The sequence below is a fragment of the Borostomias antarcticus genome (assembly GCF_949987555.1).
Source record: "Borostomias antarcticus genome assembly, chromosome: 9".
NCBI lineage: Eukaryota > Metazoa > Chordata > Actinopteri > Stomiiformes > Stomiidae > Borostomias > Borostomias antarcticus.
In genome coordinates, this window is record NC_140242.1 from 29,466,673 (window position 1) to 29,538,761 (window position 72,089).

Below are 72,089 nucleotides of genomic sequence, written 5' to 3' on the forward strand. Positions count from 1 at the left end.
TGGCAGCCAATCGAAATCGGCAGCGAAGCTGGCAAACAGGAAATGAGGTCATATCTCAGCAACGTTTTGATTTATCAAAACCACATTGAGCACACTCATCAGGAACGGTCTCATGACCTGCGTGTCAACAAGTCTATGTTGACACTTCAAAAACTCTAGTGCCACCAACATTCATACAAGGTAGTGCAAGAGCAATGTCTCCCACCAATCAGACATGTTGTTGTAGCAGATCCTAGGGCTACAACTGTCTACACTGACTCTGACTAAGAGGAGCCCTGTGCCACTGATTGTGTGATTGGTTTTCATCCGTGTCTTGTCAGTCTATGGGTATATATATATATATACACACATGTAGCTCTCCCACTCAAGTTCTTTGTCTGTTCATTATTTGCTGTAGCTGTGCGTTGTCCCTGGTGTTTCCTGTGCCATCTTGTAAGTTTGTAAGCCACGTCTTTTGTTCTCCACTTTATTGCTTAAGTCATACTGTAGTGTGAAACCATCTATGGCTTCTCACTTGGCAGGTAGCTCAAGAAAGATCGTGACTTGCCCTTGGTGTAACGTGAGTTCATGCCCAGGGTGATGCAGAATACAAATGTGAATGCATACCCAGTGTGCTACGTGCGACATGATTTTAAATATATTTCAAAGTGTAAAAATATGGTCCGGACAGTTCTGCTGACAAGACTCATGCATTTGGCTCCTCTTCCTCCTTCTACCTCAGGCACACTTCCTCATAGTTTCCTTTAGCTTAGCTATTATCCTTTTGTCCTTAGGGGAGTATCCCAGTATAGTTTTAGTTTGTTGTTGTATTTTTTAAATGCTAGTTTATCAACCTCTAGAAGTTGGAAAATGCTTAGCGTAGCTTCAAACTAGATCAGGCCAGCCTGTTCCTAATGTGTTTCTTCATCTTGTTTGCATCTCTTCATCTGACCAGTCTTGTCTGCTTACATCAGTCCCACCTGTATTCAATTCAATCAGTCAATCAGTGAATCCATGCTCAGTCCGGAGTCCAACAACTCATTCCCATTACAGTATGTAGGCTTCCTTGTTTATCCAGGATTCCAATGGTGTAAATAAGCTGTGACATTTATCCTTTTTTAGTTAGAGATATCTGAAGTCAGCCATGCTCTCCTCTTGTTCACTGCAAAATCTCCAATATTCATGAAAACAATGACATTTCACTGACATGCTAGATGTAGTGGCATTTTTCAGAATTATACAATATCTCATATTTTTTGACAATATTTTTAATTCTGTCCTCATCCCATCCCCCTCAAACTATTGCTCTCATGGAAGAAAACTACACTACCCACAATCCTATACAGTAGTGCAACAGCGTGAGCTGCCTAGGATACATCCGTCAGACTGATTGAGCACAGCCACAGTTACTCTGCAATTAGGAAGACAGGCCAAAAAAATGTTTCAAACCCCAGCCAGTTTGTTATCACGCATGAAATAGAAGATGATATATACATACATACATACATACATATACACGAAGGCTGCCAAATGCCTTGTGTGATATATACTGAATTATGAATATATGGAATTATACTGTTTGGATTTCAGATACATAATTGTAGAGATTCCTGATATTCTTAATTTAAAAAGTTTTAAATGATTATGGTCCGGGCAGAGACCTTCATGTATTTGTCATTTGACTCCTCCTCCTTCCTGCAAAATGCCCAGAACTAGTGCTGCACAGCAGCTAGACTTTTGTGTGTTTTTAGTCCAGTAAATGCTCACAGTATTTATTTATTTTTGGCCATATTTACACACACTTTCCAGTCACTACTGAAATGTATTACCCCAGCAGCTGGAGTCAATATGACAATTTAGTCTCAATGAGCATTTGGTCTGAAGGCCACAGCACATTGTTCAAAGTTGTGTTGTTACTAAGAGCAGACTCACTATCACCCTGACTAAACCAAATTAGTATGTTAGAACCTGTCAGAGAATAGGGCTCCTGTTTGTGTATGAACACATCTACAGTACTGAAGAACCCAGGTCTTTAACAGGGTATTCAGCATTCAGTTCTGGAAGATCCTATATGGATTTGTTCCACACTGTAAACCCATTGGAATCCCCATAATCACAAGCATTCCCGGTATATTGCAGCTATTCGAAGCCCGGCTTGCGAAGATCCTCTTTATTTTGAGGTTGGCATTTTGGTCAGGCATGAGCTTGATTTGAAATCGGCACTCTTATCTATGCTCGCCATCCGACGTTAACTGATGAAACCGATATTGTCATTTTTGTCACACTGATAGTGCATATGGAATTATACAGTCCCCAATCAATGCTATCACACTATGATGTTGACTCCCAGATCAATGCTACTGCTGATGCAAGCTGAACGATGGCAGTCCTGACAGTGCTTCAATTGTCTGGCAACTGACACATTCATTTCCTACAATGAGACACAATTTAGAGAAACCTTGAGCCCCCCACCCCTCCCAACTCATCTTCTCTTCTTGGACTGTGTGACCGCTTTTATGAGAATCCAGTACTTTTCAATGTGTCATAATAAGCATGTCTACTGTATTGTGGCTTAGAACAGCCTGCATAGGCAGTGAGGCAAGCATATATCTGACTGTGTACTGTATCATTCCTTACACAAACAGGAAGTAGATGGCAGATCTTAGACCGTGGCCAACCTCTGCTACATGTTCCTGTAAGAACAGTCTGATTCTGCTCCCTGGGGGGCTCCGTAAACAATGCCCCCTCCATGATGGAGACTCTGGTTTGATATTCTGCACTCATCTGCTCCCATGGTGTTGTGTCCCAGCCCACAGCTCCTGAGTAATGAACCTCTCTGCCAGAGATGACCTGTTTCTCCAGCCCTGATACTGGAGTAGCTGCAGGGCTTAAACACATCTTTATAGGACACCCAAGGAGTTATGGCATACACCACCTCACTCCATGAACAGGGGGGAAAATCAAGTGCTTGTAAATAGATAAAACCACCCAGCTAATGTGTGCCCATAAAGATCTGTGGACTGTGAGATCCAAATTGATCAATATGCTTCAGGAGTTTATGACTGAGGAGCTTCATATTGTGCAACAGTCGCAAACCCCAGGAAAATCCTGGTGATAAATGTACCCACACATGCGATTCACAATTGTCGGAATATGCAACAAGCATTGCAATTGTAACACAAGCCCTCTAACACAGACTTCACTGAACTAATGTTACATTTTCAGTTCATTCCATATTGTAACAAAATATGGAATATTATGTACAGTAGATTAATCTTATTGTGATCTCCTAAGACCACAGAAGAGACCAGGGCCGATATTTACTATGCATCTCAGTATAATAGTGCTGCTCTGGTATCCGATCTCTCCCTGTTCATCATCTTGTTCAAAAGACATAACTGACCCTAGATCAGCAATCCTACTCTGAGAAACGTTGTTGATATGTGGCCAGGTATGATATGTTGTCTGTGTGATTGTGGATGATTACAGTTGTCTGAATAATTCAGTGATCTAGCTCTGCGGAGTTTGTTTTTCATGCTCTTGCCGAGTGTAATTCTAAGGAGGCTATGCATTGGGGAGATGTGTTCTTATACTGCAAGTGTTAAAGTCGCACTGAAATGAAAAAAGCATTCTGTCCCATTTTGGTTCACATAATTGGTCATAGTGTTCACCTATTCAACGATGTATGCCAAAAAAAAAATCAAAATTCTACTTTTGTTGTAATCTTATATCAAAGTATATAATTTCTTACTTCCTGGAAAACGGTAGGTCACGTGCAATGACGACACCAGGTACCTTAGATTTTAGGCCAATAATCTCATGACATCCACCCGTCAATCAACGCTATTCTTCTATCGAATCTGTCTAAAGTTATTAAAACCCGTCCACTTGTCAATGTTCCAATCAAATTCCTCTAAACATATGTCCCACCCTCATAGCTTGTTTGCGTCGGAAAGTTAGATGATCTCAAACGTCCGTTTCAGTGCGACTTTTAACCTCTTTGTGTTGGACATGCTGCACATACAGGAGATAGATTAAATTAGCAGCCTGATCGCACAATTCGACATTTGTCCATCGCCTCCAAACGTCATTTCTAGACGGAATCGTCTAGAAATGACGTTTGGAGTTGTATGATGCCCTCTAGAAATGACGTTTGGTTGGAGGCAATGGACAAATGTCGAATTGTGCGATCAGGCTGCTAATTTAATCTATCTCCTGTATGTGCAGCATAATATGTGCAGGACAAACGTTGAATTCTGAAGTCTGCCGAGTGAGACAAGGTTGACGTGAGATAGTCGAACTTCATTTACCTTCAGGTTTCTCTGAGGAAGACAGACTGACTTTCATAACAAGAGGGATCCTACAGACATATTTGCCGCTGCTAAATCTACTGAGGAGAGGTTATTAAGAGCTCAGACCTATCAATTTATTTCATTGACAAAAGGCGTTTGCTCTGATTAATCCAACTACGCAACACACGAGCCACGGTGATTCATCTGGCAGCCAAGGTTCTGTTTGTCCTCACACTACCCTCTTCCCTTGGCCTGTCCTCGGAGGTCATGTTCAAACAGTCCTACAGGCTATAACTGCTACTTCATGCATAATGCATTAGTGTTTCCAGCATGATGACTATGGCTTGACAGAGGGCCAGTTATACAGTAAAGCCTTGTGCATAGGAGTCTCCCATAGAGCTATGTCAAATTGCACTCAAAGCTTGTTAACATATGTGCATAATTGATTTCATGGGGTGAAAATAACCCTGTTTGTTCTACCGGCTCTTGGTATGTAGGCATGAATACTTCATAACCCATTTGGGTGTCCCAGTTAAGTCATGTGCTAAAAAGAAAAGAAGAAAGCAACTCCAAATGTCGCCTGGAGAGAAAAAAAAAGTTGATTGTAGCGTCCTGTTTGGTGAGTCAGGCCATGGCTGGAATATGAGGACATACTGCAGGCATGGATCTCATTTAGGGATAGGAGTCCTCATCACTGCCACTGTATTCTGCATTGTCTTTTTGCTTGTTAACGTCTTAAGATAATAAACGGCTAAAACATATTTATGAATTATGTTTAAGTAGCTGTCTTAGCCCCTCCAAATGTATACTAGCCATAGTAGTTTTCTTAGGGATATGTTACAAATTGTTGCAATGATTTCATCATTAAAATGTTGCATTACAGTAAGTAGTGAAGAGCTCATTACAATTAGCGGAGTGGTCTAACCACACAACAGAGGTGAAATGCTGTCACCGTATTTGTTCCAGGCCACAGACTGTAATTTTAATCTGATGTAGGGTGTATTGCTTTATAAATGTTCTTAGCCGTTAGACAAACATTCTCCAGGAGCTTGCTCGTTCGCCTCGTTAAGAGGGGTCAGGGAAGAATTTTTACAGCTCACTTTTCTGGCCCCTGGGTGATACTGTTTTTTTGCTTCCCTCTGGTTCTCTGTAAAGCGCATTGTGTTGCCTCTGTGTATGAAATGTGCTATACAAATAAAGATTTGATTGATTGATTGATATTGTTTCTATTCCTGTATGCAGTGAGCTAGCTGTCCTTTCCCATTATCATGAGATATTGTATCCACGTTTGAGACTTCCAAGTGCAATGCTGCATGCACAAGGTAGCTACTGTAAGGTCCGACTGAGAAAAAACAAAGCATGCACTAGCGGTTATGGGAAAAAAAACTAAGGCAGCTCTTCTGGTACAAAATTAAAAAGCCTTTATTCTTGGGCTAGTTACTGACTAACTAGTAAGTAACTAGCGGTTACTTCAGATAAGCTTGAGTATAGTCATACCTAAAACAAACTGAGTTGATTTGATTTTGCCAAAGGCGGTTGTCAGTGTCTTTGCATACCTGTTCTAAAAAGAAAATAGCTGGTGTGTGTTGGAGATTCCCGTATTCCGCCTGACAGTAATCCCTTTGTACTCGAGGCCAAGCAGAACCTAAAATGGTAATTTTGTAAGCCTCAGAGGCGCAGCCTTGCAGAGCTGTGCTCACTTGACAAGACCAACTCATCTTCAGCTTGGTTCCTTCAGGTCACTCACACTTTGCATTTAGTGATTACAGGCCTGTTACCTTATCAACTGTCAAGGTCATACACAGCCCTAGTAATATAGTTCCTCTTAGACATGCATTCAATATCCCAAGCTTTACAAATGTGGATTCTCTATTATATTTAAAGGCTACTTTGGGGTTCAAGTTTTAAAAGATGCAAACTATCCATGTGTTAAATATAGTGTAAAATAATGTTAAATGTTCATGACACCAACCCTGTAAACATTACTTAATACTGTTCTTTAATAACATGACACCAAGCATTTCTGTTCGTCTTCATTCCTGATAACACTTCATTCTGAAATTGGATTGACATGGTCTCATTCCAGGCCAGAGACAATTTGCCAAACAGGAGAATGGAAGTGGAAGCGATGCCTCATTGCCGGTTATATTCCACAAATATCTGACCAAGATATACCTAAGTATCCAGTGCTCTTCTAGCAAAAGGCATGGCCCTTATTGTTCATATGCAGATTGCTCTCCCACTTCTATATATTTGAGCAAATCACATCTTAGATAGCATTGGCACTTCAGATCGAAAAAAAAACGATGAATGAAATTGAAAACAGATGAATAGTTCCCATCATGCTCCAATCAATTGATGTTCTAAGAAGTTGCTTTATAGATTTGGCGATCCCTAGAGAAGATAGCAGTCTAATTTAACTGGAATATTGCTGATTGCAAAGACATTTCTGTGCATTTTCAAGCCAAATCACAAGTAAATGCATTATTTTCTGTCCCCTTTTGTGAAACATAACCCCGTATCCAATTGCTGCCAAATCATTTTCGGAGCCATCTTGGTGCATCTCAATTGTTCTCTGTGTAATTTTTTAGTTAGAGAGCTGAGAGCTTCATTTCCAGGCTGTCATGTTTCATATTATTCATATATCTCTCACTCCCCAGATAAGCTTTAGGCCTGTTGTTTTATCTGGCAGCTTTTGGAGTGGTAGTAGATAGTACGGTATTTTTGGCTGATGGGCAGTCTGTGTGTCTGTCCAGGGCTTTGTGAAGAGTTTTTGCAGTGTGCCGGGCCTGCACTCATCTAGAGCATGGGTTCCCAAACTCCATCATGGGTTCCCAAACTCCATCAATGTGGGCCTCCCCTCTGAAAACAGTGACACACCCGCGCCCCCCCAACCCCCCAAATTTGTCCATTAAAAAAAAGACCTTTAAAATCATGTTTCATTCATAAAAACCATAAATTCTAAAATAAAAAACATATTTTTCCTTCTTTTTTTTCTAACCATACCTCTGCGCCTCCCCTGAATTTCTTTGGGCCCCCCAGGGGAGGCGCGCCTCACAGTTTGGGAACCCATGATCTAGAGCCTCTGGAGAGGCTTCGCCAGGTGCACTTCTCCGACTGCCTGTCACCGCCGTGGGACGAAGACCCTGCACCCGCCGAGGGACGAAGACCCTGCACCCGCCGAGGGACGAAGACCCTGCACCCACCGAGGGATGAAGACCCTGCACCCGCCGAGGGACGAAGATCCGTACCCGCCGGGGGACGAAGACCCTGCACCCGCCGAGGGACGAAGACCCTGCACCCGCCGAGGGACGAAGACCCTGCACCCGCCGAGGGATGAAGACCCTACACCCGCCGAGTGATGAAGACCCTGCACCCGCCGAGGGACGAAGACCCTGCACCCGCCGAGGGACGAAGATCCTGCACCCGCCGAGGGACGAAGACCCTGCACCCGCAGAGGGACGTGAACACAAAAGTTCTATCCATAGAAATGAAACCGAAAAGAAAACAATAATTGCATTTAATGTAGGAAAAGCCAATGTACTACTACTTGCCAGAACACAGAAGTGCATCTCCTTTCTAAAACAAGTGACTAAGAGCATAATCTAGTGCTGAAGGCAAAGTGCGAGAATAGCAATCTTAAATATAATAGGTGCTTAAGAGGGAGGATTGTTGTAGTACTTCTTGAAGAGGTGAGTTTCGAGCCTTGCGACAAAAGATGTGCAGCGACTCTGCTGTCCTGACGTCAGTGGGCAGTTCGTTCCACCACTGCGGGGCCATGACAGAGAAGAGCCGTGATCGTGTCGATCGACCGCAGGGGCCTCGGAGTGACGGGGCAACCAGTCGCCCTGAGGTAGCAGAGCGTAGCGGTCGGGAGGGGGTGTAGGGTTTGACCATGGCCTGGTCTAATTACTAATTGAAGGTTGACCCTCCCACATGTGTATTTAAAGAGCAGAGTGCTCTTGGATTGTCATACCTGACGAAGGTCACACGACCGAAACGTTTTTTCTCTAATAAAGTTTTGAGCAAGTGAGACAGTGTGCGGGTGCTCCTACTTTGTCTAGATTAATAAAATGTAAAAAAAAAAAGGTATTATTTCAAGTTGCTCAAATTGCAAGTAAACATGTATATTGTATAGCACCTTCAAATCAGCATAAAGCGAGTTTACAGAAGGTATACACAATTTATCCTTAATGAATGGAAATATACTTGTTGTGTATTAATAATATACTTGTTGTGTATTAATAATATACAGTATATGTAATTACTATCTAATATATGAGACCAATTCTCAGTCCTCACCTGCCATTTTTTACTGGTGTCAAGTATGGAGTTAAATGTCAAATGTCTGTTAAATGTTGAGCTCTGACAAGTCTGGGAGTGGAGGGCGAGGAGACATGGCCTCTTGTTCTGGCGCCTCAGTTGAGCAGATCTTTGGGGAGCTGGGGATATACAGCCCTCCATTACCGCTGATGTCAGGATGAATTAAACCAGGTGGCAGTTCCAGAAACCTGCAGACATTCCTGTGTTCCTCTGAAATCCATGTCCATTGCCTTCAACTTATCCATTAACCCTTTGAAAACATTTATAGCTGCACAAAGTAGGGATCCTCAAATTAAAGTTAGTGGTTTACTATCTATTACATAAAATCACATGTTAACTAGGGCAAGCATCACTGTCTAATGATATTACTAAAATGTCGGTAATATATGTAAATAAATGCACGTGTACTGTATAGTTCGACTGAAAGTTGTTTGTACTGTATATGTTTGTATAATGGCCAGTTTCATAATAATGAGTAAAATGAAGTTAACTTGTTTAATAGGACTGAGACATTGCTACACTGCAGGGTAATCCAGAGTGGGGTATAGGGATAGGGCCGCTGATGGGGGAATAGATTCCTCCATTTTGAGTGAAATGAAGTAACATTGCACTGGGTTACCTTGCCGTTCAAGGGGTGTTATTTTTGTTATCAGCTACAGTGCAGATGTTGAAAGGCTGAACATTTGAAAGTATGGTATTTCTTACTTTTCTTGTTTTCCATATCCCACATTCATATTGTATGTGATTTTGATGAAATTCAAGGTCTTCAAACTCATTGATGCAAAATCCACTATATATATTTTCTTCTTCTTCTTTGGTATATCATCAGATGGCCAACTCAATGTCGTGCAGCCACGCCCTCGTCTCCAGTCCTTTTCAAAAAGATGCCTCTTTCATTTCTGAAATGGCACTACACTAAATGATTCATATCTTATTTTTTATTCTTGGTAAATTTATTATTCAACTGGTGGAATGCACACCAAAGCTTTTGCTGTTTACTTAATGACTTCTTTGACATTTTTCATCCTTTCCTCTTAAAGTATCAAAACTATTTCAGAACATTAAAATGGACCAGAAGACTTTCCTGTAAAGTGCTTTGGGGAGGATTACACCATCTCTGTCCAGTTGGTGAGTGCCTAATGGATAGGACTGCCTCACTACCCAGATAGCAAACGGATGTGTAATAATTCTGGGCCATATATGGGTCGGAACTAAGCCACAAGGGCCAGATCTGGCCTGTATATGGCCCAGATCCTATCTGGGTATAATGACTTCTGCCTTTAGCTCCCATCACTGAAGGCAGCTCACAACAAAGACAGTCTAGTGTACTGCCCAGTCCATGACCAGTACCAGGGGAACATGACCAGTACCAGAGGAACATGACTGCCCAGCCCATGACCAGTACCAGGTAAACATGACTGCCCAGCCCATGACCAGTACCAGAGGAACATGACTGCCCAGCCCATGACCAGTACCAGAGGAACATGACTGCCCAGCCCATGACCAGTACCAGTAGAACATGTACTAGCACGTCCAGCCCATGACCAGTACCAGGGGAACATGACTGCCCAGTCCATGACCAGTACCAGGGGAACATGACTGCCCAGTCCATGACCAGTACCAGAGGAACATGACTGCCCAGCCCATGACCAGTACCAGGGGAACATGACTGCCCAGTCCATGACCAGTACCAGGGGAACATGACTGCCCAGTTCATGACCAGTACCAGGGGAACATGACTGCCCAGTCCATGACCAGTACCAGGGGAACATGACTGCCCAGTCCATGACCAGTACCAGAGGAACATGTACTAGCACGTCCAGTCCATGACCAGTACCAGAGGAACATGACTGACCAGTCCATGACCAGTACCAGAGGAACATGTACTAGCACGTCCAGCCCATGACCAGTACCAGAGGAACATGACTGCCCAGTCCATGACCAGTACCAGGGGAACATGACTGCCCAGCCCATGACCAGTACCAGAGGAACATGACTGCCCAGTCCATGACCAGTACCAGAGGAACATGACTGCCCAGCCCATGACCAGTACAAGGGGAACATGACTGACCAGTCCATGACCAGTACCAGGTAAACATGACTGCCCAGTCCATGACCAGTACCAGAGGAACATGACTGCCCAGCCCATGACCAGTACCAGGTAAACATGACTGCCCAGTCCATGACCAGTACAAGGGGAACATGACTGCCCAGTCCATGACCAGTACCAGAGGAACATGACTGCCCAGTCCATGACCAGTACCAGGTAAACATGACTGCCCAGTCCATGACCAGTACCAGGGGAACATGACTGCCCAGTCCATGACCAGTACCAGAGGAACATGACCAGTACCAGAGGAACATGACTGCCCAGTCCATGACCAGTACCAGTAGAACATGTACTAGCACGTCCAGCCCATGACCAGTACCAGGGGAACATGACTGCCCAGCCCATGACCAGTACCAGGGGAACATGACTGACCAGTCCATGACCAGTACCAGGGGAACATGACTGCCCAGTCCATGACCAGTACCAGAGGAACATGACTGCCCAGTCCATGACCAGTACCAGGGGAACATGACTGCCCAGTCCATGACCAGTACCAGAGGAACATGACTGCCCAGTCCATGACCAGTACCAGAGGAACATGACTGCCCAGTCCATGACCAGTACCAGGGGAACATGACTGCCCAGTCCATGACCAGTACCAGAGGAACATGACTGACCAGTCTATGACCAGTACCAGAGGAACATGACTGCCCAGTCCATGACCAGTACCAGGGGAACATGACTGCCCAGTCCATGACCAGTACCAGAGGAACATGACTGCCCAGTCCATGACCAGTACCAGGTAAACATGACTGCCCAGTCCATGACCAGTACCAGGGGTAACATGTACTAGCACACCCATGTTGTCACTGTCACTGACAGTCAACAGTGACCTCATTGTCACTTGGGTTCGATATCGGGTACTCTGACATGCATGACCACCTCTCATAACCACCACTAATAAAATCATTAAATAAAATCATTAAAGCTAGCAAAGCTAGCATTAAAGCTAGTACGTTTATGGTCCGGGTGGGCAGTATTTATACTGAGCAATGAGTAACCAATTCAACAGATGTATAGATGCCTCAGGTAACTTTTTTTTGTTCTAATAATGATGACAAAATACATGACAATGTCGACTATAGGGAATCAAATGTATGAATGAAGGCATCAACATACCTGGTAAAATGCTAATGTGGAGATGCATCAGAATAGTACACACATGTATGTCAATCAATCAATCTGCTTTATTTGTATGTCATTATTATACAGTATGTTGCGAATGCCAGCAGGAGTGTCCTGTAAGTTGTAAATGTTCGGAGATAATATCAATAGAATGGAGAAGTGTTGTGGTAGTGTCACACTGTTCAAGAAGAAGAGCTGCCTACTATAATCCCTTCACACTACTGTAACATCCCGTGTCTCTGTATTTCTGGCTCAGCGTGTTGGCATTACGAGCACTGCAGCTATTCCCTCAGCCTCAAGGGGAACCCAGCTGCCAACACACATGGGCATCCCTTGCCAGTAAATAACACTACTTACTCTAGACAGGTGGAGGACAGGAACCTCTTGTAAAAAAGAAAAAAAAAAAAAAAAAAAAGGCAGCAGGTGATATCAGCCACTGTTCTATTCCCGACAAGAATAATTCACCCCATGTTCTCAAATCACATTTAATTGCTGGGTTTGGGATATGCCCATTTCTCACAAGGCAATTTTCTAACAATTGGTTCAGCCAGTTTTATACCTGGGGAAAGGAAAACTTCATTTGCGCATAGCTCAGCTTGTGTTGATTAATTGTTATGGGAAGGGGTAACGATACGGCAATCTCATATTCACAGTCCGGGAACAAGCCAGGTTTATTTTTAGACCAGGCAGCTGCCAGGAGTCACATTTAACTAAGATCCCACAACTTGGTGACAGGATTCAGGTCTCTTCTTCCTCAGGTAAGAACGAAGCTGTCGATTGCATGACGGAAATATTGTGTGGGTTGAAGGTATTCCAGGATTGCATGTATATTTTAAGAGACATTGCAATATCTTACACTACTTTCAGCGCAAAGTGCTCATGGGGATACGAGAGCAGGGATGGTAATAAACCCTCTTTATAAAGATTTAACTAATAATAAGTTGGTATTTAAGGGATAAGGCAACCAATCAGGAATACACTATTCACATTTGAGATGCCCCGCAGGGATGAAGATGGGGTTTGAACTTGCTCAACAAAACCTGAGCTTACAAAGAGAGGTGCTTATTAAATTATATCCAAGTAATGATGTAATGCATCAATTCTAATTTAATGCATAATTATGAACGTTTTTCCCCTCCCTATTGAAAATTAATAAATAAATAAAAAGATATAGCCTTTGTCACTTGATCATTATGATTAATATTATCTCCCCTTTAGAAAGAGGTAATTGAGAGAGGAACACTGATGCTAATTAACCTTGGTTGAGGTGAAGGATGTGTTGTTTTAACTGGTGAACCAGTGTCTCCCCCAACAATGATTAATTGTTCCAGGGCTCTGGTCTTCCAATAAACAGGAAAAAGGACACCTTGGGGTTCTATTGTTACTGGCACTGTAAGGATCACTGTGTGAGGGCTAGACAATGGTGTGTGTGTGTGTGTGTGTGTGCGCGCGTGTGTGTATCTACATACTGTTTGTGTGTGTGTATGTGTGTGTGTGTGTGCGTGCGTGCGCGTGCATGTGTGTGCGTGTATCTACATACTGTTTGTGTGTGTGTGTGTGTGTGTGTATCTACATACTGTGTGTGTGTGTGTGTGTGTGTGTGTGTGTGTGGAATAGCATCCCCATGGGTCTTCACCTTGCAGGCTGTGTGGAGTTCCTCACATGCAGTAAAACGTCATGCAGGGAATCTCAGCTATTAACTGCGATAGAAAGAGGGGATTATTCCCAGAGCGCCTCGGTGATGTAATTCCATGTTTTGCCATTATTCATATCAGTATACAAAATGACTGAAAAAGGTGGTGCCCTACTGTTTATGCAGGGGTACTCAAATACAAATCCTAGAGGTCCACATTTTTTCCCCACAATAATCTAAATGTCCATCATTTAAGAAAACAATTATAATACAAATCATCATTTTCCCTCCCCCCAACTGGTTCACCCGTCCACCCAACCAAGGTGAATCAAACCATTTCAAGTCCTGTCTCCTCTCCTCGTCTCCTTCCTCTTCTCCTGTCTTATCTCCTCACCTCCTATCTCCTCTCCTCCTGTCTTATCTCCTCACCTCCTGTATCCTCTCCTCCTGTCTCCTCTCATCCTGTCTTATCTCCTCACCTCCTGTATTCTCTCGTCCTATCTCCTCACCTCCTGTATCCTCTCCTCCTGTCTTATCTCCTCACCTCCTATCTCCTCTCCTCCTGTCTTATCTCCTCACCTCCTGTATCCTCTCCTCCCGTCTCCTCTCATCCTGTCTTATCTCCTCACCTCCTGTATTCTCTCGTCCTATCTCCTCACCTATCTCCTCACCTCCTGTTTCCTCACCTATCTCCTCACCTCCTGTATTCTCTCGTCCTATCTCCTCACCTCCTGTATCCTCTCCTCCTGTCTTATCTCCTCACCTCCTGTTTCCTCACCTATCTCCTCACCTCCTGTTTCCTCACCTATCTCCTCACCTCCTGTATCCTCTCCTCCTGTTGATTTTTCTGGTTCTTATCTCTGAATTCTGAGGAAAGGTCGCTTCAAAATGACTGGTTTGTTTCATCGTATTTCATTTGTTTCAAATTGCCACTTCACAAGCTAACAGGTTTCTTGACATATTAAGCACATTGGTTTGGTGCTCGTTAGAGGGAGGATGAAGGCATATTTTTCGATCCTTTCATCTGAATTGCCTAGCACTGTTGACTTTTCTTTTTCTTTCGTCCTTTGAACATGACATTTAGCTACTCTAGAATTAACTGAGGCTAAAACTAATGTCAGAATAGCTGCTAGCCAGCTAACTGCAGATAAAATTAATGTTAGCTCCGCCGTCAACTGTCTGTCATCTTATGTGTGTAACCCCAGTGTTGCCAGATTGGATTGACAATTTCACAACCACCCAATGTGATCAAAGGTCGCCCACATGGAAAAACTCTAAATCTGGCAACACTGCCAACGCCAACTCCTCGAAGCAGAGGACAGTCGAAGTGCTGCTGCCAGCGGAGAAAGCAGAGAATTTTGACTCCTTGTATCGCAGTGATGTCTCCGAAATAATACAATGAAAAGTATAAGAGACCAGTCCAGAGACGGTTGTGGTTCGGTCCGGATCTGGACTTTGAGGATGGATGGTAAAGTGAGAACAGTATAGCTCTGGACAAACTCGACACGACGTTAAGCTTCACGGTTCATGTTCTTTCCTCAGCCTGGGCTGCTCCTCCAGGGTACTGAGTGTGTACAAAACAGAGCACTTGATGTCTCAATAAGTGATCGCTTGACTTCTGCTGTAACCCTGAATACAACACTTGCTTTGGCAAGTAATATCCTCCGCCTGGCTTGTTATTTTCATGGAAACAAGCTCATTATTTCTAGACTTTTTGTACAAAAACAAAATATAGCTTGGTGGCACCACAGCTGTGTGTAACAAACAACATATTGCAGCACTTTGTTTTTGTGTCTTAATAAAGTATTTTTTGCTCACTATATATATATATAAATGTTTTTTCTCCTGCGAAACTAATGTTATATTGCTTTTAGAAAGTTGTTAGACTTGGCAGCTAGATAGACGGAATCTTGATTCACACATAAATCAAATAATTTGGGAACCAAGCAGAATAGCTGTGTAGGCCTCCAATCATCATTATCGTTTTAATCTTCTGCCATTGGAGTCTGCCTGTGTCACCAAGTCTCATGTCAACACCTAAAACTCTCTAGTGCCACCAAAGTTGGAGGTGCGTTTTTGCGTTTATGATTTTCCGCTATATCACATTTTATGAAAACGTTTCACAGGCCACAATTTTTTCCCAATCGTCACCAAAATTGGCACAGATGATCGTCAGACCAAGCCTAGAAAAAGTTATTGTATGGATTTTGGATTTTCAAAAGAGTTCACCCGTCACAGCCAATCAAAGTGAGATCATCTCAATTAAACCCACTCTTTGCTCAATTCACATAAAGCTTGCTATCATTGTTTACAGTCGAGCTTTTATCATGATCACATCAAGTTGCCATGGAGTATATTTTAGATTTGATTATGATATCATCACCTTCTCACAGGGAACATCTATTAACAGTATAATCCATGAATTGACTTTAAAGATGCCAACATTTTGTTAAGAGCAAGACAACAAATGCTGCCACTAGCCAGTGGCCACAAGTGAATGGAGGAAAATAGTTTAATATTGATGAAGAATTCTGCCTCAAATTAAGAACCTTGTGCAAAGCATTTTTTCTATCAAGCTGGAATGGTGATACAGTGCATCTCCCCTATGATCTAATCCCTGCAGGTTAATTTGCTTTTACTAGACATGACAGTTGCTGCCTCAGATCCCCTCAGGGCACATTCCAGCTAGAGCAACTACTCCCAACCTTTACAACTGAGCGCTAGTCACTGTAGGCATAAATCCCAGCATTGTTTGTTAATAAAAATGTTAAAATGTTAACAACTGACATATGTATCTCCTCTCCAGGGTGCCATTAAAATAGGGAAATAACCTTAGGACATCATTCTGATCATATAACACCGGGGGTAGACGGGGCTTCGTTCCCCAAGAGAAACGCAAACACTTCTGCAGACATTTTGAAAAATAACATTTTGAATTACACACAAATGTATATGAAATGGTACTACGATGACAAAAACATTTAATGGTAAACCTATATGAGAAGCAACAAAAACCAGACAGCTCTGTGATGTCCTACTGTAACTCATGCTGATGATCAACCACCTGGACTCATGCAGTCACACTGTACTGCAATGCATATCCTCCAGAAACTGAGGCCAAGCAGTTGATGCTTCCCTCTCTGAAGGGCGCCTCCTTTGACCGTTGTAAAAGGCTTTTGACCCTGAATGACAAGTAGGCATGCGATTCATCCAGCTTAGCACTAATCTTAGAGATAAAAGAATGGAAGAATGCCATATCGGCAAACTGTGTCTAACTTCGTGAAGAAAGTTCTCAAGACGGAGGACCTTTGTAACCTTGGCGCTCAGCTTGAGCTTCTCTAAACACTAAAGTCCAGAGGATTTGGTTGGTACTGTAACATCAGGGACTCGGAGACCCAGAGAGAACATCAAAGCCTGTGACTGAGGAGAAACAGTGTGGAGAGGTTTCTGATGAACAAGACAAACAGTCCTTAGCTGAGGAGCTGTTTCCATTAGGACTCTTTGTTGGGGTGGGGGGGGGGGGAATGTAAAAATACATTCAAGGTTGTTATATTTTCTGAAGGTATATTACAATGTTCTCCCTTTGAGTCTTGAGGACTATGAAACTTCCTTTCAGTCTTTTTATGGGAGCAGGTTTAGAGAGATTTAAAATGCAAGTAGTGCTCAGTTTCCCAGCTTCTCATTGGAGACTGTTGAACAGTTCAAAAGGTAATATAAACCACACAGGAAACGAAACAATGCATCCAGACACCTGGAACGCGTGAACTACCGGGCTTTCCCGGGGTGTCTCACCCTGGGGCGGAAACTCATTACAAATATCAGTCTGTTTTGTCCCCGAGGTGAGTAGTCATTATCAAGCGTGTGGCATATTGTCATCCTCATCTGAGCCAGCCTCCAGTTCGTGTCCCGTCCTCTGAGGATGCCCCCCAGTCATACGCTGGGAGCCTGAGTGACAGTCCATCACTCTTTTAATCTCTCCTGAACCAGAGCCAGACGGCAGTTTGAAATGGGTGTCGCCGTTACCAACTTTATCAACCATGACACCCTCTACAGTACCCTAATACAGCACAGATGGCCTGTCGGGAGATTTACCCATTTGTCACTAAAAATACAACAGCGACGGAGTCTTTGCCAGCGGAATTGGAAGTGGGAGACCAAGTGTTAGTTTATTACAAAACATAAAAGATGTCCACCTGTTTGAGGTTGATAAGTAGCTAAGGCCGAGCACATATACGAGTGGCATTGTTGAGAATCTGGGCCAGCACCACTAAGAACACCTTGACCTGCTAAGATGTAAATTAGGCCAAGCATGAGACAATGTGGCAGCCCCTAGCCCATGTGTCCCTTACCTGACAGAAGCAATAGAACTGACATTGGGCCATACTTTTTTTTGCTGTAGCTTTTACATATTAAAGGGATAATACAGTAAAAACCTTACTTTCTGGTGTTTTGTATGATATTGGTAGATAGGGGCATTGTGTGAACACCATCAAACTATCAAATGTGTATGTTCTTTAGTTTTGGAGACATAGACGATTAAATTTTTTTGTCCTGTTTTCAGCTCGTTTGTCATGTGACGTCACACGACGAAAGGCAGACTTGTTACTGCTAGTTTCACCAGCTAGTTTTGCACTCGGTGTTGTCTCACCAAAGTTGTTTGACCCACTCAACCCACCCTCAAAAGCGCTCGCAAATGTATACCCATCTTCTATCACGTGTTCCAATGTGAACAACCAACCACAAAACTCTGAGAACAACCAATCAAAAACGTAGGCCTACCCCACGTCGTCTGCCGACGTTTATAACTGTATGATGCCGTCTAGAAATGACGTTTGGAGGCGATGGTGGAGGTCGAATTCTGAAGTCTGCCAAGTGCGACCAGGCTGATTATCCACATGGTTTCTCATTTCCTGAGTGCATATTCAATTCTAAATGTGACTTTACTTTTGATCTGCCTAATCCAAATGTTTTATTAATGCTCTGAACAAGTTATTTCACAGATTACTGAAGATAAACGAAGACCATTCTGTTCCCCCATTAATCAAAGGAAAAGTTGCCCGTAAGGGAATATATTCCCTTTCATCTCAGGGGGAACCCAGGAATCTGTGCCACTGTAATAGGCAGCGCTCCAGCTTGTTTGTTTTATCGTTGCATATGTGCTGCCTAGTCGTTCTGTGAGGCTAGACCGCTGGGCAAATGCCTGACGTAAAACATACCTCCATTGATTTTATTATTCATAACGAGGTGTGTGGTTATCACTATTAATGAACACAAATACCCCCCAGTATGATCCCTCTTAACCCCCGGGCTGTAGGAATGTTCAAGCACCTGGATTTATGAAGGTTTGATAGGGGAGGTTATTTTGTTTCGGTGCGGGGAGATACTTTGTCCACTGGTGTTTTCAGAGTGATTATTTAGGCATGACAAGATTACGTCCGTTTAACAGCCAGGACACAGTACTAAGAAAATGTAACCGCATAAAATATAGTTGGAGAGCAGTCTGGTCACCTTGCACACAAGCGCACACTCACACTCTCTCTCTCTCTCTCTCTCTCTCACACACACACACACACACACACCTGAGACGACTTCCGTATACCCAAGCCTATTACAGTTGTTGCCAATACTCTGCTCTTCTCAATGACAGAGCTAGCCTGTGAAATATGACGCTCCGCCTGCGCCTCACCCAGAGATTTGTGAGCCAGTAATTGAGCGGCGAGGTCAGGGTGTCACCTGCAAGTTAAACAGCTCCCAGAGCCCCATGCCTCACTAATGAAAGGTTTCACTCTCTCCCCGACCATCCCTGTCCTCTGCCAGCCCAGGCTCCCTCCCTCTCCCTCTCTTCAATGAGAGCAGCATGATATTAATGGCTGCTGAGATCATTCTACTGTGTAAAACAATCTCAGCCTGGGTACAGATTGTGCTTGAAAATGCCCCCCCTCCATCCCCTCAAAAAAAGAAAAGAAAAAAAAAAACATTTATTTGTTCCGAATGGATAATTACGTCGGATATATCTGAAGATTGTGCTGAGGCAATTTTTGTCCTTCACATTACAGTAGTTAGATTTTGAGTTCAAACTAGTCCCTGCTGACAGAGGAACATAAAAGAGTAATTTCCATTTAAATTATATCATTCCACATAGTTTAGCTGCGACCATACACCAAAAGGGTCTACCCTCTCTGCAAGGTCACATTTGGGCTCAGTGAGAAATGTAAACATAGTAATGGATTCCCCCTTGCATGGACCACCAGACTATTGGAGGCTTCATTGTAATGTGTTGTTTGTCAATGAAACTCACTTCAGTGTCTTTTGCCCATGAAATGCCATTTTTTTTCATCCACTTGGGATGTTAAAATGGCAGCTGGTCTAACATACTCTAAGCACCGGCACCCCGAGACACTGACTGATTCCCAGACACACACACACACAATAACACACATGCGCGCGAGCGCACGTACACACACACACACACACACACACACACACACACACACACACACACACACACACACACACACACACACACACACACACACACACACACACACACACACACACACACACACACACACACACACACACACACACACACACACACACACACACACACACACCAACACAGAAATAGATGACTTTGCCAAGGCAGGCAGGCTGGCTTCTCACCTAATACGTAAATCGTGGTGAGCCATAAACTGATGACGTCCGAAGAAATACTTGGTAGGCTTGTTAATCTAAGCAAAGCTGAACATTTTGACAAAGTCATTATAGAAGACTGGGTTTTTGAAGCGCTGTGTTCTTAGGTGTTGCCTGCTGGAAGAATGGAGGCACGTGGCTGATGGTCGCTCGGATCGATGCAGGGGGCAGCGCGCCTGCTCTCCCGTTGAAACAGTGATGGTAGTGTTGCGAGAACGTTGATGTTCACGGAGGTTAAAGTTCGGTTTCAGTGTTCAAAAGTTGCACGTCTATTTCAAAACCTCTGCTCTCGCCAGAGGTGGATCGTTTGAAGAGTTTGTGGAAATTCCTAAGACCCTGGTGTCGACTACAGAGATCTTAGATAGCAGTTCAGCATTCCACGGATACAGGCTGATTTCATCAACCAGGCACAAGCTTGGATCCTGGGTCATGTGTTACTTGGAAGACCAGGCCCGGGCAGTTGAGTTACTGGAGAGGTGAGAGCACATGAGAGAGTTGAGAGAGTGACTTCCTGTTTGATCTCTATTTAAGAAGAGAGGAGATGAGGCGTGTCCTGTTTGCATAGACAGGCTTGGATTGGTGACTTGATCACCCAGAGTGACCCGCTCCTGTCATAAAAGTGGAGGAGCTCAAATTCTCTTCGGGGTCTGGAATCATCAAATATCCATGTTATGGTTTCAACATGATATTACATTTCCTCAACATGCATAATCAATCAACTGATCATGATTTATTTCAAACATGGTTAGGTGGACTTAGCAGCATATAATCAGTTATTTACAACACACAGTAACACCTGGTTACAAATACAATGCATCAATGCAATAACTTTATTCCCAGGGCCTATTCTCGTGGTGTTTGCATCACATGGTTGGGATAAAGCAATTTCACTTTATTAAAGAAAGAAGGCAAAGCATATCATTCCTTTGTCTCATGGTTGTGAGTCTGCTGTTGAGTGGTCTGCATTTGAATGTGGCCTGGCCTGGATCTATTGTCATGGGGGATGGGGAGAACAGGGTGTGATAGATCTGAGGGTCCTTATCAGGATTAGGGCTGTGTTAAAAAAAATTGATTAATCGATTCAGAATCGATTCAGAATCAAATGATTCAGAATCGATTCATGAATCCCAAAATCGATCTTTTATTTAATGAATGAATGAATAAATGAAGGAATGAATAGTTCATTCATTCATTCATTCATTTTTGGAAATCAGTATTGATACCCAGCCATAGTAGGCCTGTTGATGTGTTGCATAACTTGGCAGTCATGTAATTAAGGTTACAGCAAAAAAAAAAAAAAGGTTTTAGTAACACTAACCTAATCGATATTGAATCGAATTGAATCGTGATAATCAATTCTGAACCTTGTGAATCGGAATTGATTCTTGAAATTCTAATCGATACCCAGCCCTAATCAGGATCCCCCACATTCCAGCATGAGATGGTCTCCCAATGTGGTCTGTAGAACTGCCTGTCATGTCCACACTCCACTTCACGGTCAAGCGCACACTCCATGAGTGGAAGCTCAGATTCTCCCTCCGGTATCCATGCACGTTGTGTGTGGTGGTTGACGGCAAGGAGCAGCTATTCACCCAATCACAAAGCTGCTGAGGCAACCCTTTTTCACCAAGAATATGTAGGGGTGGGATGTCTGCCCACCTCCCTTGTTCTCTGTAAAGCGCATTGTGTTGCCTCTGGGTATGAAATGCGCTATACAAATAAAGCTTTGATTGATTGATTGATTGAAGTCCCTGAGTCTATGGAGTCGAGGGACAATGGGCCCGTCTTGGAATGTTTTTTGTTTTATAGTGTTTGTTTGTATGTTCTGTTTGTTTGTCCTGTCCATGTATTCGTCTAGAAATTGTATATGGTATCTTTGTGCTATGTAATTCATTAATCGGTCTTTTTTATCTTGCGTTTGGTCAGTGATGGTACAGTTTTCCTCTGAACCCTGTGTGTCAAACTGAATAATCACAAAGGACTAAAAATAGTTCACATGAATATCAGAAGCCTAAAACAAAAAATAGTTTTCTTCCGGGGATGGGTGGAACAGCACAAACCTAGTGTCATAACTTTGTCAGAAACTTGGCTCACCGACAATATATCCAATCATGAAATAGACAGAAGCAATAACAACGGTTGTGGAGTATTTACATACGTCTCATCTAATTTGGTCTCTGAATTAATTATACCCTCCGCTGAACCTATACACTTAGAGTATCTTTGTAAAAATAACCCTCCATCAAAGCAAATATATAACTATTGGAAATATATACACACCTCCCCCTGTACCTGCTGATTCATTTAACTCCGTTATCACTACCATATACTATATGCCATAGAAAAATTATCTCATTTTGTTAGGGGATTTAAACAAAAACTGGTTAGATAAATATTCCAGTAAAGAAATAATCCTATTGAGAAGTCTGAATCTAACACAATTGATTGGTGAGCCCACAAGACTTACACCTAACCGTCAATCTTTGCTTGATTGGATCTTGGTTACACACCCACATTGATGTCTAAAAGCAGGAGTCATGTCTGACTGTCTCAGTGATCACTCCCCTGTATATTGCATGAAATCAATAGAGTATGAAATCCAAAGCCAAAACCACCCCGTGTGTAATCTGTCATGACGGCACCGTACTGCAACAAGTTCAGCACATCAAATACCTTGGACTACGGCTCGTCTCCGAGCTCTCATTCAAATGTCACATCATGCATACTGTTACAATGTATGAAAGTCTCAACTTTTTTCTGTTCCTGGATTTCAAAAAACAATGGCTAAGAAAGCATTCATGTTAAAAGCCCCCCCGGACTGGAATAATTTGCCTGCAGATAGTCAATCTATATCCTCTTCCCATCTGTTTTAAAATGCCCTAGTTTTAAGCGTATCTGTACATATCCATAATAGTACTTACTCTCTAATAACACCATATCACTAACATTCTATAACCCACGATCCATTCACTGACGTTATTGACATCAATCCTCACCTATAGAAAGGTACGTCTTTACATTCTGTCTTGTGTTTCTCTTTCTGTTTGTTGTGTTTTTTTGTGTTCTACTGTATGTGGTGTTTTTGTTATGTCTAGTGTTGTTTAATTACCTTGTTATTTTTGTTCTGTGTTAAATGTATTGTCCAATTGTGTTATTATTGTCCGATGCCAATTACCCCCTCGGTGAGTTGACTGTGGACAAAAAATTATTAAAAATAAATAAATAGCATTCTGCCTGTGGGCGGGCCATTTGGCAGGTCAGGCCACCTAGTAAACTCCCGGTCCTGCCCTGATTTCAACACACTACAGTAGAAAAACTAAATGTGTTTGTCATAGTTGATACATCTCACATAGATACAGGTAGATATGTTCATGTCAACATACTGTGCATCTATGAGCAGTATTGGTCGGTGGTAAGTATTATAACTCGTATGTACTCACAATGAAACATAGAAAAGTAAGAAATTACAAAAATCATTCACTTGAGTGGGGGAGCATTTGGAGGAACTCAGTATCACCGAGCAAATGTGCAAGATTTAGGGCAATACAACTGAAAATACTACACAGAACATACATCACCCCCTCTAGACTTAAAACAATGGATCCAACCCTCTCAGGCCGATGCTGGCATGATTGTGGGGAGGTGGGCACATGTGTGCCCTCCCTATGGCTCTGCCCAGATGTTAAGACATGATTGTGGGGAGGTGGGCACACGTGTGCCCTCCCTATGGCTCTGCCCAGATGTTAAGACATGATTGTGGGGAGGTGGGCACACGTGTGCCCTCCCTATGGCTCTGCCCAGATGTTAAGACATGATTGTGGGGAGGTGGGCACACGTGTGCGCTCCCTATGGCTCTGCCCAGACGTTAAGACCCTGTGCAAGGAAGTCAGAGAGACACTTGTTGTTGTAACTTTAGCTTAGCTGCAAACAAAACACACAGTTCTTATGAACTGGACAGTCAGAAAAAACAATTGTTTTAAGTTAAATAAATGGCTGGAAGACTTTATTTTTTTTATTTAGCCTTTATTTAACCAGGTTATTTATGAACCTGATAAGCATGGAAGAAGCTGCATCATCCCTATTACATGTGGACAGGGGTGGGAGTGGTTTATGGAACACAACAAGGTAATTCCTGGACTCACAACACCTCACCCTCTCCTCTTAGTAAGGTATTTTTTTACTACTAATTACTAATATTCATTTCATGTACGTTTGATAGTTTTAACCTCCATATCCGTCCTTGTAAAATAAATGTATATGTGTTGGAATAATGCTTATGTTGACAAGCATAATGATAATGAAACACTGTAACCACCACCCATCTTGCCTGTACTATGGTCATGTATTTGTATTGTCACACTGTTGTTCTTGTCTTGTCTGCTGTATTATACATAATTCTCTCTCTCGATATATATATATATATATATATATATATATATATATGACCCTAAAAGCCAACCTAAAACCGTCCAGACAGCTACCCTACTTCCATGGTAGGTAGTTAAGTCACCATATTAAACACATTCCTGTGGGATTCAGACACAATGGCTGCCGACACAGTTATAGAGATTTGTCAATTTTATAGGCTACTCTCTTCAAAGGCTCTGCTCCTTTAGTAAGGCATGCTCCTCAGTTAGGAACCACTCTAAAACTTAATTGTTTTTCACACCTGGGCCATTTTCCTCCCTTTGTTGGCGTTGAGAATCACGGCAAAGGTTGAGTCATAGAGAAATCATGAGGGTATTCATCAAGTTGAAGTTCAGACCCACTACGTTGTTTATCATCCACACTCGCTGATCTGATTAAGCATAATACGTTTGTCTTTTTTTCAAAGGTCGTAGCCAGACGCTTGTAGGAATTCAAGTTGAAGAGGAAGTAAAAGAGGATCATAGTTCTATATTATGTCTACCTTCCCAGCAAGAAAATTCATAGCCTATTTGTGTGTAGGGGTGTATTAGCTATTAAGACGTCTGTAGGGGTGTGTTAGCTTTTTGTCGTGGTTTTAACCCATAGTATTCTTAACGGACTTGATGCCCAAATATGACCTAAGGTGACAGTTTGGTGATAGGCTAAAGTGCGCTTTGACATTTCTTTAGTTTCTAGGATTATTATTTGCAGACATGGGTGAGATACTATTCAGCTATGCCCCTAGACTCCCATATATCCTCAAAAAGGCCTTTGATGTTCATCGCATAAACAGTCTTATATAAATCGACTGACAATGATGGGTCCCTCTCAAATGGAATGACATTTCACAGGCTGGGAGGAATACCTCTGAAAAGATGTGTCATTCAAGAGTAATGCAATCCTCAACCAGGTACTGCGATGGATTTATAATTCTGCCAGATATGCAGTTCACAACTAAATTGCTTCATAAAGTCATCTAGCCTCTCTCTGTGCGGACACTTTCAACGCTCAGTCAATTTGTCCGCTACTGTACGTGTCAAGGACTGGGGATATAGAGTGTGTGTGTGTTGAGACACAGTCTTTAACCTTAGCTAGAGTAGCACATTGGCTGCCTAACCTTAAATGTGTCTGTTCTGATCCTGTGCAGACCAATTCATCCCCGAGAGGACAGGGGTTTATTTGTGTCCAAAAGGACATACCAAAGGCAAGGACACCTAAGGTTAACCTTCTCTCCACTCTCACTACCCCGTGGCCAGCCAATGGAATGTCCCGACTCGGGCTTTCAAACAGACACCAACCCTTTATTCTATAGATACATGCTGCGTTATTAGTTTCATTTTTCCCATTGTGTTGGAAAGCTCAGTACAATACTCTAAAGCTTATTGTATGATATACATCAGTGATCTGAGTAGGGTGACTAATTGAAAAAACTAAGAAGCAAGGAAAAGCAATTTACTCTGTTCAGAAATGACTTCTCATGATAACAATGCCATGATCTGCTGGGTTCTGCCGTAGTAAGGCAGTCTTTTTTTATCTACAAGGAATAGGAACAAGTCAGCTGTTCTGTAATCCATTATCTATTACATTTTTAATAAGACCAGCATGGCTAAATGTTACAAAAAGTGCTAATAGTCTGTACCCTCACTCAGGATAACTATGTAACCATATGCGTTTCACAATACTTTCTCAATGTGTGCAGTACAAAACGGGTGACCATTCTAAATAATGAGTTGAATGAACACTGAATAATGGCCCCATAGTCAACTGAAGAAAGGATTGAAACAGTAACTCTGATTGAGACTGAAAGGTACATTATTAGTATTAGTTATATAGATAGTATAAATAGTATTATCTGTACCTGCTGCATTCCCCTTCGTTCAGTTCAGTTTTTATGCCCCACATATCTGGAACAAACTTCCAGACAACTGCAGGTCTGCTGCAACTCTTGGTTCTTTTTAAACAAGCCTGAATACTTTTCTTTTTGCCACTGCTTTCTAAGTGGAGTTATGTTTATGTGTATACTGCACTGTAACTTTTATTCCTGTATTCTATTTGTCCTGCTTTTTGTTTTAAATGTCTATAATGTCTTGCATTTTGTTTTAATGCTTTTAATTTGTCCTGCTTTTTGTTTTAAATGTCTATAATGTCTTGCATTTTGTTTTAATGCTTGTAATGTTTCATGTAAAGCACCTTGAATTGCCCTGTGGCTGAAATGTGCTGTATAAATACACTTGCCTTGCTCTTATCAAAATAACATTTTATTGAGATGTGAAACCTGTAACAAACAGAGGAAAGCATTCTATCTTCACAAAAATGGTTCTGGCTCCTGATGTGAACACAACAGCAAACACCTCATATAACTTCTAGCCTTTATACATCCCTGCATTCGTCGATTTGTCTGCCATGACCTGAAGGAAATGACGTTGCTGGTGTTTAGTAGTTCTGAGGGAGGAGCCAGCGGGTAGTCTCTATTGGCTACAGTATGCTTGGAATGGCTGGCCCATTGGTTGACCAGCTGCCTCAGCTTTCCCATTGGTTGATCAGGGCTGCCTCAGCTTTCCCATTGGTTGATCAGGGCTGCCTCAGCTTTCCCATTGGTTGATCAGGGCTGCCTCAGCTTTCCCATTGGTTGACCAGCTGCCTCAGTCTGTGTTAGTTCACTCAATCTAGGGTAGACAGAGAGCTGCTGGAAATTCTGCAGCCTCATGCATCTTTTGAGTAAACAAGATCCATCTCCCTGGTTCACTGACATCTGGACAGAAGAGTCACCGATGCAGAGCGGACAGCTTTGGTACACAGCTTCCTGACAGAACATGATGTTTGACTCACCTTGTTGAAACTTTTTGCAGCCAGTCTGCTGTAAGTAGGAGGGAGAAAATATGGAGGTAGATTTGTGTCTTTATTATGCAATCCAACATAATAGGTTTCATAGCAAAAATTTCCACACTGCAGTGAAAACATTTTAGTGCATGTACCTTTGTTTGGAAACACAAAAGTTGTGTTTGCAAATGAAAAGGTTTTGCTAGCGAATCCAAAAATGTTGCAAAACTTTGTGCGGGACCACGTCTCTAGCCTCTGGGAAACTCAGCCCAGGTTCGTTGCTGGCGAGTGGCGAGCTAGTGTGGCAAGTCAAGCCGTGGATGAGATACGCTATCAAAATCTCCCTGACACCTAGCCAGCTAGAATACTAACCTAGCCAGCTAGAATACTAACCTAGCCAGCTAGAATACTAACCTAGCCAGCTAGAATACTAACCTAGCCAGCTAGAATACTCACCTAGAGAGTCAATCAATAATTCCTTTCAAAATAACCCTGCAATGTCGGAGACCAATGTAATTCCAAAATAAGTAATTTATTCATTTCATTGCATTTTTTGCGTATCGAAATAATTATATAATACGTCCAAAGTCAAAAATCAGCCCTATCAGAAAAATATAGGCCCCATCTTTTCACAATGAAAGTCATTCAGCAACAGACACAAGTCAAAGTCCAGCCCAATACATGCAAACAAGTTTTGCCTAAAGGCTATTTTATCTTTAACTTCCATTTAACCAGCGCTTGACGCACAAATGCCTTTCACGTCACAGAAGTATGTGACAAATAAATACTGTGATTAGCTTCTGGAAGATGAGCAAATATTTCATCTCAGCAAAGTGCGCAGATCAAGCCACAACATGCATTCATGGGCGGAGGTCTTTGCTCTGAGCACAATTCTAGTTTTGCTATTAAATCTGTTTTTTTGCTTGCAGTGTGAAAGATTTTGCTCTGAAACATATTCAGTTTCATTGCATAATAAAAACACAAATCGACCTCCATAGAAACATAGAAGGTTGTCTCAACAGAGATGAGAGAGAGAGAGAAAGCGAGAGAGAGAACATATCCCACCCAGGTGTATAGACTTGTGGAGGATGGATAAAACATTGCATTGAATGATTTAAGGATGTCGAAACAGTGTGTGTTTTAATGTTGGTGTTTGAAAACAGCTTAAGAACCACTGGCATGCACTTTGCATTGTGGTGTGCAAGTATACAAACTAACATCTAAACAAAATCTAAATGCAAAACCAGTCACAAACATTTTCCAAGGCTTAACTTTGAAAATAATTACAGTATTAAACCCTTTTTGCATATGAAATCAGCTTTATATCGCCTCTCTTCTGAGTATCTGACCTAATTGAATAGTTTGTCACATAAAAATCTGCTGCATATTTTCCGTAAAGTTGCAAGATGAAAAAAAAAGGTGTGTAATGTGACACTGCACACGTGAAGAAGGAGTGTTTAGGGGCAGGAGATGTGAGAGGTGATAGAAAATGAGCAGAGGGGGTCGGTGCCGTCGTACCTACAGCTGGAGGGAAACAGCAGCGCTCCATCAACGGTGCCATGCTTGGAGGCTGCTCAAATATCCATCCTTATGGCCCTCCACGCAAGGAAAAGACTACATGCAAATGTCATCTCCCTAATAAAGAGCCTGTATCACACACAAGTAATTCTGCACGGCACCTTGCCTGTCAGTGTGCTGAGCAAATAGACTGCATCTCAACTGAGACTAGGAATAACCTTTTAGTTAAACCATATAAGTGTCTCAGTGCCTCTTCTAATCATTTCCTTCTTATTCCAAAAGCATCCTGGAGCTTCCCACTGGTCTATGTGTGCTACTTGGATTTGGCGTAAATTATGTATGATAGTAAATGGAAGATGTGTGGAAAGATAGATTAATTAGGATTTGGACCTGGATGACTTAATCACCGTTAAAGATGTGTCTGAAACCTGTGCCAGCAGATATGCAGGGATAGTCTGTTTGCATGACTATTCAATACAGGATAGTCACATTTATCCTACCTAGACAAGAAGAGAATGATTTAATTAAAGAGAGCCAATACTGCAAGTCAATGAGCTAATCTAGTCTTTCTACAGTCCATTAAGGAATTGTCCATCCATGCTAACAGCACCCCTCCCTCAAGACTTATACGGTTAGCATCAGTTTTGTGCGGTGATGTAACATGTTCAGTTTAGTGTGCATTATCGCTAAGATAAATACAAATCAATATTTCTGTCATTGTTGTTTTGGAACCAGGATGTATTGACTGTATTGGCGTGCGGAGCAAGCCGTTTATCCCCTGCATTTGTCCATATCGATGAATAACACTGGACTCAAATTATGTTAATTGCAGCTAATAAATTAATTGTATTTTCTAGTGTTATGGGGATGCCAGTGTGGTTTCATTATCAATCTCAGCTTCCTGTTGCTGAGATGCCCTCCGTTCCCACAGTGCCTGTGGATCTGCATTGTTCTGGTCTGAAGTCCTTCCACAAATAGATTACATATAATATATCTTACAAGCAACAGCAGAAAAATGTGTATTCTTTCTCTGATCCTATATCCACCCAAACATAATTTCAAAGGGTCTGAGATGATAAAGCAAACCACTGTTAATATTTCATAAGTATACAATTAAAAATGTCAACCTCATTTTGTCAAGATGTATTGCCCATAGCTCTGGAGAAATTACAAAATTGCCATCATAATATTTAATTATATAAATCCACTCCTGTGAGACCTCTTTTTAAGGTCAGTCGCTTGTGTGAAATCCTCTCCTCTCAGAAAAACAGCGTTGGCTGGTGAAGAAAGAGGGGGAGAGGGAGAGCGCTTGCTGACAGAGTTGAGAGAGTGTGAAAGCAGGGTTAGATACCAGCACTACTCCCTCTACCCCCCCCCCCACAGATGATGAGCTGGGCCAGCGAGAGCGTTGTGTCAGCCAGAGAGGTCAGTCTCGTCCCTCTGTATCCATCATATCTGCCAGCAGGGTCACTCTGTCACCTCCCTCTGGCTAGCAATGTCTCTGGATCAGTGGGGATGCTCCGGCACCCCCTCAACCCCAGGGAACCCCTGGGTCGGGCTGGGTGACTGAGTGGGCAAGGATGAGGAGAAGCCAACAGAATACAACCAATGGTAGATAATGAAAGTGATTAGAAGTCTATGCTGTGTTCGAAACCGTTCACCCATTCACTCACTCCCTATTCCCTATGTAGTGTTCCCCATATAGTTAACTACATAGGGAATGATTAAACGGTTTTCAGACACTATATGGAACATCATTGTGTCGGATATTCATGGACAGAAGCAAGCAGACGCGCCCAGTATCATGTAAACAAGCCAAGCACTGATGGCAGCAGGTTGAAATGTACTCACGTAGTATGTAGTTTCCATATTCAGTTTTGAATGTTAAATCCCAAATACATAGCTGAAATTCTAATGATGCGCAAGTGTGGTTATGTCAACTATGGTGCTGTCTGCTAATAGCAAGCTGTAAAGTTGCACAATAAGACCGTGATAGCCAGTTAGCTCACAAGCATAGCGGCAGCTTCCATAACATTAACGGTAGCTGTCGGTGGCTAAAGCAGTTAGCCAACATTACAACGATTATTCCTGTAGATATTTTGATTCTGTTGTTTCAACTTCTGTTTCTCAGGCATAAACGGAGGCGAACTCAAACTCGCATTAGTAGCAAAACAGCTACTGGAATCATAACGTTAGCTATCTGTTTTAGCCACCGATAGCTACCGTCTACTTCTTCACGTCTTCTTCTTCTTCGGTAAAACATGACAGCGTTGTATCGTGGTATACGGGAGAAATTGTAGGGTATATCTTATGTTCACTAGAAATCAACATGAATTGTGGGTATTTTGTAGTGGACTATATAGTGAATGAAATTAACCGTTATTAACCGAAAAAAATGGCGGACGCACTATATACTGAAGTGCACTATATAGGGAATAGGAAACGGTTTCGAGCACAGCTTATGTGAGTAGTGATGTCATAGTTGAAGGCAAATTAGGGGATGTCGATTTTTAAATGAAAAGGTCTGTCGCGGTATTATGATGCAGGCAATTCTGACGATGGGCTTTTCTTTTGTCATGTAATCTACATTATTGTTCACTTGCGAAGAGAAGAGAGATATCTGAACCACCTCACTTCTGTGCTTTTAAATGTATATGGACATAGCATTTCCAAGTATGGGGGTCAGATATCAATTCACATCTGAACTACCAGGTCGTGCGGAACCAACACTCCTATTTCGTCACTGGGAATGAAGCGTTACCTTAGTATTGTGGAGGGGCGTGTGATGCAGTCAGATGACTCAGTGTGTTGCTGGGGAGGATGTGAGCTGAGAATGTGCTTTGTCTACTTGCTTCCATTAGTTTAATGGTCCATTTGTTCCTGTGCTGAGCGGAGCACATACGAGGCTAGGTACACCTGAGTTTGGCTTGGAGGCTGTGACCGCAGCAAAGGGCAATCAAGCACTCGCTCTTCCTCAGCAAACTGGGAAATGTAAAAAAAGAAGAAAAAAAAAACAACAGAAGGAAGAATAAAGTTGACAGATCACTAGCGATGCTGTGCTGAGGCTTTGTGGTAATGACACGTTCACTTTAGAGGCTGCTTGTGAAGTGTCTGACCATTTCAAAGCTAGAACTGGGATAAAACATATTGAAGAAAGCTAGATGTAGCACACTTTGTCCCATTTTTTATAGGATTTTTTTATGGCAGCCATTCGCTTATTAAATGAGAAACATTAATCATTTCTCCATCTTGCGTGTCAAAGAGCAAGCTTAAGTTTATACAATTTAAAGTAAAGTAGCACATCCAAACTGTTCTCTTTCTCTAGCCATAATTATTAGCTACTCCATACTAGCTTACGGCAGCAATTGCATTAAACTATACATGCCACTACCGATGCGGGTCATGAGATAACAGGTGATGTTATACATTTGCAGGCTGTAAGATACTTAAATGAGACAGAAGGAAAAGGCAGTAGGCTACAATAATGTTGCTCTTTACAGCACATTCCCCTGCAATATGAATACTGTAAATAATGAAAAGTCTTCCACCCACACCATGAATACCAGCACCGTATTTCAAAGACCATTCTGAAACAGTGTTGGCCATTTCAAATAGATCAACATGAGCCCATAAAATGATGCGCAGAAGTAGGCTACAGCATAGTACAGTACAGTGACTTGTTGTTGTTTATTGTTTGTGTATGTTTTTGGTGTAGGCAAGATTGCTAAACCAGGCTTGACTGTCACTGCAGTCAGTAGGCCATGTGCTGCGGAAACATCTGGATTGCTCAAAACATCATGGGTATACTCCAGATGTTAGAACACCTGGGAAGGGGGGTTTGCCACACCAGGCAACCATCAATTTTTGACACACTTTTCCCTCCCATCTTTGGATGAGACTTTAAGACATGTAATACTAATAATACTAATCTGAATTATGGATCACTGGAGCAGTGTGCAAGTGTCTTTGGACACATGCCTTCAAGCCTGTTTGTTCTGGAGGTCTGGTGTGACTGGACATATTACAAAATGGTCCACTGTCACTGAGAAAGTGCCCATTACAAATTATTATTCAACGGGTAGTTCCAACCTCGCATTCTGATTGGTTAAGAGCTGTTGTATATTCTTCTTCTTCGTGTGGGTACGTTGGGTACGTGCGTCCTCTCCCCCCCAGGCTCGGGGCTGAGGGGCTATCCTTTTACCACTGGAGGTGTTTGCCTCCCACTCCGCACGCCAGGTGTGGTCCGCCCACCCTGCCTCTGATGATAAAGGAGTAGTAAAGGGAAAATCATGTTTAGCCCTGTTTTAAGGTTACTTATGATCATATACAATGGTTCAGATCAAAACGTTGACAAAACTAGCACTTTTGAGAAAGTCTGATAATTGCCCTACCACCGTTTAGGTCATACAATGGATGTGGATGGGCACCTTGAAAAATCATTGAAAAACATGTTCAACTCTCGATTTCAGAGACAAGATGCTCAATACATCTTCAACAATGGTGAATACGATGAAATATAAAGACAATGCAATATATAATAAGGCTACAGGAGTTTGTCCTAAAACCCAGAGAAGGCTATTAGCCGCAGAAGCTTGTAGGCCCATAATCAAACTCAAAATAATAAAATAATGAATAATATTTACTCTTCCTTAAATACACAAACCAACCTGAAACATATGAAAAGACATACTGGACCAAATATTTAAAATAAGAGGGCACTACCCTGGCTTTATTGCAACAAGGAGGAACTGAGATTGCAAAACAACTTCAACTTCTGTGGCTCGTGCGTGCAAGCAGGACATGTTTGGTATTGCTGCATTCATCAGGTCAAGAGCTTAAAGCCCGTCCACCGTTGCCCTAAACAAATTCCTAGGATGCGTAAATCATACAGTACATGGCAATGTTGAATAAAATAAATTGAATAAAATCAAAATCAAACAGTTACTAAACATAGTGATTAAAAGCATGCAGTGTCATATTTAAACAGGCTTTCATGATCATTTCCGTCTACATCAGTTAATATTCCTCTAACAGATATACATGCCCACCTGCTGGCTATGCCAGATGAATCTGGAGTTTTAATTCGCTAGGGATCAAAGAACCTTTGTCTGAGTACAGTCCTTACACTCCAGAAGTGTAAAAGCTCACAAGAACGTCAAAATGACTACAATTATGCAGCATACAATTATGAATCAGCTCATCTATGCTAAGAGTGCTAAATTATTCAATCACCTCAATCTGTTCTGAAACAATCGTCTTGCACACACGAAGATTCGAACAAGATTCACATCAACGAGCATTAGTCCCCTGTTTCTTTAAGAGAGTCTAAAAGAGAGAGAGGAGGATGTTCTGAGTGATAATACCGTAGTACTTGGTACAATTGAATAAACGGTGAAGGTTGTGTCTGTGAGACCAATGAGACATGGAGGTGGATTTCATAGGCAGCTCAATCGCTACTGAATCCGAAGCTTGCCATGGCAATGCATGCTAATGCTGTATCATCCAATTTTCTCTCATCTTCGAACACCGCACGCTAATTTGATCTCCTTTCCTCTATCGGCATATTTCACATTGGAATCGATTTAGCCACGTTTACATTGCTTTAGGGGCTTTGCCACCATCAGCCCTTTTTTAATCAAGTGAGGGTTAGATAGCATCATAGGATTGATTAGTGCATGTTCCATTCAGCGGTCTGGCTCCCCCTAACCAATCCAGTCATTAAGACTTGTTTGTGTCCAAACACAAAGGCTCCTACCTCAGCGGTGTTATGACTGACAGTGTCTCTTTCAATGGCGGAGTTATCCGATCTCAGGTCACCTCATGCAGAGGCATGGTGGGCAACCTGTCAGAGGCACACAGAGGGATACGAGAGGAAAATCAGACCAATACCCTCAAACAAGTGTCTGGAGTTGACCATCTCAATCCCCTCTCTGCAGGTCTTAATTGGAATGAAAATACCACAATTTGCACTTTAACTCCCTGAGGTCCGTGCAGATTTTTTCAGCTTTGTGATTTTAGTGTTTTCTGATACTTATCTAAATGTCATCAACTTAACAAACTTAGTCCAAAGTGGTTCAAATTTTTATTTGAAGGACAATCACAGCTACATTTAAATGCCATCCATAGATTGGTCAGTATCATATTCAGCTTGTAAATAGATCTACAAACACAAAACACAAAAGTTATAAAGACTTTTTTTCTGCCCTCACAAATGTTGTAAAAACACACCCTAAACAAGTGCTGAATTGTTGTCAATATGCAGGTTGTTCATCAACATCTTGGGTATGTAATGTCAAAATTATTTAGAACATATTAGATCTAAATAGTCAAAAAAGGGGTTTAGTCAAAACAGTTCCCAAATTTAGCAGGCTAAATAGCAGGTAATCAGAATATTCATACCCAGACCACAGCCCTACCTCTTTCACAATGGGCCACCATTTTGGACAAACAAATGAGGCGCGTAAGAGCTCCACATGTGGACCTTGTTCTTCTGTGCTCCAACCCTGTTCCCTTTCCTTGAGATTACACCGTGTGTAACCATCGCAATCAATACAATGTTTTGTGGTACAAGATAAGCGGACTGAAATTCATTATATAGAAGATATTGCCTTAGCCATAGTTACACCAGCCATCAGGGGCGGCTGTAGCTCAGTTGGTAGAGCGGGTCGTTCAATGATTGAAGGGTCAGTGGTTTGAATCCCGGCTCCGACTGTCCACATGTCAAAGTGTCCTTGAGCAAGACATCTAACCCCAAAATTGCTCCCAATGAGCAGGTTGGCACCTTGCATGGCAGCTACCGCCATTGGTGTGTGAATGTGTGTGTGAATGGATGGATGAGAGGCCATTGTAAAGCGCTTTGAGTGCTGCTAAGGTGGAAAAGCGCTATATAATTGTAGTCCATTTACCATCATGTCCTATTCTCATTTTCACTGGAATTTAATATGAGCTGTCTTTCTTCTCCCCTGATTGCACAAGTTTTAAGACCACACCAACTAGTAATGCATTTAAGGAAGTTTACTGGAATGATGATTGGAATGAATGGTTGACAATGAATGAACAATTGAGTGAATGAGCTGAAGTAATGTATCCAGCCAAGAGACTCTGGCAGATGAAACCCTCGGGTTATCAGCTGGGCTAGCCGGGCTTCCCGGAGCTCATCAGACCCACCTCCCCCTCCCCCCCGAAAAAAAAAGCTTTCTCAAATATTTTCAGATTGTGGAGAAATTTTTATGAAGCTCATGCACTGTTATATGCATGTGCACAAGAAAACACTTCATTGCATCTCCCATAGTTTGAGAAAATGCACGTTACATTTGCCCTCCGTTATTTTCGTCCCAGCTCTCCCCTACATTAGCTTTGTGCTCGCCACAAATGTTTGCAAACTGCTTGTGGACTTGGAACTGTACCCCTCTACTCATCAACGGGACCCCTGTAGAGAGAGTGTAGAAATCTTCAAGTACCTTGGCGTCCAAATCACCAAAGACCTGACATGGTCAACACACAGACACTGTGGTGAGGAAAGCACATCAGAGACTGAACCACCTCAGACAACTGAGGAAATTCAGAGCGTCCCACCAGATCTGACAGAGCTTCTACTCATCCAGGATCAAGAGTATCCTGACTGGGAATATCACCACCTGGTACGGGAACAGCAGCTCTCAGGATTGCAAGGCCCTAAAGAGAGTGGTACTGTAGTCAGTGTGTTGCCAAATTTAACAACAGCATCATCAAATTTGCATATGACACCACAGTGGACTAATAAGCAAACAGAAATGGTGCTCAGAGAGCACAGAACTCCTCCCCTGAATGCATCCGTGGCTCTGTGCACACCAAAATTGAATAGGTTCTAAATTGGCCCATGCTACACCCCTCCACCGAATTTCATGTAAAGCACTCTGGTAGTTTTTGTGTAATCTTAGTCCAAAAAATGAATGGAGGTGAATGGCCGTCCGGGCCGTTTTTGGGCGGCTCGTGATTCATTGGGGCGGAGGTAAAAATGACTGGAGGTGAATGGGTGGCTGAATTTGGCCGGCTCTGTGGCGCCCCCCTCTGGTCACAGCCGGCAGGGGGCAGTGCAGGGCACTCCCGGCTCTCCCCCACATACCCCAGGCCAAACCCTGTGTCTCTAGCACCCCCACACAGGAAGCTGGCTTCATTCTAAGTTTTGCTTTCATTCATTTTCATTTGTGGAGGTGAATGGCCGGCCGTGTCTGGGCGACACGTGGACCCGAACCATGCTTTGGATTTGCTCCAAAATGTAATGGGTTCTAAGTTGAACCATACTACACCCTTCCTATGAGTTTTGTGAAGAAAAAGGGTCACTTTAAAAAGCATATGTAAGCAGGTGGTGAAAAAAAATCGGAAATGGGCCAAAAAACCTGGGCATCAAGACCTGCAGTGTAAATGCTGCCAAAGATGACGACTGAAGACAAAAATTGGAAAGGAAACACTACTTGGCAATGCTCTCAAGTATTTTCTCATTTTTTTCTTCAAAAAAGGGGACAATACCACTTCTCACGGCTTCCTTTCTGCAATATCTGCATGACACACATTGTGAAAGAACATTAATATGCATGAATCACCTATCCTTGGATAACCTTTATTATTCCTTTATTACATCATGCTGAGTTTTCATCCTCTATAATCACATCATCAAACTGCTCTCACTCATTACCTTAGGAGAATAAATGTGGGACAAGATGATTTATCATGGGGAAGCTCAAACGACACTAGGTGCCACGATTTCATCATTCTGTCACAGTCTAAATGTAATAAGAGACAAAGCAATAGATCTTGACGAGGAAACCTCTACCCCAGATATGTTGTGTTGCTGGTATATTGTAGCTAGGCCTAGAGTTTGTTTACCTTCAAGGGAGCTTGATTTATGCTGCGTTCCTTTTGTATCAGAGCTCCAGATTTGGCGCACGGGACGGGACTGTCATATCCTAGTTGAATGCGTTACAGAAACAAAACGGGAAAACCTACTTTCGCCCCATCTTCATAGTTCTAGCCAAGTTAGCATCGTTACCAACAACGAACTATGCTGTTTTGTGCGTACGAACTTCGTAGCAACATTGTCCACTGACGTTGGACAGTATTGTATGATTTAATGAGACACAAATAAGTTGTATTACAGCTTTAACTTATTGTTGATGTGCGGAGTATCCATCTTTTTTGATGTCAGCAGCTGACGTTGATGAACTCGGGATAGATGTTTTATCCCAAGTAAAATGGGATGGGATTTAAAGTGACCCAATGGGATCAGGGTGATGTATTCATCAGACTTCATGTGACATATTGATGATGACATCACACACGGGAATCCCGACGTCTCTGATACAAATAGAACGCAGCATTTGATTTTCTTCAAAGTTCATTTTCCTTTCACAACAATTCCTCTCTTGGAAATGAGACCCTGTGTCTTAATAAGATTTATCTGTCCAAATAAATAGTGGATAGAGCATTTATTTGCTTAACCCGGAAAGTTGTGATTATAGGGATTCTCTCCATGTGTCTCTAGCCCACTCAGGTGCTGAATTATGGGGTCCGTGGCGTGGATAGTGGCGAGACGCCACTGAGCCCGGCTACGTCATATATATATATATATATATATATATATATGTGTGTGTGTGTGTGTGTGTAAGTGAGAGAGAATCAATATGAATTATTTAGCTAAGTATGCTCAGTGAAACATTCAGAACACACAGAGCCTTTTATGTGTTTATCAATGAATGTCATAAAAATGTCAGTACCACATTCATATTATGCTGACAGTGTTGCAGAAATGTTTTTGCAATCATGTTGCATCTATTAGTCTATTTATGGTCTATTAGTAAGTTTGCAATAACTTTGACCCAATCATGACATCCTTCTGGTCACATCCAGTCACTCAGAATGACCCTGTCTAAAAAAACAAACATTTACTAGCTACGGGGATGGAAGGTGTGTTACTGTAAACGGTAAATAAATATATAAAAGCCATCATAAACGAGGCAATCTTTCAAGCAGCCCCCCCTGATAATCATGTTCTTTGTGTGGCTGCAGTGAAGCTGCCCTATTGACGGTCAGGTGTGATTGTTCACATTCATCACGTCCCGCCAGCCCGAGTATGAAGGCGGTCTGCAGTATCTGTACGCATGACGACGGGGAAAACCGCAAGCATGGGGATTGAACATCCAGGGAGGCAATTGTCAAACTGGTATTGCTCTGGACCGTTCGCTTTTCCATCAATTTTATCTTAAGTGACCCTTAAATATCTGACCCAAATATCCAACCTGACCTATGGAGAGGTTCCTTTTTCATTTGAAATCCACTCAGGCTGGAATATATAAAACCGAGTGATGTAATGCATCCATTTCTCTCTGAATTGAATATGTATGGAGGTGCAGATCTTTGGGGAGAAACAACACCGTGAGGATTCCTTCTCTGTTCTTGTTTGCATTCTCAAAGACTAACAGACACATCACAAATGTGTTTCTATAGAACAGAGAGGCCTCTTAAAATGCTGATTAGAGCAGATTATGTGCCTGTGATTATGTCCAGACCTGCTTTGCCAATAATTCTTCAGCATATGTAGTAATTAATTATTTAATTGTTATTTCTGGTTGGCGGTTCTGCTACGGGTCAGAACTATTCCCTTGGCCCAACATTGTGGTGTTCCAAGAATGGATATTAGTTGTCTTGAATTGTAAATCATTCCTGTCACAACCTGTTTCTCGCTCTGCACCACCTCCCTGTAAAGCCATAACCAATGCTGAGTCATACCTCCTCCTGGCCTGAGGAAACAGCTGGCATGCAAGCGCCAGGAAGATGGATCAGGCTCACATGCTACCCTGAATACATTCCATGTCAGTGTCCTGTCAGTCTGGTGGAAGGCTATGGATGTGCAATGAAAAACCAGGTGGTCTGTGGTATCAGAATGCTTCTTTAGAATCATCAAGTGCACTTCTCACTTAACAGAAGTATAACTGTATAAATAAAGAGACATTCAAATGAATCTTTGGAGGGTTCTCAGTGCCAATTCACAGTAGGCCGCTACAGTAAGGGTGGACTGGAACTGCGTGAATTAGCTTCCAGGGCCCCCCAGTTTTTCATGTTTAATAATTGTGATTTTGAAGATCATATAATTGATGATTTTGACACCTGTGCATATAAACATCTTGTAAGAGTTGTGGATGCCTAAGTGACATTTAATTCAATATACCTGGACATTTTTGGCACTGCCTCTAGCACTAAATACATTGTTGATGTTTTGGGCATAAGATAACCACTACTAGAAATGGTGCTTGGAGAGCATAGACCTCCTTACATGAATGCATTTCCCCCCGTCAACAACTCGAAGCCAATCAAAATAATCTGTCACACCCCCCCCTGTCAACCCCCCCCCCCCCCGTCAACAACTTGTCGAGCGGTGGGATCTTCAGGAAAATTGCAATAAGGTCCGCTTTTTGATAAAAACGAAAAACGAAAAACTAAGCTTTACAAAGATGATAACTAACCTATTAAACTATTGTTTACAAAACGAACTAAATAAACTCAGATTGTAGAGAAATGTCCTTAGTTTAGCATCTTAGCAGAAGTAACCTGACGTGCACCAGATGGTTTGTTTCACACAGAGTGAAACAATGTGAGCTTGTGAGATCAGGATGGTCTCACAAGACTAGCTCAGAAGATCAGGATGGTCTCACAAGACTAGCTCAGAAGATCAGGATGGTCTCACAAGACTAGCTCAGAAGATCAGGATGGTCTCACAAGACTAGCTCAGAAGATCAGGATGGTCTCACAAGACTAGCTCAGAAGATCAGGATGGTCTCAAGACTAGCTCAGATGATCAGGATGGTCTCACAAGACTAGCTCAGAAGATCAGGATGGTCTCACAAGACTATCTCAGAAGATCAGGATGGTCTCTCAAGACTAGCTCAGAAGAAAATAAAACAACAATTACAGCTGCTGCACAGCACTGGATCGGGGCCGGGCGGGCGAAGAGGAAGGAGGAGACAAATTACAAATACATGAGGGTCTCTGCCTGGACCCTAACTATTTAAAACTTCTTACATTAAAAAAAAATTCTTTAAAATCATGTCTGAAATCCAAACAGTACAATGCCTGAGTAGGCATAGGCATGTTTATTCTGCATCACTCAGGGCTTGAACTCACAAATTAAAACTAAACTGAAATTGAAAACAAAAAGTTAAAATGATATAACAATATAAACTTAATGAAACAGCAAAATTATCATTACCTTGATTCTGATGTCCATACCTGTCAAGTGCTTGTCAAGTTAGAACCAGTTACTGACCAAAAATCATGGACCAATCAGCATTGAGGGGGTGTGGTCTCTATACCATGGAGCTCACCTATAGGTCCGCTCCATCACTCTAACCAAGTTTGGGAGCTCTGCCTCCTTTAGAACCAAAGTTATGACTTCCGTTTGAGGGTATGCCCGCACAAGTGCTGGCTCCTGTGCTTTTTCAATACTTATCTTATTTTAGTAGTTATTATAGTAAGTATAATAATAGTTATTCTCAGAAGTGCCCGCATTTTGTTTACTACTTTGTGTTGTCAGTCTGGGACTATTTGACAAGGGGACAGCTACACCTGTTGACCACTCTACTGTTGGTAAAGACACCATGTTGGGCAAGTGCTCTGACTCCAACCCCAAACTGCCTGAAGATTTGGAAAGACTCCGTTCTACTCTTATCGCGGATCTACGTGCAACACTTTCCACATTGATAAAAGAAGCGCTGAGCACTGCCCTCGCTCCAATCTCGTCCCCTCTGGAGAATATCAGAAAAAATTACTGACTCTCATGGCCAACGCATCCAAGACCTGGAGCATGATCTCTCTGATTACAGCAACAAAATTGGAGTGCACCAAAAACCTTAAAGCAGACAATTCCCACCTTCTTGCAAAAACAGGACACTCCAAAAGGAGGACTTGTAGAATCGTTCTAAAAGGTCAAATCTGAGTTGTCAGAATTCCAGAGAAAATACAGGGTCAAGACCCTGTTGCGTTCATGTCTGCTTTCTTTTCTTTGCTGAGGCACCTGTTCTAGACCGAGCCCACCGACTCAGACCAACCCCAAATGAGAATACGTGCAACCAGGCCAAAGTGTTTATTGTGTGCTTTCACTGCCACAGAGATAAGAAGCGTGTTTGTTTTTTGTTTTTTTACCTTTTTTTTAACCAGATAAAAAGCATTGAGATAAAGTCTCTTTTACAATACTGACCTGGCCAAGAAGGCAGCAAAGTTTCACATAGAAAGACACAAGGACATATAAAGTACAGAGAACAACACAACTAAATATACAAAAGGCGTAGACCACGTGGGAACAATATGAAATTAAGGTATATTACTACATGAGCAGCTGGTGGTAAGGACTTCTGATAATTTCAGTTTAAAGCTGGCTAAAGGAATAAGTGCCATCAGTTTGAGGCTTGACTGAAGGTCATTCCAAGACCAAGGACCAGAATAAAAAAGGCTCCTTTTTCCAGCCTCAGTCCGCACAGCAGGTACCTGGAACCGTATCCAGGCACTGGATCTGAGGTTGTGAGAGTCACAAACTGGTACAAAACTGGAACATATGTACCGAGGGAGCTTGCCTAAAATGGCCTTATACAATAATATGGCCAAATTAGTGTGGCCAAAAGAAGGGCCGATCAACTTCACTTTCGAGGGCAAAAGGCTTTCATCTTCCAAGACCACAGCACCAGCACAGCTCAAAGGGGGGCAACATTCAATGTGGTGAAGGCAAAGCTGCATGAGAAGAAGGTGCAGTTGGAACAAGCCCAAATCTTCTACGATCAACACTTTGCATAAAGACACCAAAGCTGGTTTGACAAGGTTATATTATTTGGTCACACACCGTTATAACCTATGAACTGTATGTTTAGTAAATCAAGGTGGTGTGTTGAACAAGTAACCCTGAGCAAATGTTAAACTCACAGGCAGTTTTTATGGTAAATGGATGGTACTTATAAAGCCCTTTTATCCAAAGCACTTTTCAATGAAGGCCTCTCATTCACCCATTCACACACACAAACCAATGGTGGCAACTGTCATGCAAGGTGCTAGTGTTGTGGAAACTAAGTGTTTAGAGGATTGTTTGGCCGTAAGGTCAAGTTGGCTCGGCTGAGGAGAACAACAGGAAGAGAACAACAAGCTCAGTTGAGGTCCCTAGTGAGTTGTGAGAGCGCTCTAGACTGGAATGTCCCATTTCACAGTATCTCTCAATAACAAGATTCATATCTATTCACGCAAGTTCCTAGAAAAGCCATTAACCTTATGTGACGCACACACTGTTTGAAGATCTGCGTATAAAAGGTGGTGAGCCAGTTGGGCTGGGGGCTGTATCAGAACATTGTGAAGCTGTATTGAGTGTGTTACCGTTATAAATACCCGTAAAGGCTGAACGATTTGGGTCTCCTGTGAAGTTTTCAGAAATTACCAACACTAGCCTGCTCATTGGGAGCAATTTGGGGTTCAGTGTCTTGCCCAAGGACACTTCGACATGTCGTCAGGAGGAGCCGGGATTTGAACCGCTGACCCTACGATCATTGGACGACCTGCTCTACCTCCTGAGCTACAAACGCCTCAAGTAGTTACTAGTTTCTTGAGGGAGAGGAAGCGTTTACACGCACACATTTTGGATGAGAATGTTCTATAATGTGAATGCATTATTGAGCAAGGCTCGGCAGTTGTTTTTTGTTAGTTTGACTGGATGTGCTTAGAGCCTAAAATAAGTTGTTGATGTTACTGTGTCCAAACTTTTACTCCACTGGCTGTGTGGCTCCATCTTGCTTTTGTGATGTTTGAATTGGAGCCTCAGTCTGCGCTGTCGAGTTAGACTAGACTCTCTCGGCTCTACCACCATATGGTGGAAGCTGGAACTGTCGCAGCTGTCGATCTTTTGTAGTGTCAGGGTGGTTTGGATCAGGCCCGTCAGACATGAGTACTTCAAGTTTTTTTTTTTCTCTCTCTCCTTTTCCTTATGTCCTTATATTTAGACTGGAGATAATCCAATATGTTTGTTGCTAGGGAGCCATAGAGAGTGATAGGATAAGTTAGTCAAGATAAGTTAAGGGACTTACAGATGAGTTCTGGGATGTATCTGTTGGGAGGATTTATTTGTATATGTCTCGGGCTAATACAGTTCAGCGTCCTGCACCATACGTACTTAAGCAAGGCAAAGCTGGCAAAGATTAACCCAAATGTTGATAATGTGACCGCTGTAACAACACTCCTGCAGAATTATCACATGTTCTGCTTCTGTCCCAAACTAAAGAATTTCTGGGCTTCTGTGTTTGGAACCGTGTCCAAAATAATAGGAAAGGATTTGCAACCCTGCAACCGTGTCACATTAACTGGGGTTCCAGAATACCACTCTACTCTGACTGCTAAACCCGCCGACATAGTGGCACATGCATCTCTATTAGCTTGTCGCAGGATTTTACTAGAATGGAAGTCCCCTCAGCCCCACGTGTAGCTTAAGTGCATCACATTGTTCCCTTTTTTCATTGCAGAGACAGCGGAGACGGTCCATCTGTTCTAGCACTGCAAAGGGAGGTTTTGCTTCTCAAAAACTGTTAGAGCTTCAAACAGAGAACCTGGTCACAGAGAAAAGCAACTTGGCTGAATATTTTTCTACAACATAAAATAAGCAAACTATCTGAAGAACTCTGTCTCTTGCTTTTATGAGAAAACAACCCATTTCGGCTAGCCTACTGTGGCTGATCTTGAAGAGGTTTCCAAAAGTCTGGTGTTGTAGTCAAGATCACCTAAACTGAGACAGTCATGACCAAGGCCAGTGTATAGAGACCGAGACAAGATCAAGACAGGGCAAGACCGAGTCAAGACCAGAACCAGACCAGTGTGAGTTCACTGCATGACATACTTAGGATAAAACGTGGGACATGCAAACGCACTCCTCAAATTGATCTGAAGGTATTGGTTGCATTTGAAGCAGGAAGTTTTACATAAATGTAACAATACATACATTAGACAATACACAGATAATTGAGTGATATTCCCTCAGTTGTGGTGTTGCAACCTGGTATCACCCGGCAGACGTCAGAATTCAACGTTTGTCCATCGCCTCCAAACGTCATTTTTAGACGGCATCAAACGTAATTTCTAGACGGCATCATACAAATGATGCAAATAACGTATATGTGTGTAAGCGCTCAGGCAGCGAGCATTGAGCAATTCCTTCAGTGCGTGCGTGCCCGCGCAGGGGTATTGCGATATGCGGAGCGTGCTGACAACAACCAATCAAAAACTTAGGCCTATCCCACGTCATCTGCCGACGTTTATAACTGTATGATGCCATCTATATATGACGTTTGGAGGCGATGGACAAACATCGAATTCTGACGTCTGCCGGGTGAGACCAGGCTGGGTGTTGACTAGTCTTAAAATCCAGAGTCCTCTTTGTCTGAGGTGGAGACACGGCCGAGTAAAAATGTAGTCGATTCAGAGACTAGACCTTCAAAAACTGGTCTGGAGATCAATCTCGAGACCAAGACCGGTCTACAGTACAAGACCGGTCTACAGTACTACAACACTAGAAAGGTGGTTGTTTTTGCGTAATGTCATTGTTTTCATGAAAGGTTGTCGTGTTTTCACAAAATGTGTTTTGCGAAATTAACTGATGGTTGTTTTGCCAAATATCGTGTTTTGTCAGACGTTGTCATGTTTTGCCAAATGCCGTCGTGTTTTGCCTAATGTCCTCATGTTTTGCCAAATGTTTTGCCCTTCAGGGCCACCATAGGAGGATATCAGACCAAAGAACAAAGACAATGGGAAGGAAATACTCTTGCCTTTCAGATAAGGAAATAAGGATAAGGAAAAGAAAAATAATAAGCTCTTGTTTAATCTTTTTGAGTATAATATGATGGCTTTTAAGTTTACAAAAACAGCAGTTTAACACCTCTGTTGTCAACAAAAGTTGTTTACCCTTTCATGAAGATTCTGTGATTTTCATGAAGCCAGTCCTTGTTTTATCTAAATTTAATGGCTTCAATAGATGATGACAGAAGCAAACTGCAGATAAACAATTAATTAACCTGCAATTGCAAGAGTCAAAAGCATCATATCAGCATATGTGAAATGAGAGTCAAAGAACGGGTGATTCTAGTGTTTTAACTTGTCTGTTATCTAATTATGCCTGCCAATGAACAGCATGTGAAAAATTAAGATACTGGTAACAGAACTTGATCAGTTGTAGCTAAATTAAAATTGGTGTTTTGTAAATCTTTATAGCAATAACTGTTTTTTGTAATATAACATGGGATTCAGAACAGTCCGGATCACTTATTTTGACAACAGTGTTTGGTATTGAGAATATACAGTAGCAGGTATCAAGAATGGGAGTTCACACCCCACTGCAGTACATTTGTCTCTGCTGGAGTACCAGTAGCTTTCATCTCATCACATTCAGCAACGCCTCTGCTCTCTGAGCACTATGCCACCTAACTGGGTGTTGAGGCAATGGAGCTGGCCATGCACACACGATTCTGAAGGCATGTGGCGGCATCTGACATATTTGGGCCCAGCATCCTGCTAAACTCAGAGCAGTATCCCTGACATGAAACTGGCAAAGCAGAAGGATGTCAGCGTCTCGAACAGGGCTAGCTCTGGTGGGATGTCAGCTTTGCAGCTGCAGACAGCTTTGTTGCACGTTACTTCCTGTGAGCAGAGAGAGAGAGAGAGAGAGAGAGAGAGAGGGACCAGGTGATTGAGAGGTCAGCTACAAGTCAAGACACTGATTAACGTGACTTGGTTGGGTCTGTCCCAAGTTCACCCTCAGTTTACACCCCAGCAGGTGAAATATTCAGGTATGAATTATGCAGCCAGAGACATGACTCATCCATTCTTATGCTATCAAATTACAACACTGATCACCTGTGTGATTGCTACAAGGTTGAAGCACAAAACAGAATCTTTTCCATCGTCCTATTTTGGCCTTGGCTACTAATGGAGGTAAATGCCATGAGCTGTGAATGTGATAAATTGGATATAGGACCTGAGTGAGTGAGAAAAAAAGCAATTTTGTAAGATGACACAATGACAGCCTTGACAAGCCGTACTTTCCACCCTGTGTGTTATTAAAAGACTACAATCGCTCATCAACAGTATGTGACCAATGCCCTCCATTTAATTTAATTTCATATTGCATAGTTTACTTAAAGGAGTAGTAAAGGGAAAATGCATGTTTAGCCCTGTTTTAAGGTTACTTATGATCATATACAATGGTTCAGATCAAAACGTTGACAAAGCTAGCATTTTCGAGAAAGTTGATAATTGCTCTACCACCGTTTTGGTCATACAATGGATGGGGATTTCTTTAAGTAGTGGTCCGGCATCAAATCCATGAAGCGCATTGTGTTGCCTCTGGGTATGAAATGCGCTATATAAATAAAGCTTTGATTGATTGATTGTTAGGTCTTAAACATCTTTTATGGTATCTGTTTCTGTGGGTTAATGATAGCCCTACTGATGTATGGGTGTTTTGGATCCCCAGAACTCTTCTGTGTGTGTGCAGCTCAATCCAAGTCCATCTTGCTGTTCTGGGGGGCATTCCAGAAAGTGGATTTAGTGAAAATTCTGACTTTGGTAACTCTGAAATGAGGGGAAAGCCTGGGTTTTCCATTCCGGGAAGAGAGACCACTCAAACTTGAGAAAGAAAGGCAACTCAAGCCCACGTTCCAGAAAGCGAGTTCACTGAAAGTGTGGGTCGGTTACCATGGTAACCCAGTCAGTGAACCTGCTTGCTTGCAGGTTCTCTCTAAAACTGCGACCGTCTCGCCGTCTCCTCCCTCCCAGAACCTCAGATATGCCGTGTCCTTTCCTCGCCAGCCCAGTAGATGAGGAAGCATAATAACTAAGCACATGTTTAAATGGAGGCAGGTGTCACCGGGAGAGGATCTTAAGATTGCAGTTGGATGTTCTATCATTCCCCGAGGATTATCTAATAGAACGTAACCACTTTTCGTCACACGCCATTATTTATCTAAATATCATTCTCTGGCCTGAAATGGCTAATATTACACATCACAGCCGTGCTCTTACATCAGAGCAAATTCTGTGTTGCCCTGCGTTTCTGTGCAAACGGGAGTTTGCTGTATAACACTGGCGATGCAGAACACATTGAGAAAGCCAGTGTGTGCAGATCGAGCCGTAAGGAAAGGGACCCTTGCTCTGAAATGGCTACTGCACACATGTGTGGTGTTCTCTGGACACAAACCTCTATGGACCATCAAAAAGCAATTCCACAGAATAGCAGGTGACTCATGTTGGAAGCATTCAGTTGAAGTTAATGAGAATATTTGATATAATATTCTGTTAATGGCGCGCTTCAATCTTAGACTGGGATCATCAGTAGGCTACTGTAATACACAGCCTTAACCATGGAGTCAACACGGGGGGGGCGGGGGGAGAAATCAGGTAGGCTACTCACCATATCTGATCTGAATGGCAATGCTTATTATATTTAAGCAATAGAGGGTGTGGTATATTAGCCTGGTATGACCATCCCGATCTAGCGAGCTCACTGCTTCACTCCGCAAGCGAAGCCATCGGTCTGGCCTTCGCCCCATAGAGATGCCCCATGAAAAATCAACTAACTTTGCACATAGGTCCAGTCCTAGGTCCAGTTCTAGGTCCAGTCCTATGCCCGAAGTCCTGAGGCCAATAGTACAATGTTCAATAATGACAACATTTTCATGACATGTAGATGTAGTGTGACATTTTTCCCAATTGTATCTCAAAAACTGCATTTTTGGCAGTATGTTGAAGCCTGTCCTCATGTTGTCCCCTCAAACTACTGCTGTTGTAATAGATAAATTCAAATGAGTGTATTCTCTGCTCAAGACATTGTCATAGGACATTTACACTGTGAATCCTGTCTTATACCGTGAGCAGCTGTTCTCTGTTTATTGCCCTGATCCCACTGTCCCCCGGCCAAAACAGTCCTTTATGGCAGGAGACCTCAGGGGTCCCCTCCACCCAGCTATCTCTGATCTCTGTAATGTTTACTTCAGCTGTTGACCCTCAGACCTAGCCTACTCACTGATAATTGGCTAGTGAAGTATTTGCATATGCATGTTACAATCATAGTGTTTCTAATGCTCTGTTTTGATGAGAATCACTGCTCTTGGTGGATGTTCCTTTCTCTGAGAGTCTGACTTTGCAAACTCTTAACTTATCTGGAATAAAAGTAACCAGCTTGGACTTGGGCTCTAGCGTTCTACCTTCCGGATCGAGCTGAAAAAGTAAATAGACACCAGCCTGTTGACGCGAGCATAACTGATCATGGCTGGATCATGGATATATTATAAGAAGTGGATAAGGCATGCAAAGATGGCGGCCCATTCAATCCAATGAAAGTTTCATTTCATTTTTCATTTTCCAACCTTTATTTATGCTCGAGAGGCACTGAGGTTGCCCTCATTTACAGTGACCACTCGCAGCAACCTCACCTTTTTCGTATCCTATTACAAAAACACACTCATCAGTTGGACTCCAACACTTCCCCTACCAGCAAAAACGAGTGCTCAGGAGAACTGTTTTAATAACTGCACCATGGCTGGAAATATTCAAATAAACGTGAACCACCCGAATTGTGCCTTATGGTTTATGTGAACAAGGCCAACCCAAATAGGTGAGATAGCCTATGTTGCCTGGCAACCATTTAATTCAGAACTATAGCCTATCGCGGACGATTTCGTAAATACTAAAATGATAAGAATGATCAGTAAATAATGATTGAATGTTACTGAGTGTTTTGTGTGAATATATATATATGTAGTAACCGTTGTAGAAAAGCAATTGACCACTCCGCTATCGCGTCGGGCCTAACAACGTCCCGTAGCTGTGGTAAAATCCCCTGTAACCCACTGCCTCTCGTGGTCAATTGCTTAATTTTAAATAGGTCTACTTTATCTTTTGATGCGTATTTGAACGGACAGCATCGATCAATGCAATGACTCCACATTAATCAAGTCTGTTTGTTTGGGACTAACGATTTTTTAACATGATTTTATCTTTCCATTTTTTTCCAGTTTTAAACCTTTCATCAATAAAACATTGTTTTCATAACCACGTCTCATTGATTGGAAAGGCATTTAGAGCTGCTGGTCAAATCATAGCTTAGGTACTTATTCGGACCCAGAGGATGAGGAGGACATAACTGTTTATGAGAGACAATTGATAGACAGGCTGGGCTATATAAAGAAATACCACAATGCATGTAGTCTACATTTATAACATTATGGTTAGGCTATACACTTTATGGTAGACTGCCCTCTCGCTCACTATAGTTCAATTCAGACCTGTCAAAATGAGAAACGTAGCCTACATTAGTCTATAAGCAACGGCAACCAGATTGCTTAGTAGCCTACTACACTGTAGCAGTGCTCTACTGCCCCTTGTGGTTGCGAGTTGTTATAATTATTTTACCGCCGCTGCCACTGTCGTTGTTGCTCTCACCACGAGGTGCAGCGAAATATTGAAGTTGGGATGACTGTATAAAAAAGTTGAGCTTTAAATCTCATTGAGACACATGGTCTCATTCCCAAGAGTTATCAAATAAACAGTCAACAGCTTTCCAAGGAAAACCCTCTAGTGAAGGACCTCACGCAATTGTATTGGATCTGTCAGACAGATTTCTGAACCATGTGCAGGTACATCTGAGTTATAGAATTAATTGTCCATGAAGCAAACAGCCACAGGGCGAGAGATTGGCTGCTGAGCAGAGATACAGCCAGGGGCTCACAGCAGCTCTCAGAGCAGAGAGAGATCATACAAGACAAGTGATACTCCTGCTCCAGCATGGGCCCTAGGACGAGCTGGTGACCTGTGCATACTGCTTCTGTCCCACTGACCACATCACCAGGAACACCACCTCTATGGTGCCATGTCCAGTCCACTGGTTTGCCGTTTTTACCTTTACCTGTTGTTACCTTTGATCCTGCTGTTTCCATCAATGCCTTTCCATTGACACTCTAGTCTAATTGGTCTTACATTACAGTCATTTAACAGATGCTTTTATCCAAAGCAGCTTACAAAAAGTGCACTTAATGTAGGTAGTCAAGTGCAGGGCCGCCGTGTGCCTAGCCCAGGCCTGGGACAAGATTCTCGCCCCCCCCCCCCCAACTTGTAGGCTAAAGATCACTTACATCAAGGATCGCAAAGGAAATAATCTTTTGTTTGGTCAATAAACAAAAAAGCATCAGTTCCAATGTTTAATGAACGAAAGACAAGCGCCGAACCTTTCGGGTTGCAAAGTCATTGATGAGGTCAATAAAGTTAATTTTCTCTGCCAGTTCACGCTCTCTGGAGAGTACTGCCAGGCCGTTTAACCTCTCCTGTGACATTGTGGAGCGCAAAACTTTTTTTGATCAGTTTCAGTTTACTGAAGGTGTGCTTGCCTCCAGCCACAGTCACTGGCAGAGTTAGGAACATGTGCAACAAGACGCACAGCTCTCCAAATATACTCTGTAGCTCCATTTTGTATATAGCATTCAAAAGGTCCGAGACCGTCTTCAAATGTCACACTGTAGATAGTATTTACATGGTGGATTTGATATTCGATTGACAGAGAGATCATTCTCCTATTTCACGGACAGCTTTCTGCATGACGCACTGATATCGTCTTTGGACATTATACATTTCCATAAAACACCGAATTCCTCGCAAATCTGATTAACTGATGCGAAGCGTACACCCAACTGGGAAATGATGCTGTCCATAGCGACATTAAACACATATTTCTGAATATAGTTGCTAGGCTTTCCTCTATTAAATTAGACTGTGCTATTTTGCCTGTGCGCACATCATCCCCCTGCCGCTCTGGCTCCGGGGCAGGCGCTGGACCCTCTCCCACGCTAGCCTCTCCTACCGGCTGGATCACCAGAGTGTCTCCTCCTCTCTGCTTTTCATCACCGATATTCTCATCTGCCCTGCTCACATCTGCAACCGCCTGTACCCCTCTCTCTCTCTCTCTCTCATCTCAACGTTAGCTTCTTCTCCAGACTCGACAGTTTCTGTCAGAGAAGAAGCAGTGTGTTAAACCGTTATATGGCCCTATGCTAGTAACTGGATGTTAACATTTAAAACAAAAGATAAAACTCACTTTGCTCTACCTTTATTTAAATACTCGGCCTGGAAGTCCCTTGCCAATTATTATTATTTATTTATTTTTTAAATAATTTTCTCTTTTTAGTTTCTCTTTTCTTTTTTGGGCACCTGACCGATACCTAGTACTAGTAGAGGCCATTTTGGAGAGTGAATGCGAGGCGTGAGAGCGTGATGTTAAACTTAAGACGGACCAAACCATTTGTGCATTGGGCTACAGGGAGGGGACGTGAATCTGTTCTTGACCACTATGTCAAGGAAAATTATCAATATAAAATATAACAAGCTTTTATGTGACTGACAAATACTAACTTAAGTCTTCACGGATATTTATTTTTTACAAAATATTCCAGCAGATTATTTCAAGGTTAGAGGGTCAGTTTGGGGCCCCCCCTGATCTGGGGCCCGGGGGACAACTGTCCCCTTTGTCCCCCCCTGTTGGTGGCCCTGGTCAAGTGTACTACCTCGTGCCAGAACTCATAAGTGCATCTCCTTTCTGAACAAGCGTCTAACCTAGTGGTAAAGTAAAAGTGCAAGAACAGCTAAATGCAAAAAAGTGCAAAGTGGAAGGGTCAGGTTAGTCCTTCTTGAAGATGTGAGTTGTCAGCCTGCGATGAAAAATGGTCAGCGTTCATTCCACCACTGTGAAGTCTGGACAGAAAAGAGCTGTGACTGGGCCAATTGGCCGCAGGGGCCTCGTAATGACAGGGTAACCAATCTCCTCGATGCGGCCGAGCAAAGTGTTCAGGCGGGGGTTTAGGGCTTGACCGTGGCCTTTCCCACCTCCACAGGTTCGGACTGGACAACCAACTGACTCCTGCTTTGATTCCGACTTGAATGGTGCACAATCACCATTATGGCTCACTGTTCAGACCTCCCCAATGTCAACGCTACATCCAACTTCCTGTTGATTAGAACAAAAGGTTCCTTCCTTAAGCATGTCTGTTAAGTGGCTTCACATTGGGTTTGATCCATTCATGCTTCTTTGTATATCAAATCAAATGTATTTCTAAAGCATGTTTGAAAACAACTCACGCTGACTGAAGTGCGGTACAAGTCATACACACATGCATTTCTACCATTTATTCACCCAGGTAATGGGGCTAGTCAATTGCCCCAAGACTTTCTCAACATGGGATGTACACATTGTTGAAGGCAGTCTCAATCAATTCCTATGACAGGTTAAATAAATCCTAAGTTTGTAAAGAATGACCAGCCATTAGTAAATATCTTGATGATCCTCTGGGAAATGGCATGCACTGTCTATGTACCAGTCATTATCAAGGTCATGTCCTCCTTCTGTCTATCTGGGAATAGATTTCCTTATCCACTAAGAACAAAAGAGCACAGACATAGGTTGATACAAAATGTTGAAGACCCCTAAATATCATTAGTGTTTATGTGATTGCATTTTCAGTGATGAAGTATTGATCCATATACTGTATGCCTTGATCAAATCATGCTTTGGCATGAAAGGGTTAAAACACCCATGTGCCTGGGATTCAATTAAAGCCATCACCCATGGTGATCCTATAATTTGACACATCAGAGAGATTGAAGAGGCCATGGAGGATTTATGTGATTGAGATCACACCATTTATCTATCCCGTGTGCACTCACTCTCCTTTATCTGTTGCCTCTCTCTCTCTCTCTCTCTCTCTCCCTCCCTCACTCCATTATGGCTAACAGTCAAGTCAGGAAGTTTTACTGGCCTGACGTTTGGTAATAAAACATGTTGCCAAAGCAGAAAGGCATTCATATAAACAGTGAATTAAACAATAACTAATTAAGTATATTACCGGTATGTATATACACATGTATAAAGGGAGGGGGTTACAACAACAATACAACATAATGAATAATAAACAGTTTATAGAGAAAATCAGTGTAGTCTTGCATTGAAGCATATCTATCTTTGTGACATGCAGTTATACATTTACCTGATTGCTGTGCAGCAGCCCTTTTCTCTGAGAAGAGTTTTGGCTAGAAGGTCATCTGGGCCTTGTACTACGAAGCTAGTTCCACCCATCCAGGATAACTAGCTAGAAGGTCATCTGGGCCTTGTACTACGAAGCTAGTTCCACCCATTCAGGATAACTAGCTAGAAGGTCATCTGGGCCTTGTACTACGAAGCTAGTTCCGTGTGCACATACTGTATACAGTGACGATGTTTGCCAGTATAGCCAATCGCAAACATGGACAAGTCTAGAGCCGCCTAGTTCACGCAAGAGGAGCGGACCATCATACTATACCAATATAAGTGTTAAAAAGACAATATTAACAAAAAGCAACATAGTTGCTGCCACTAAAGCCAGAAAGGAAAGCTGGCAAAAAAGTGTCAAAGAGTGTTTGAATGCACAAGTTAATGGGCTTATCAATATTGAATTGAAAACTTTATTTACATATGGAAGACCGTTTAACTTGCCCTACGTCCCATCATGCGCACCATAGCCTAGATGTGACAACGTGTGAATGCCTTGAAATGAATGTGCTGCATAGGCCTATTCTAATGGCGTGTATTCCTTCAGTGCCAACCCTGGCAACTTGTTCCCAACGTTCTTGGGAACAAGTCAAGAACAACTATAAAAACAAAATCCAAACCGGTAATTAGGCCTACTTGTAGATCTTGCATGGCTGTTGTGGTGCTTTAAACCGTCACTGTTTTAGGAGGATGTCTGTAGTACAAAGTCCTATAGAACAATCAAATGGCTTTGAAATGTATTGGAGCGAACAAGAAAAGAAATATGCAAGGAAGATTGGAGCGGGTTCTGCTCCAAAAAGCCACACCCCTGCTGATGAGCTGGCCCTTGCCAACGAGGGTCACCCCTTGATGGACGGGGTGCGGGGGGTACCCTCCAACCCTGGTGGCAGTTACAGCTCCTAACAGTTTGTACAGGGCGCAATTCAATGAGTCAGTGTTAAAATACCAGGTTGCAAATAAAACAAATATAACATAATAGTCATTGTGGGAGTAGGTAGTATAATGCATTAACTTTCTCTACAGTTGAAGGAGACACACTGTTGTTGCTGCCACCACCACTTACCTCTGCATGGGACTGGGCTGTGTAAGTGGAAGCAACCTGTCATATAGCGTACTGTACACTGGCATTAATCTGTGGTTGCTCATAATGGATTTAATATACCATTGACATTTCTTCTTCCATCCGATGGAGCCACTGGATGATGACACTACCCTGCCTACATGCTCAGAGAGAGCTTTGGAGGTCCTAGCACAGATGGTGAGGGTGGACCATACTGTATCTGTAATTGATTTACCTTGGGATGGGACAAAATTGCTTCTAGTGCTCTCCATCTACAAATGAATCAATTGCTTCCATTGCTTTGATGTTATTTCTACAGGAAGAGACCAGTCTCCCTTACTCTGAGCCTATAGCCTCTGCTTCTAGGGCCTCTGCTTCTAGGGCCTCTGCTTCTAGGGCCTCCACTTCTAGGGCCTCCACTTCTAGGGCCTCCACTTCTAGGCCAAGACCATCACAAGGGGTAAAGAATTGACATTAATTCAGACAGGGTAGTCTAAGTTGCATTTACATCTTCAAGTGAGCCTGGCAAAGGCACTACTCTTAAATGGTCAAAGCATAGGCTTAGTTTTAGGTATGGACACTATGGACATGTCCATACCAAAGCCACAGAAACACGAATTGTCCCTACCAAAAATAATAGAGTGAAAACTGTATTTTTAATTACCATTCACAACTTGCGAAGGCAAAACGGTTGGGAATTAAGGCCTGGTTGACAGCTGCGTTCAGCAAGCTATCCAATCAACAACATACAGTAGCCTGCTTTTCCCCCCTCCCTCCCTCGCCTCTGACCCAGCGAGGGCCTCACGAGCTCAGCAGCTCACAGCACATCCAGCATCGACTGTCGGCAACAGCAGGAATTTTGATTAGGCAGCAAGTAAGATTAAAGTTATTGAACAATAGGGAATAAAATATGTTGACCGACAATTATTTTTCTGTACAGAGTTGTATCAATGATAATAGTTTAGTTTGTGTCCTACTAAATGCCTATGTAAACTGTAAAAACTCTAAAAAATAAGACAAAAATGGACGTTAGCATTTGTTTTGGTCAAAGCAGCAGAAAGGCAGGATTAGGAGAGGCAGGAGATGCATCAGGGTTACAGGTGAGATTATAGTCCGACTCAACAGATGTAGGTTTTGTGGATAAGCCTTGTCATTCGTTGTCACAATCAGTGGCGACGGAAATTAATCTGATTCAGCCACCACCCAGATTCAATCCAGACTACGTGAAACAACAACAACCCAGTGTGTCCCTACCAAAGCTCAAATCAAAACTACGCCCCTGGGTTGAATTGAATTGAAACCTTTATTGCCCCAGAGGGGAATTTGTTTAGCACACATCAAGCATACAGAAAACATTGAAATGTACGCCCATCACCAACACCACAATGTCACCAACCACCATCATCGTCATCACCATCAAAGCAAGTGTATAATGTCTTTGTTACAGGTTGGAGCAGACAATGTGAGGCCCATGTACAAAAGGCTATTATAAACTGACATTAGGCTGAAAGAAGCTGACATTCAGCTGAAGGATAAGACACGCCAGAAAGTGAGCCTTGAGATAAAGAAACTGAGGCTTGAGATAAAGAAACTGAGGCTTGAGGTGAAGAAACTGAAGTAAGAAAAGACGGTATATCAGTAACATCATTTATTTCCCGGCATTGATAACAATTCAACTAAAAGGATGGATGGGATGCCAAAGGTCATCTCTATCCTGACACTCGCCCTGGTAAGGGCCACAATGAATCTGATTTGTGGTTCTAGATCTGGGTCAGGATAGGGTGTCATTAAAAAGGGCAGGCATGTATACCCCCTGTCCCCAAGCAGCACTCCATTGAAAAGCCCTGAAGATGAAAAGGAATATTGCCATGATCAGTATCATAAATGCATTGTGGGAAAAAATATGACAAACAATAATGTAGGCTACAGACTCCCAAGATCCAGGAGTGATACATTGACCCAGCCCACTTCGCCTCAAGGCTGGTGATCATGCAGTTGCTTTCAGAAGTCATCTGCAAAAACATTTTAAATATTCACAATACTTCATGTCATGAACTCCCCAAATACCACCAGCAGATAAAATGTCCAACCAGGGAGGACCTCTGGACCACTGTTACACCACACTAACCAACGCCTACCACGCCGTCTCCCGTGCTGCGCTGGGACACTCTGGCCACGCCATCGTCCACCTGATCCCTACATACCGGCAGAAGCTGAAACTCTCCAAGCCTGTCGTCAGGACATGCAAGAGGTGGACCGATGAGGCTAGAACGGGCCAGCCATGATCAGGGCGCTATCTTGACTGGGCAGGCACAGATGCTGGTAACAACCAGGATGAGTACACAGACACTGTGTCATCACACCTCAGCTTTGTCGAGAGTGAATGTAGTCCCCACCCCCCCCCCCCCCCCGCTCCAAGATCACACACAACAACAACAAGCCCTGGTTCACAGCCAGACTCAGGGAGTCAAGGCTGGAGAAAGAAGCAGCACGTAGGAGTGAGGATGAGGTGGGTTCAGCGAGGCCAGGTACAGGTTTAGTAAGGCGGTGAAGGACGCTAAACAGCGCTACTCTGAAAAACTCCAACACCAATTCTTAGATGGTAATGCGTCCTCTGTCTGGAAAGACCTCAGATTATAAACTACAAATCAAGATCCCCCCCAGGCCACTGACGACTCAAGATCCCCCCCAGGCCACTGACGACTCACGCCTAGCCAACGCCTCCGTCTCCCCCTCCAGGCTGAAGTACTGTGCTGATCAGCTGCCCCTGGTGTTCACTGACATCAACACCTCACTAGAGACATGTTCCAGCCTGTTTCAAGGCCTCCACCATCATCCGCATCCCCAAGAAAACAAGGACCACTGGACCACTGCTTCATAATACAGGGCCCTGGAAATATCTTTCTCTCTCTCTGAAGCTGGTTCTATTGTGCCTTTTGCTAAAACCGTTTTTCCTTTTTTACCATGTTAGTTGTGGATCTGATTGCAGAAGTATTTGAGCATTCACACCATATAATCTAAATATGGAAATGACATACCATCGTTTCTCTAAGATTGCTCATGTTGAAATAAAATGCTGTGACATGATGATGGCTTCATAATGCATACTGCACCCACGCATCAATCTATCATCTTGAATTGCCACAATAATAAAATATCCTCAACAATTCACCTGGAGCTACTGGGCTGTCTGCTCATACTACAATGATTGATGTGCAGCAGCATCCATGTAAAGCTCTTTGAAAACACTGCTCTAAAACCAACTTGGTGTGTTGCCCATGTTGAACTATGTAGTCAAAGAAGCCTCTTAAAGTGGTCTCACTTTGTCAGTTGTCTGTTTTTTTTAGCTATACTTGTGCAACAAAAAAAATGCCTATAATAAAATAAAATGGATTGGGCTTTGGGATGCTAATAATGCTATAGTCATGATATCATTTTGGGATGCAGTAATTTATGTATAACCATGTACAGCCTCATAATACCTTACTAATTCTTCTACTGTGTACATATTTAAATTATCTGTCCACCATCCACTGAGACAAAATTCTTGTATGTTAAATGTACTGACAAACATTCCAGTGATCGGATGTACAAAGCCTCATTCATCACCAGATGACGATGAGTTTACAGTTGTATATTATTGGCTGAGAGTAAAAAGTATAGATATAGTGAAGAAATAGAGTAGAAATATAGTCTCACCAGCAGCCTGCAACAGACAAACAGTGTGTGCAGGGTGAGGTTAACTCAGGAGTCACCAGCCCTGACCCCACCTCCAAGCTAAGGTCCACATGTCTGCAAAAATGTCACTAAAGCTGAAATGCCATGTGGATATGTATGCTACCTTAGTTAGTGGATTGCTCCAAGCTTTGGCTGTGTATTGCACAGTGACTTGTTTGTGTGTGTGTGTGTGTGTGTGTGTGTGTGTGTGTGTGTGTGTGTGTGTGTGTGTGTGTGTGGTCCCAGTATGAGACCAGGGGTTAAAGTGGAGATGGCAGACCACAGCTGCAGATGGGCAGCAGAGGTGAAGGTTCCCCTCACACTAAAACAGGCCTCAGAGAACATTTTAGTCCGTCCCATCTCACCCATGGCCAGATGCTCTGGTCTAAACAGAAGATTAAAAAAAGGCAGGTCAGTGGCCTTCTGTGTATCAAAGAATCTCAATGGCACTATTTGTAGAGTCCTGAACTACAGCCTAATGGCCACAAAGCTTTGCATTTGTTTCATGGACATGTGGGTTGAACTGAAAGCCAATATGTACTTTTACTTTCATTTAAATAGATTGCATTGTAAGTCTGCCTTTAATGCAATTTAATGTGATGTGCTAGTTCATGGATGCCTGTGGTACAGATTCAACATTTCAAAATGGTTTGGTTAAAATAAAAGAAAGAAAAAAATATATAAACACAACTACATCCTCTTTCTACAGATTGTTTTATGGACATTATTACAAATCCAGCTAATTGTTTATCTCAGTCACTGCCCAAGCTTGGGTAAAGACAATGAAAAAGCTTTTAGCGTCTGTGTGTGTGGGGACACTCATTTGTCTTGGAATAAAAATGACACAGTGTCCCATCCATTTATTATCTCCCCAGATCTGCTGGCTGTACAGATGGATTTCCAGTGCAAGGTCACCATTTAAATGACTCAATAATTTTGCTGTGGGAATAGTTTATGATGCAAGGCCACGTGAATGCCTCGCAGGCATTTCCATCCATATTCATATGGTAGTTCTAGGGATTCAATCTATTTTTTTTAATCTCCACTGCTCCAAACACAGGCCAAGTAGAACTAAAAAGTGAGGTAGATATGTATATGCCCTTTACAGGAACATGGCTGGCAAACGAGCCACTATTCGCACCTAGAGACACTAGAAATTATATATTTTTTGTCCTGATAAGGTATAGTAAGCATTTCTTTTATAGAAATTATAACAAACTGCTTTGACTTTTCGTAAAGAGATTTCCCAGCTCTTTAGTGACTGCCAGTAGAGATGTTTCTGATAGACAGATTATGCCATTACAGCACATTGCATAATTTCCATCCACCCAAAGTATATTCAAGTGCACTACTGACATTTTCAAACTGACAGTAATTAGGGGTTTTATAACTAAGCTAAGAATTGACTGTTATTTCAGCAACTTCATCACATTTTTCTATCAAATGGATTCGAATGTAATGAGAACTTGATATTACATGGTAATCTAATAAATATGTCTAGAGTCGCTTTTCATTTTTCCTTCAATCCTACTTCATAAGCAAAGAGAGAGCAGTCAGAGAGAGCAGTCAGTTTTCGTATTGCTTTAATGAAGAGTGACACACTTATTATTAACTCTAAAATTTGCATCTGTCTCTACTGGGATGAAATTGCTACCCCATGGACTCATTGCTTACTGAATGCTTACACACTCACACACTCACACACACACACACACACTCTCTCACACACACACACACTCTCACACACACACTCTCACACACACACACACACACACACACACACACACACACACACACACACACACACACACACACACACACACACACACACACACACACACACACACACACACACACACACACACACACACACTTGACTTCATCCGCTCCAGCAAGCAAAGCATCATACCAAAGAAAGAGCAAATAGACCACTTGGTGATTGACTCTAATCTGGATTTCCTGTTTTACAGAGACGGTTAAAAGCATCAGTCCCATCTACGGCCCCCAACATCCACGGCTATAATCTGTCCAGGAAGGACAGACAGGGGAGAGTGGGGGTGATTTACCCCAGGGACCATTATTCAATGTAATTCCATTCAATAGAAACATCCAAATAATCTGGAATGCCTGTGTTTGAGTGTGTTTCTGTCCCTGTGTGGCAGAAGTGGGGTTCGGTGTGCTACGGAATAGAGGGACGACCTGGGGAGATGCGCCCCAGGAAATAAGACTAGAATAGTAGTTGTTAGAACTAGATGAAGTACATCAACATTTAAGGCATGCAGATTCAGTCACAGGAAGTCACAGATGTGGTTCTAGTTCAACAATAGATTCAGATAACCTTCATTGCCATTCATGTTCACACATGATAGGAACTTGTTGTGATGATGCAGGGTGTGTTTACTCTTTTCACAAATGTAGTGCAAACAGTACAGGACAGTGTAAACAACAACAAATCAGCGCAATGGCTGGTAACAAGAATAAGGTGCAAGAGCAAAGTTCATAATGATGTTTGACAAAACTGCTACAGAAACCTCAATAGTTGATCAACCAACACACAATGGCCAGCACCACAAAGGACATGACCAGGTTACCAAGGGGCTGAGGCCAGCCAATGGGGAGGCAGGCTACCTGAGGATGTGTCCAAGGGTTCAACCAAATACTCACCACACATGTAATCAGTCACTGCAACCTACACACTCACACTGCAACCTACACACTCACACTGCAACCTACACACTCGCACTGCAACCTACACACTCGCACTGCAACCTACACACTCGCACTGCAACCTACACACTCACACTGCAACCTACACACTCACACTGCAACCTACACACTCACACTGCAACCTACACACTCACACTGCAACCTACACACTCGCACTGCAACCTACACACTCGCACTGCAACCTACACACTCATATTACAAAAGTGTGATCCACTCATGCCCAGTGCCTTTCCTCTCAGTAAACAGTGAAGGGACTTAACCCAGTGACTAGAACCCAGTGACTAGACCCCACAAGATGGCCGGCACTCAGCTCCACTAAATCTAAGCAAGAAAAGAGACAGAAATAAACTGAAAACAGAATCAAAATAAAATACCAGTTGGTTCACAATTGAAATACACTAATCTTACTAAAACCATGACAAAACAGCAGCAGGTGGAGTCCACCGCAGCACAGGCACAGGTATGATCACAGGCACAGGTATGATCACAGGTATGATCACAGGTATGACCACAGGTATGATCACAGGTATGATCACAGGCACAGGTATGATCACAGGCATGATCACAGGTATGATCACAGGTACAGGTATGATCACAGGTATGATCACAGGTATGATCACAGGTATGATCACAGGTACAGGTATGATCACAGGCACATGTATGATCACAGGTATGATCACAGGTATGATCAGAGGCATGATCACAGGTATGATCACAGGCACAGGTATGATCACAGGTATGATCATAGGTATGATCACAGGTATGATCACAGGCATGATCACAGGCATGATCACAGGCATGATCACAGGTATGATGGTTTCTCTAACAAACAATGTCAGCCTACATACCTTGGTCAGCGAGCAGGACAGCAATAGAGCACACTGCCAACAGGTGCCTTTTATACCTGCCACTAATTAGGGGGCGTGGTGAGAGGCGGAGTCAAACCTGGGGCTACGTTCAACACCACTACTCTGAAATCAAGCCCCACTACACCTGCATGTGGGTGTAACTATTATTGGCCTGTATCATGTGATGTTTTATGAGCATCTACATGCTATTCTCAATGAATGTGACCATAGAAGAGAAGTAACATTGATGGGGTATTTCAATATAATTGGGAAAGTAAAGTAGTATAAAAAACTTAAAGAGATAATGGTTCACTTTAATCTGACTTTAATCTGACCCAGTTTATACAAGGATCAACTAGAGTAACTCATACTGGACCTCCCATAAGCAAGACCTGGGCTCTGTACTACGGAACAAGATGGCGGGGTTAGCGCCATAACCTCAGCTTCAAGCCTGGTTTATCCCTATCACAAAGGTACTAGTATTAACTATTCACAATTTGATTAAAATCTTCAGTCAAAAAACTAAACCCAAGCCTAGATGTAGAACAACTATACCTTGGATTAATGAGTATTTAGAAGTCTGATGCGAGAGAGTGATCATGCCCTGAAAAAGGCTCTGGCATCGGGTCACAATGACGATACAATTTTGTTTAAATGTCTCAGAAATAAAGTGGTAAAGAATGCTAGAAAGGCTAAGGCCGATTTCTTTTTGGGAGTGATTAAAGATGCTAAAGGTAATGGTCAATTAATCTGGGAAAAGCTCAATAAACTCCTGGGGAGGTCAGTACATAAATAATTAATTGAAAGTAAACGGGACATTAATCAAAGACTGCAGTTATTATCTATTCAATACTTTTTCGTTGTTCATGAAATATCCTTGTCTAAAGTAAATCTCATCATTACTTATTTATACAACTCAAAAGCTAAAGAAATACATGGCCTCAACAATGCTTTTTCAAAGATACAAAGCTTTGATTGTCCCAATTACTCACTTATTGAATTTACCATTTAAAAATGTGACATTTCCCACCTCTAGGAAGAGTGCTAGGGCTATTCCATTATTCAAATCTGGATCAAAAAGATGTCAATAATCATCGACCCATAAGTAGCCTACCAGCTATTTCTAAAGCTGCTGAAAAATGAGTTGCTCATTTGAATAAGAACAATATGCTCCATCTGATGCAGTTTCCATTCAGGAGTAACCACTCAACTGAAGCAATATGTATTTGGGTTAGGGTTAGGGTTAGGGTTAGGGTTAGGGTTAGGGTTATATGAAAATTATGAGAAAATCGTTCAGTGGAGAGCGGTTCAATAGATTAATATTCGTATCCTCGGGAGCGAAGATGAGTGATATGTGATATTTTATGTTTCGTATAAATAATATCTAATGTAGCTCTTAATTGTCTCCTGCACAGGGACTACAGGTGAAAATTAGTTCTTATAGCTAACCCTGGCACATTTACATTGATTGTGATAATTGATAAATAATTCAAAAACAAGCTCAGGGTTTGAAATCACAGAGAAATGTAAACAAAGCTAGAGAGAAAAGCTTAGTTCTGACTGTCCTCCTCTTATGGACGGAAAATCTAACTCCTGCCAGGTAGTTCATTGTTGTTTTGTTAAGACTAAGCCCTGGTAAAGAAGTAATTGTTTATATTAGACTGTAGTATTTGTACGAGGTACCCTTTGTACAGAGTTATCTACTTCAAAAGCAAAAAAAAAAAAAAAACGTTCAACACAAGAGCACACAATGCTGTTCATGTGAAATATTGTTTCAGGGGAGAGTGCTCTTGGAATTGGATTGTGAGTGTTGGTGGATTGTTGTCATTGTTAGAGAAGCAGGGAGCTTTTTCAGTCAGTTCACTCACAATGCAGATTGGGTGAACTCCTTGAAGCCATGTCAAATCAAATAAAATGTCTTTTTTTTTTCAGCTGTCAGCACCATCTACCTGTGGTGAACACAGAAATCTTTACCCATCATCACTGCACCTTCAAAGCAACATGCAATGATTTCAATTAGGATATTCTCTGAGCATGCTTGCTTAGACTAGATAAAAGGTTGAAATACTTGTTCTTGTTGAATTTAGCTTATTTCTGAGGGTTGCTCCTACAACCATGTCTTTCAGTGGAAGGCTGTTCCTGGAGCTTTAAAGTGAGGGTTGACATAAAGTGACTTATCAAAGCAGAGAGAAAAGCCAAGAGCCACCGCATCCTCAAGCCAACCCATGGTGCCCCAAGTGACAGAGTGCTTGGGAAAGTGTCAGCAATCCAATTCACACCAATGGTATTGGGTCTGGAGCCTGACACTTAATTCTCTCTCTCTCTCTCTCTCTCTCTCTCTCTCACACACACACACACACACACACACACACACACACACACACACACACACACACACACACACACACACACACACACACACACACACACTTTTCTCCCTGGCCTTTCTCTTACAGAAAAGCAGGAATGGAGGAAATAGTGAAGGCAGTTCTCACTGCAACCTTGTTGTTTTAGAGCTGCAATAATAAGTCAAATGGTAAGTACAAAAGATGTAAGTAAATACAAACTATACAAATAGTTAATAACTATACATCGGTACAGTTTGCAGTATTCTTCATCCTTTGCGTGTGCTTTGTGGATAGGATGCTATTTTTTGTCTCATTTGCACGGGTTTTGCCGCTGCAAAAGCCACGTAATCCTTTTGGGAATTTGGCCCTTAGACTGCTACAGTAGTCACAGCAACAGGTGTTCAAAGACAGCCGGTATGGCCCATGTCATCCTTATGACAGAATAACAGAAGCATTCAAACAATTTCAGAATCATACTACATTTTCAAAATCACATTTACTCCAGTGTGTCATGGCCATGGTAATCTGTATTTGACTATGACTAGCGCAACATGTGGGCTGCTGTTTGTGTAGCTGCTCAGAGCTTTGTACAGCTGTCTGTGCTCTCACGGCAGTGACGATGATTGAAGTGAACTCCTGTAAACAGTGTGTCCCACATTTTATTGTGAGTAATTTCAAGTTGGGCGAGCAGCTGTGTGATAGCTAGTAATGTTCCTAGTATCGCACCAGTTGCTTTTCACCATGAAACCAACACCGCCCCCGTCCTCAGTCCTGTCCATGCGGTGAAGAGAGAGGGATTCTTTGGGTTGAATGGCATTGTCCAGAAGGGCAGGGGTCAGTAGATTTTTGGTAAAGCAGAGAATGTTAAATTACTCATGTCCCGTTGGTATTTGAGTCAACCCCGGGGGTCATATTTGATTTTCCAAAGACTGGACACTGGCAAGCAGGCTGCTGGGTAGAGGAGGTCTGTGTGCTTGCACTCTGAGGTTGTGTTCAACGCCGCCATGTCTCCCTTGATGCTTCCTTCATTGCTTGCTTTCGCCATTCCTGATAATCCTGTCTGGCCAGGAAGAAAGGTCAGCAAATGGAGTCTGAAATAAGGTCAGTTGACTCTAATCCAATGTTTACCGATGTATTAAAGTTGTATGTGGTCAGTGCCATGGTAGATTTAGCAATAACAAACAGTAAATAACAAAAAATAAAATAAAAACAATCTTAGTGCAGCTAGGGCAATCAAATGATCCACACCATCTTGATAAGCCATATGAGGTCTTCACAGTGGATGGTAACAAGTAAATAAGCATTTCATCACTGTATGCATCAGCAGGTCTACGGTACACTTCCATTCCCTCTGGTAACATTAAAATAGGGAAGCAAAGCTTGGATGTTTGCAAGATCTATTTGTTATACCCCTATATGCTGTATGCTATACCCCTATATGCTGTATGCTATACCCCTATATGCTGTATGCTCTACCCCTAAGGCAAAACAAAGGGCCACTAGGACCACACATTTCAGCCCGCATCTAAATCACATTATGGAGCCACTTGATCGGCTTGATTCTTTACTGACTCTGTCACTCTCCTGCTGTCTGTCTATTGCTCTCTCTCTCTCTCTCTCTCTCTCTCTCTCTCTCTCACTACTGTCTGTGTCACTCTTTCTACATTGATTTCTCTCTCACTGTCTATCTCTCTCACTGTCTATTATCTCTCTCTCTCTCTCTCTCTCTCTCTCTCTCTCACTGTCTATTATCTCTCTCTCAAGCACAGCATAGTCTAGGGTTTCTGTGCATCTTGCTCGGTGCCTTGGCACTTCTTGTCATAATGGTAATGAAGACTGTCAAGATCACACTCCATAGATCGATACTGTGGCTGTGTCACTGGGAGATGTCGGGTGAAACGTGGAAGTAAAAGTCTTATTTTCAGGCAGAGACCATGAGGAGAGAACACATTCACTGTAAACTACGTGACTAAACCCCTGTTCTGATGAGATGGCATCTGAGAGCTATCGTCTCTCACTCTTCATACTACTGTCAACCGAATTCTACCACCACTTAATGTCCCCACCCGCGGATCAATACCGGCTTCTGGATCGTAACCAGCGCTCCGCGCCATTTCTTTCTTTTTTTTTCTTTTTTTAAAGATATTTTTAGGACATGTCTGCTTTATTGGGATAGGACAGTTGAAGGACAGACAGGAAAGGTGGGAGAGAGAGAGAGAGAGAGAGAGAGAGAGAGGGGAAGACATGCAGCAAACGGCGTGGGCCGGATTCAAACCCACGCCGCTACAGTAATGCTGTGTTCTCACCGGGCGCAAATTTTTCCTGTGGCGTTTACATAGAAAGTCAATACAATTCGTGCGAACTGGGCGGCGGGCGGCACGGGCGGCACGAATCGCAGAACTCGGCGGCGCGGCGACCAGGATTCGCCGCGCGGCAACATTCGCAAAAGTTACATTTTTTTAACTTTCTGCGGCGGATTCGCGCGGCGACCCATTGATCCCGCGCCCGGTGTGAACACAGCATAAGGACCAGCCTTTACATGGTAAGCGCCCCAACCCACTGAGCCACCGGGGTGCCCCGCTACGCGCCATTTCTAATGAATGAGTGGGTTGCAGTTGACCTGCAAGACAATGTCACATCAAACAGGCCCTTATCTGACCGCATGCACTGTGTTATATATTGTAAGCATTAATCAGTTACAAACTCAAGGACTCAAGTTGATCTTTAAAGATATGTTTGCAAAAAGAATGAACGGAAGTCACCTATTTCACCTAGCTTTGTGAGCGTAGCAGGCCAGCTGCCTTGGCAAGGCAAGTCAGTCATGTTGTCATGGGGACAGACTGCCTAGGCACGGGCATCAAAGTGGGAGGGAGATAAATGATTCATGAACAGCTGCTATTGTTTTCACTCCATTGTGTAACTACGGGGTCAAGTAGTATTTTATGTACATCAATACCCCCCTCCCAATACCCCCCTCCCACACAGACACCTTGACCCTGATACAAAGGGGGAGGTAAACATGACCTTCCACTCATACAGTAAATGACTATAACCCCCATTGAAAGAGTGTTTAAATATGTTTGATATTCAAACATGTATGTGTGTGGATGTTTCTATTCTGGGTGTGCATGCATGTGTGTGTGTGTGTGTGTGTGGGGGGGGGGGGTCCATGTGTGAAGTGACACTGCATGGAAGACATTTAAGATTATATTTCATCCTCAATATGACACGTTAAGATATTATCTGTTTGAGAGGGAGAATGAATGCAGTAAGTGTTGTCACGTGGATTAAGCTCCACATTCTAGTTGCCAGTCCATACTGTCCTCAACAGCGCGCCTGCTAAGTGGCTATGGTGGTGCTGTCCATGGTTGGGGATTGATGCACTCAAACTGGGGCAGCTGTCCAAGGCGCTGAATCGTAACTTGAGGTATGCTACTCCTCCCTGTGCTGAGACGGGACATTCGCTCTCACACTTGTAGTCTGATATGCTGAATGTGTATATTCTGAATGTGTCCTAGATGCTGAATCTCTCAGAATTGAGGGGCAGAGATGGATGTTTGCCTCCCTGAGTCAGCACGCCGCATGGCACCGGGCTGCTGGAGGGGGAACACTCCCTCTCTCTGGTTGTTTTTTGGATTGTAAACTGCCCACATGCCAGTATAATCTAGAGCAGGCGTTCCCAAACTGTGAGGCGCGCCTCCCCTGGGGGGCCCCAAATCAATTCAGGGGAGGTGCGGAGGGAGGGTTAGAAGGAAAAAAAGAAGGAAAAACATGTTATTTATTTTTGAAATGTCTATGGTTTTTATGAATGAAACGTGATTTTAAAGGTCAGGAAATCTAAATAAATAATGAGAGATGTATACTAAATATGTGGATAGTGCAGAGAGAGCCTCCCCCCGCAGGCATGAATGTATTGTGTGAAAACGTCATAACGTTAACTAGCAACAGGCGCCACCGAGCTAACTTAGCTGTGTAGCGTTATGGGCTAGCTAACGCTGCCTTGCAAAATGGACACATTTGAGGGGTTGGGGGGGCGCAGGTGTGTCACTGTTTTCAGACGGGAGGACCACATTGATGGAGTTTGGGAACCCATGATCTATCTAGACATTACACTCTGAATACAGGTAATGAAATTTCAAGTTTAAAAAAAAGTTTTTCAAAAGAAAAAGGTAAATAAATGGAAGTCATATCCCCGCCCCCATCAAGAATATTGCAATTTCATCCAGTGTGTCTCTGGCATTTCTGCTCCAGGAACATGACATTCATCTCTATGTATTTAAAGGCATTTGGAGGTGAGGGAAGAATGGGGGAGAGACCATGTCGCGCCAGTGCGAGGCTTCTTAACCTTTAGTTTCAATTTGTTTCTATTTCCAGACATGGGCCAAAGAGCTCTGGCAGAGAGCGTGGTGTGTGTGCCAGCTCCTCTTGCCGGGAGCAACCCTCTCCCAAGCCTTAGCTCCATTAGGTCTTTAATCAAACTTCCCATGCAGTATGGCTGCTCCAATTCACACAGGGCTAATGTATTCCCCTGCAACAGATTGTTGCTCTTTAGTCATACAGTGTTATGAATCTCAATTGCTTTGCCTGAGTGTTCACTGTACTTTCAAATCACAAGCAACAACTCGTTTTTCTTTTGTTTTTCCTTCTTCTTTTCATTAGGGGAATAATAACTCACTAACATGAGACATTGCATTTTCAAATGGCAAAACATCACTGTAGACCTGTGTGGAATTAAATTCATTTTCCATTATTGCCAGACATGATAGGCAGCCTTAACCCAATCTCTGCAGTGATGCTTCAACCAATGTTGTTAGCGTTGCAAAGGGAGATCAGGAAATGTTGCGCCAAAGCTGTGACTTGCTTTGTGCTCAGAGGGAAGTCTTTGAGAGCTCTGGACTGCAAAAGCAAAAGCATGACCTGTCAAAATGGAAAGCGTTGAACAAAGACTGCCAGCGGTCTCTCACTTCTGAGGAATGTTCTCGTGGAATGTTCCAGTAGATTTCAGAGGACATGTGTTTCATAGCCTTAGTGTTTCCTTCTCTTTTTACATAACGTGATATTTGAATGCTCTGTCGGGTGATATTAATGAACTGTATTACAGAAATATTCTCCGGACCATGGTTAGAATTGGTGAACACTGTGAATGCTAGATTTAATTTTGATATCTAGAAATTAATAAAGAGTAAAAAGTTGTGCCGAGGTTCGATCCAAAAGTTCAAATACTTCTTCTTTATTCTTATTCTTCTTTATTCTTCTTTATTCCAAAAATACATACAGTTCCAACTGGGCTCTTGAATGGAACACAAAAATAGGGATTTACCCAAGAACTGACTTTCTCTCTTGTGCACCGCTCTTATATTCAAAATTAGGCCCAGATATGACGTTTCTGGGATCTGATTGGCTAACCCATCATTTATACGTCATCAACAATGGCGATACGTCATCAACAATGGTGAACCAACAGGTTCGGAAGTTCAACACGTGATACAACAGAGTGATATGACCAAAAGGTTCTGGAAAGATAATGACCCAATGGGACCATCGTTAAGTAAACACTAGGATCATAAACGAGGATTGGAGATGTCGTTTTAATCGACCCCCTAGAGCAGGGGTGTCAAACTCTGGCCCGCGGGCCAAATTTGGCCCGCAGTGTAATTATATTTGGCCCGCGAGGCAATACCAAATGACTACTAGAGCTTGCCCACCAGTATTATACAGCGCATTCACCGCTAATACTAAAAAATCCCATAATGCTCTGCTGTTGTTTTGGCGCGTCAATCAAGACAGGACCCAGAAACGCCCTCTCTTCTGTGACAGTAGTCATAGCAATCTCATACTACAACTGTAACCGTGTTACCCCTTCTTAAAAATGGCGAAAAGAAAGGCAGAAAACAGAAGCTTTACGTTATGTAACGTCTCACTGTGATAGAGACACCTGTGTTGACCTAGCCGGCCGCTATGTTTGCTCTGTTCCTGTTCAATCCTGTCTGCCTTCTTGCCGGCCTGTCTGCCTGCCTGTCTGTCTGTCTGCCTGTCTGTCTGTCTGCATGCCGGCTGTCTGTCTGTCTGCCTGGCTGTAGGACAGTCAGGGTTTTACAAGCTTCTCTACTGAGCAGATGGAGCACCAACACTTGTGTCTTAGGGCGTATTCACATATGTTAGTGCACACCATTGATGCGCACCAAAAGCGAAAGTTATAAGTGCATATTCAATGTTAAAGCAAAACTTGTTTGGGTCCATATTAAAATTTTCATTTGTTCAATGTTGGCCCGCGACTTTGTTCAAGTTTAAAATTTTGGCCCACTGTGTATTTGAGTTTGACACCCCTGCCCTAGAGAATTGATCCCGCCATAAACTAAGAAATGCACAGGCAGGGGTCTGTTCTGACAAGCTACAAAAGATGAAGACACCATGCACACAGAGGTCAGTAGGTTGAACCAGGATGGCCAGGGCAGTAAAGAACAGCTGAAACTCATCTCTTTTTTTAGGCCCTGAAATTTCTATCACAACACTCTTTCCTTGTGTCCCTGAAAGAACCAGAATATCTGACATGAAAACAAATACTTCAGGTCCATGTAGTCTTGAGGACAACAATTCTCATTTGGGATGGGAATAACTTTAATGTGCTGAACATCATTTAATCTCAGGGAGACATCAGAGTGCTAATGTGTTTTATCCTTGTCTCAGCTCAAAGAAGAAATGCCACGGCTTTATATTTTATCATCAGTTTGGCTCTGCTGTGGATTCCCTTGAAGCATAGAAACCCCAGGGGAGTGACGTAAATAACCAAAAGCTTTCTTGATCTCTGTTGCATTTAATTATGCCAGAGATGTTATTTACAGTTTGAATAGCACGTTAATTAAAAAAGCCAGGAAGCCTGAAGAAATTACATCAAGATAACCTGACTTTTTTGAGAATGCTAGCCTGCTCGGTTTTCAGGGAAGTGAACTCAGTTGTCAGATGTGTTGAGCTGTGGTATACAGTATAAGATCAGAATCATTTTACAGTTTCGAGAAAGGAAACATCAATATTTTTAAGTAAACTCGCTTCTTTTACAATGTATTAATTGACTGTGATCAAGTCTATGATTATCACAAATGTCACTAGAATTGAATGTAATTGATATTCCTGTGATTTCTTCTTTTTAATGTTTAATGTTTGAGGACTGCGGATGGAAACTAGCTTCTAGATAAATCCGGCATGTTTACACAGTCATGTATTTGTACGTGTTCATTAATATGCACTGTCCTCACCAAATAAACCAATAAAATAAATACAATAAAATATTGTATCTACAGGTTGTCTACAAGAATGTTGGCCTACCTGTAAAGTTACTTTGCAACTTCCATGTTTAGTACACCTAGAATACAGTAGC